The 72,089-nt window shown below is 33.1% G+C and overlaps 2 protein-coding genes and 3 long non-coding RNA genes across 7 annotated transcripts in view; 1 reads left to right on the forward strand and 4 right to left on the reverse strand.

The window, feature by feature from the left end:
- Window positions 1-31,528: 31,528 nt before the first annotated feature.
- LOC112800609 (LOB domain-containing protein 10) lies at window positions 31,529-34,821 on the forward strand. Of its 2 annotated transcripts, none has more exons than XM_025842943.2 (3): window positions 31,529-31,849; window positions 32,146-33,372; window positions 34,541-34,821. In XM_025842943.2, the coding sequence occupies exon 2, from the start codon at window positions 32,388-32,390 to the stop codon at window positions 33,309-33,311; it is 924 nt and encodes a 307-aa protein (XP_025698728.1). In that variant the 5' UTR covers window positions 31,529-31,849; window positions 32,146-32,387; the 3' UTR covers window positions 33,312-33,372; window positions 34,541-34,821. The 2 variants fall into 2 exon arrangements, with proteins under 2 accessions (XP_025698728.1, XP_025698729.1); XM_025842944.2 differs by lacking the exon at window positions 34,541-34,821 and adding an exon at window positions 33,606-34,010 and having other exon boundaries at window positions 31,621-31,849.
- Window positions 34,822-45,062: 10,241 nt separating this feature from the next.
- On the reverse strand, window positions 45,063-47,354 carry LOC112804104 (uncharacterized). The gene is made up of 4 exons (XR_003202733.3): window positions 47,174-47,354; window positions 47,028-47,082; window positions 46,811-46,939; window positions 45,063-45,339 (listed from the first exon to the last, which is right to left on the reverse strand). It is a non-coding gene; the product is annotated as an uncharacterized lncRNA (long non-coding RNA).
- A 5,211-nt stretch (window positions 47,355-52,565) lies between these two features.
- LOC112804106 (uncharacterized) lies at window positions 52,566-54,853 on the reverse strand. Its single transcript, XR_003818840.2, has 4 exons — window positions 54,683-54,853; window positions 54,537-54,591; window positions 54,320-54,448; window positions 52,566-52,848 (listed from the first exon to the last, which is right to left on the reverse strand). It is a non-coding gene; the product is annotated as an uncharacterized lncRNA (long non-coding RNA).
- Window positions 54,854-60,078: 5,225 nt separating this feature from the next.
- Window positions 60,079-62,354, reverse strand: LOC112804107 (uncharacterized). Of its 2 annotated transcripts, none has more exons than XR_003202735.3 (4): window positions 62,184-62,354; window positions 62,038-62,092; window positions 61,821-61,949; window positions 60,079-60,355 (listed from the first exon to the last, which is right to left on the reverse strand). It is a non-coding gene; the product is annotated as an uncharacterized lncRNA (long non-coding RNA). The 2 variants fall into 2 exon arrangements; XR_011881764.1 differs by having other exon boundaries at window positions 62,043-62,092; window positions 62,184-62,345.
- Window positions 62,355-69,159: 6,805 nt separating this feature from the next.
- The window catches only part of LOC112800610 (uncharacterized), a 3,610-nt gene continuing 680 nt past the window's right edge, over window positions 69,160-72,089 (reverse strand). The window contains 6 exon segments of the mRNA XM_072236663.1: window positions 69,160-69,712; window positions 70,219-70,550; window positions 70,553-70,581; window positions 70,820-70,895; window positions 71,261-71,306; window positions 71,648-71,749. Of these exon segments, the coding sequence (XP_072092764.1) occupies window positions 69,467-69,712; window positions 70,219-70,550; window positions 70,553-70,581; window positions 70,820-70,895; window positions 71,261-71,306; window positions 71,648-71,749 (831 nt within the window). The 3' untranslated portion in view covers window positions 69,160-69,466.

A 72,089-nucleotide genomic window follows, 5' to 3' on the forward strand; every position in this document is an offset into this window, starting at 1 on the left:
AAATTAACATTTAAAGTTTCATATATATATAATATTTAAAGGTTTAGTGTAATGATCAGCCACTTGATCAACACTCGAAATGTGCACAATGTGAAGTTGGTTCTGATTCACCTTCTCCCTTACAAAATGATGTCTCAAGTTCAAAGTGCTTGCTTCTATGATGAAAGGATAGGATTTGCTAAGAGTTGAACCGTGTTTTAAGTTATCACAATATATCCCTGTAGTTAATAAATTTTGAATATAATAATTTTATTATTTGTTAAATAATATAAAATAAAATTTTAATTATTTTATATTTTTATGTTATAATTTAAAATTTTATTTTAATATGATTTTTTAATATTATAACAAAATTTGTATAATAATTAATCTTATTGAACAAAGAATATTTATATTTTTTTATTTATATATTTTATATTTAATTATTTAAGAATAAAAGATTTTGTTATCATTTAAAGTATTGTATATTAAAATATTGTCATTTAAAATATTTATTTATGTACTAAAATATTTTATATTTATTAGAGTTCATCAATATTATTCTTTTATATTAGCATTTGATTTTCATCTAATCAAATCTAATAGTCTATATTTATATAGCGCATCCAATAAATATATAATTATGGTATTCATTTTAAACATATCCTAAGTGAATAGTTGAAAGTCTAAACTAAAAATAATTTATTTTTATAAAAAAATATTTTAACGAACCAATCTAACAAATTTTATACATTTTTTTAGGTTTTACAAAAAAATCTAAACCTAACTTATTTAATAAAACGAACCAAGCTGAGCTGACCCTAAAACGAGACAAGTCACGAATACTGATCGGATAACCTAACCCACTTCTTCCCCTAGTTCTATGTTATGCTGGCTCTAATTTTCTTCTATTGTATTATTTAAGCCTTAGACTCCAAGCATAATACTAACACGTCTTGAAATAGAGAGTTCCTTGTTGTCTTGTTTTTTTCCCTAGGTTTTTCCATTTTTCTAAAATATTGTATTTATTAAAGAGTTAACATAAATTAGTAATTCGTTGTGGCTAGATATAGTATAGACTTTTATGTAAAAAAAAAAAAAAATTAGAGTTTCTATCGACTTAAATTAAAAAAAAAAATTATGATACTAACTGCCACTAGAATTTAGATAAAGTGAGGGTTTAATTTTTTCTTAGATCAATGAAATAAAATTGTCACACGCTGACGTCGGGACATCACTTGGGACATCAATCTTGGCGAGGTTAATAAGCTCACTACGGTGAAAATAGCCATAAACCCATCTTGGTTGGCTAAGCCAAAAATGCACCTCTTACTCTCAAAGAGCCTAGAGAAAAATAAGCACACAGCTTATTTCATATTCAAAAATAAACTTCAACTCTATTTCATAAATAAAAGATACATGAGTTATTTATATTAGTAGGAGAAGGAAAACCTTCATGACTCGGACGATGTGTGACTAAAACATAACACAAAGTTCATTATCCTAAACAATATGGGACTTGTATTCCCTTATTACAATTAGCTAATATAATTAACCTACTAACTCTACTTGCTCCTGCGTCATTCTCCTTGGGTTGAAAGAACTCTCGCGTGAAAAGACTTGTGACAGCAGATGATCGATCTCATTGATGAATCCACACTAAAAGATTGATCGACCTCATTGATGAATCCACACCAAAAGATCCTATTGGTGACTCCACACCAAAGACCCACACTCACAAATCTGATAAAATTTTACAAGACCCGTGGCAGCAGACGATCTCATTAACGAATCCACACCAAAAGATCCCATTAGCGAATCCACGCCAAAAACCTGCACCACAAATCAACCGACCTTGCTCTGATACCAAACTGACGCCGGGACGTCACTTAGGCCACCAATCTTGGCGAGGTTAATAACCCCACTATGGTGAAAATAACCATAAACCCACCTTGGTTGGCTAAGCCAAGGATGCACCTCTTACTCTCAAAGAGCCTAGAGGAAAATAAGCACATAGCTTATTTCATATTCAAAAATAAACTTCAACTCTATTTCATAAATAAAAGATACATGAGTTATTTATATTAGTAGGAGAAGGAAAGCCTTCATGACTCGGACGATATGGGACTAAAACATAACACAAAGTTTACTATCCTAAACAATATGAGACTTATATTTCCTTATTACAATTAGCTAATTTAATTAACCTACTAACTTTACTTGCTCCTGTATCACACGCACTTATAACTTGATATAAGGGGGTTAATTAACAATCCCCTAATTCTATAGTCAACCATTTTTATTAATTAGTAGACGAGCCCTACCAAATGATCAAGGTAAAGTGCTTCTTTCTCCTTTTCTACTTTACAAAGTTTTCATTTAGAAGATCTTAAACTCGTTATTTAATAATAATATATACAATTAGAGAATATGTGAAAGAGTAAATATATACCTTATACCTACATTATTGAATTCAAAGTTTCCAACAAGGTTAGATATAATATATTATTAATCATCCATTTCAAATTGACCATTAGTGACTAATAATAATAATAATAATGAGCAAGCCAATGTCATGTGCCATGTGGTAAGGCCAAATTAGATTGTTTATCTCATCTCAATAGAATTTTCAGAGCCGTTACTAATAAAAAAGATCTAATCGTATGGATACCTCTACTAAGATTTCACCACAAGAGGAAGAAAATTTGGTCAAATGAAGTACAAAAAAAGTCAAAATTTGAGATGAGGTGATCGCAATCAACCAGTAGATCTTATGAACATTTTGGTCATGGGAGATCCAAATAAACCAGTAATTTCGAAACTCACTTACAAAGAAACGGTCTTAACCATCACCGGATCTCGCCTTGAAGGGATATCAGAGATAGGGATTGATGATGATACGATGGGGAATGATCTGAACCCCCAAAATCGATGGTATAAAAAAGACAACGATCAGCAAAAGAGTACAAAAGAATTTGACCCTTGTCCGATAATTCCTATTTCTAAAGAAGATTTTGAAGAGTGGTGCAAACTTTGGAAGAATAATACCTTTATTGTAAAGTTGTTGGGCAGGAGAGTTGGTTGGCCTTTATGGAACAACGACTAAAAAGAGATTGGTAAGAAAAGGTACCATTGATACTATTGATATGGACCGTGACTATTTTCTTATTCATTTTTCAGAAGACGATGACTATTCTCATGTGCTTATGGAAGGACCTTAGATGATATCCGGGCATTACCTTATCGTCCAAATAAAGATGGAGGCCTTTCTTCCTTACGTTTGAAAATGTGAATAGAAGGATTGTTGTATGGGTTCGCATCCCAAATCTGCCTATACAACTCTATAATCAGCGTTTTCTTTGGAGTGTGGTTCTACCATTGGACATATGCTCAAAATAGATCAGGCGACTTCTATACACTAAAGGGAGAAGGTCGCGAGGATATGCGTGGAGATTAATCTAGCCAAAAAATTGGTGTCCTGCATCTATGTGTTAAGAAGCAAATTGAACATTTAGTATGAAGGACTTCATCAAAATTTTTTTTTCTTGCGGCAAGTACGACCATCACTTAGACTCCTGCTATGAAAATATTGGAACTAGGTCGTCGAATCATGAAGACAATTCCGATGATGCTGGAACTTCCAATGAAGGGAATACCGTTACGACAAAAGGTGATCAAAATGGAAAGAATAATGAGAAAATTAATCCCCCAAAGTTGTTGCCCTTAAGAATCAAATTAGCTAAAAAAGGCCCAATAAGAAAGAATGGAGCTGCAAAAAATGAGAAGCCCACAATTACTAAAGAAAAGAATTATGGAAAACTAGTAATTAATCCCCATGAAGCTCCAGACGCGTCTCCCCCTCCCCCCAAATCGCGTAGCAAGAACTCGAAAATGGAAGCCTTAGAGATGGTGATGCTTGATAATATGCGTCGATTACAGCAAGAACAAAATGATGCCTTCTTAATGACAAGGGAGTCAAATAAGGTGCTAGAGCATCATGTTGTTCAAACGAATTTCTCCAACCAATGGCTGGGAGCGAGCTCCCCTTCGGGTGGTGCTATGAAGGAGAAGGCAGTTAATAGCCAGCAAAGACGACCTTCTAATGTTCATATGACGGTGTTTCCAGTGAAAAAGAACAGAGAGGGAAGCTCTTTCTGTGATCGAAGCAGTGCAAAGCAAAGGGCGAATGCCCAACAATGATCTCCAGGTTTTTCGTAACCTTTCTCTTTTCTTTGACCTTATGAATATTATTAGTTGGAATTGTAGAGGTGCTAGTGCTAAATTCTTTCCCACTCTTATTAGAGATTTAAAACGTGATTTTGATGCTAATTTATTCCTCCTCTTTAAAACTCACCTTAGTGGGGATTAGGGTAGGGAAGTTATAAATAAATTGAATTTTGAGGGTTGTTTTGTTGAAGATGCTATTGGACACTCTAGTGGTGACTTTTTGGGATCCCAATATCTAGAAGGTTGATATTCTGGGTCATAATCGACAATACGTTCATCTTTTGGTATCTTGCAATAACTCCGCTCCTTGGCTTCTTAGTGCTGTGCATGGAAGTCCCCAGAAGGTTAATAGAAAATTGCTTTGGAATAGATTGCGTATTTTGTTGGAAAGCATTAATCATTCATGGTGTTTGATTGGTGATTTTAATGCCACCCTCCATGATCATGAAAGGCGGGGTGGTGCCACTAGATTTGAATCCAGTGCTTTCTTAGATTTATGTGACTGTGTTTCTGACTGTGGCCTGATCGATCTGGGTTTTGTTGGGTGGCCCTTTACCTGGAAGAGAGATAACTTGGTGGTTAGTCTGGACAGAGCTCTTGGCAATTTGTACTCGCAAATAAACTTTTCGGATGCTTGTATTAAACATCTTCCTATGTTGGAGTTTGACCATGCTCCCCTCTGCCTTCAGCTTTATTCTAATTTTGTGGTCTATAAACAAACAAGGCCTTTTTGCTTTGTTGTGGCTTGGCTAACACACCCAGATTTTAACAACATGGTTTGGGACTGTTAGAATGTTGAGGCTTCTTGGACAACTAGTGTCAATAATTTTCATCGTGCTCTCAAGGATTGGAACAATACGGTTTTTGGTGATATTTTCAAAATAGCACCAACCAATACCTTGAAAATTTGCAATTTCAGTTGTATAAAGATTATGAAGATATTCTTACTCAAGAGGAATTATTATGGTACCAAAAATTTAGGAGCAAATGGACTGAATTTGGAGACCGCAATACAAGATTCTAACCTAGGAATACTATGATTCAAAGGAGAAGAAATAAAGTTCTTGCCCTCCAATAAGAGGATGGTTCATGGATTACAAAAAAGAATGAACTGGAACAACATACCTTTACCTTTTTTGTCAACATATATCAAAACACTCATGATAATCCTCCCTACGTTCTCTGGGAAGAGTTCTTGCCTCTCAATGAGTCTGAACTTAATATGCTGCGCTGTAATGTGACGCACCAGGAAATAAAGGCTATATTTTTTCGTATGGGAAGCCTAAAAGTCCCTGGAAGGGATGGTATTCAAGCTATCTTTTATCAGCAACAATGGAATAAAGTTGGGCCTGACCTTTGTAGCCTGGTTCAGACTGTTTTTCACAATCCGATCAATGTTGAGGACCTTAATGAAACGTTCATCACCCTTATACCCACGATTGATTCTGTCTCTAACCTAAGATAGATGAGGCCTATAAGCTTATACAACGTTTCGTATAATATTATTACCAAAATTGTTGCCAGCTGTATGAGAAGAATTATGGAGAAACTGGTTGGTCCTACTTAATACAGCTTCGTACCAAGAAGACAAGGCTCTAACAATATCATCATTGCTTAGGAAGTCATTCATTCGATGAGGAATAAGAAAGAAAAGCAAGGCTGGATGGCTATCAAGATCGACTTTGAGAAGACCTACGATAAGCTTAAATGGTCCTTTGTCAAGGACACTTTAATTGACATTGGGTTCCCTTCACATACCATTGAGCTTATTATAGCTTGTATTTCTACGGCCAGAATGAGAGTTCTGTTGAATGGAGAGGAGCTGGAGGAGTTTAAACCAACCAGGGATATTCGGCAGGTCGATCCCATTTCTCCTTACATTTTTGTCTTGTGCATTGAACGTCTCTCTCATCAACTTATTAACTGTGCTGTGAATCATGAGTTCTGAAAGTTTATTTATATTAAGAGAGGCGGACCGTTCCTATCTCACATTTGTTTCGCGGACGACTTGATTCTGTTTGCTGAAGCTAGTATGGAGCAAGCTAGTATCATTAATAGATGCATCAATGCCTTTTGTGAGAGCTCCGGGAAAAAGGTCAGCGGGGACAAAATTCCTGTTTTCTTCTCTAAAATTATTGAGGGCCCAATCAGAGAGGAGATCAGTGAAGCTTTGGGTTTCACCAGAATTGACAATTTAGGAAAGTACTTTAGGGTTCCTCTTCACCATTCCAAGGTCTCAAATAACACCTTTGATGAAATTCTCAGCAAACTCGGCACCAGGCTTAACTCCTGGAAGGCGTCCTCCCTTTCCTTAGCAGGAAAAAATTCCCTGGTGAAATCTACCCTTTTTGCTATTCCTTAATATACAATGCAAACTACTTTACTTCCTATTACTACTTGTAATTTCATCGACCGTAAATGTAAGAATTTTTTTTGGGGAGAAACTGAACAAAAAAAAATTCACTTGTTAAGCTGGAAAAAAGTGGGTCAGCAAAAGAAAAATGAGGGTTTGGGTATTCGCCATGCCCATACTCTTAACAAGGCTTTCATGATGAAGGATGGGGGCTTATTGAGAAGAAGGATGCCCTATGAACAAGGGAATTGCGTTTCAAATACGGTGGAGGTGATGACATTATCCCTCCAGTGGAAAGAAAGCAAAGTAACTAGAATCTCTGAAAAGGAGTCTGCGCTAATCGGGAGCATGTCATTAAAAACACCATTTGGCGGGTTGGCAATGGCAAAAGCATAAACTTCTGGAAACATAACTGGGTCCCTAACTTAAGGAGTTTGGATATGCATGTTAATCAGATAAGCAATAGTAGCATTGATTATTCTAATAACCTTACAGATTTTCTCTCTGTTTCAGGGGAGTGGGACACTGATAAAATTAAAGAATGGCTCCCAGATGTTGTAGTCATGCTGATTGTTGTAATTCCCCTGCCGTCCCCTTGGAAAGATAAAGACCAGATTGCATGGGCTCTCACCTCGGATGACGGCTTCAAGCTCAAATCCTCTTACCAAGATATCCAGAATACCATCGACAGCTCCAACAACATTTTCAGCCTTGTTTGGAGTTAGAAAGGTCCAGAATGTGTGCGTCTATTCCTTTGGCTGATTGCTCATGACTCCATTCTTACAAATTCCGAAAGAAAGAGACGTCATCTTACCAATGATGATCGTTGTCCCCGGTGTAAGAACGATGCTGAATCCACTCTTCATGTCATTCGTGACTGTTTTTTGCTAAAAGTATATGGCAAAACCTCATGACTGATGATCAGTTCCGCCAGTTTTTGAGTTCAGATATGATGAACTGGTTGCAGAGCAATCTCTCGAAGAGATCTAAGTGGTCAAATCTGTTTGCCATTGTAGCATTTTACCTTTGGTTTTGCCATAACAAGCTCGTTTTTTAATATATGTTGATTTCTTCCGTTACGGCTCTTATCCATATTAAGGCTAGGCATGAGGAATATTTACATGTCATGAATGTGTATTGGAGACAAAAGCATAATACTCCAACCTCAAATACCCTTATCCACTGGCTCCCTCCTCATGAGAATGAAATTAAACTAAATGTTGATGGCTCTTTTTTCACTAACCAAAATAGTGCAGCGTGCGGTGAAGTTTTTAGAAATCACTTGAGGAGATATATCATTGGTTTTGCTTCCAATTGGGCAGCTGTTCTTATGTAGGCGAAAATGCGGAGAGTTGTGCGCGGTCTCTAGATTGACATGGCAAACAATTTCAAACGAGTTGTTATTGAAATAGACTCATCTTCTATTCTTGAATTTGTGAAGAATAGTTATCCTACAAGTCATCCTTGTGCACTGATTCTTGCTGATATCAATACTCATGTCTAACGACTTAATATCTTCAGATGATCACATACTCTTAGAAAGACAAATTATGTTATGATACGCTTGCTAAAAAAAGACAAACCCTTTCTTTTAGCCTGAACATTTTTTATATGCCTCCTCCTGATATTAGCTTAGCTTTAGATTTAGATTGTTTTGATTTTTTGCGCCCTCAAAACTCTTAACCTAGGTGATTTTTTCTTATTTTTCTCCTTTGCTCGGGTCTTTGACCCCAGCTCATAAAAAAAATTGTTTATCTCAATTCTCAATATAGTTAATTAAGATATATAGCTGAGTTTTCCTTTGCGGGTATAATAGTAATGGCGAATAATTTGTATTAAATATTTTTTGAAAGATGCTCTTAACTAATGAATGTAGCATAAAATAAAAATGGATTATTTATTTTTAAGATATGAATTAAAAATAGTAGATGAGAAGCAGTGGGGTATAACTGTATAAGTATACAAAAAAGGGGTAGGAGTAATAGAGCACATATAGGAGACAAGAGGGGCAGAAGAGAGCAGGGGGACGTTATTGATAGCATCAGAATATTCATGTCACACATTTAATAATAGTAATAAAGTTTCCTCGGTCTTCATTCCATCACGTCAAATCCATGCACGTGATGGAGACTCCCTCCTCAACACTTTCAAAGTCAAACAGCGACAAAAGGCATTAGCAAAAGGAGGAGGAGGAGAATGAAATGAATTCAATTGAATTTGAGGCAGCCATATGAGACAAAACCCGATGCTGTACCTCTCTAGTTAATGTTGCCGCGGTGTCCGTGTCACCCCATCAATTTCATCCAACTACTATATATTTCATCACTACTTATAGAAACATATCATCATATAATTTAATTAAAAGGGATTTATTAACATTTTATGTATTATTCTAGGCTTCGTAAATATGATTCAATGTTTCATAGAATAATTTATTCTATGAACAAAACGTCTTATTATTTTACAAAAGAAAGAAAAATCAACATAAACTAAATTAAAAACAATAAAATTATGTACAATTACGTCTTAAAGCTGAAAAAATTATACAAAAATAAAATATATAATAGAAATATAATTATTTATATGCTTATTTTATATAAGACTTATTGTATACGAATAATAGAAGAAATAAAATAAAAACAACTTAAAAGAAAATCCTTCCGCAAGATTTTACAAAACTTATTCTCTATGGCTCTAATCATTTAACATATTTTGTTATTTGCTTCAAGGCATGCTTTGTCATCATGTTTGCCATTTGAGTTAGTCAATCTTTACATCAAGAATATAATTTATAGATTGTCAATATCTGTTAATACTTGATAATATTTAAATATTTTATGTTATTTAAAATTTAAAAAATTTTATTTTAAAGTATTTTATAATTTTTATTTGTATAATTATTTATTTATTATTTATTAGTAAAATTTTAAAAATAATTATGTTCATATATTTTGTTTTAATATAAATATAATTATATAATTTTTATATCAAAAATCTCCCACTCCCTCCGCAATCCAAAATTATTTTTGAAGTTCCGCCACTGCTTCTACATTCTAATTCCAATGCATAATCTCATGAATTTTGTCACTAAATCACTGTCAGCAGTAGTGCCCGGCAACCTTACTTCTTAAGTTGCAATAAAGGCATATAAAGGGCGACAAGGTAGACGCATATTAGCTAGAGAATCCTTGTGCATCCCTTTATCCAATTTCCATTAGCATCAAGAATTATTAGGAAAAAGAATAGATAGTCCTAACTTTTTAAATTTTTGATAAATATATTTTTGATAAAATTTAAATATAAAAAAGTTTTTGATTTTAATAAATAGAGGGCAATTTAATTTTTTTGTCTATTTATTTTTTATACACTAAATAAAATTGGCTAATATGGTTAAAATGGTGTCTAGGTGTTTATTATAGTAGCACGCTGGAAGGGGAATAAAGTTCAAAGGACAAATAAGTCATTAATGTCATTTTGCAAATAAAGTTTGAAGGATAAATAGGTCCTTGAGAATTTAGTTCATTATGCTTCTATATGTATCATATATTACTATGTAATTGAAATATACCTATATTATATATCATATATTACTATCTAATTTAATAATCAAATGTGTCATATGACACTCTTATTAAAATTGAGAGAAAATATTTTTTTTTTCAAAATTAATAAACTCCCTTCTTAAATTCTCTCATCTACTTCTCTCTATTTTTCTATTTTTCTTTACTATTTTACTCTATATATAATTTATATTTTATATTAGTAATTTGACAAATCAAAATATGTCATCCGATATTTTTTCACAATTAAAATATTTTAAATGTAAAAGTATACACGTTAAATTATTTTAAATTTTAGATAACGAATGTTAAAATTAATTATTAATAAAAAATTAGACTTTTTCATATAAAAATAATAACTAAAAAATTTATTATTTAATTTTTTATCTATAGATATCTTGGTCTTTTTAACCAGGGACTTTCGTCAATTTATGACTTTTTTGTAAAAATAGTTTGATTTTATAAATCTTTTGTGCCACTACAAAAAAAGAGAGCTATTTTAACACTTTATTTTTTAACACCATAATCAAATGTCAAAATTAATATATATTTTTGACAAATATCACAAATGTAAAATTCTCTATATTTTTTTATGAATAATTTTACCGTAGAAAATTACTTCTCAATTTTGACACTCATTTGTTTTCAATTTATTCCACTATTTCTCTTCTTCTCTGGGCTCATTTTTGATATCACACTGCTCTTAGTTTGGGATCATACTACTCATTCTTTATCTTCAAAATCTCAATTTATTCTTCAGTTTCAAGATCTCATCTCATTCTTTGTTAAAAATTTTTGTTGAGAATATTTTATGGTCAATAAGTATCAAAATAAATAGTATTTTTCACGGTTAATAAGTATCACAGAAAATATATTCTCAAATTTTTCTAATAAATTATTTTTGACAGCCAATATTTATCAAAATAAGATTTAAACTTTTTTCACAATTACTTATATGTTAAAAATACTATTTTTAACAAAACTTTTATTAACATATTTTCATAGTTAAAATAGTGTCAAAATTTATTTTTTTGACAAATTTTAATTATTTTTTTACACCTATAATCCTAAAAAATAATCTATATTGTGGTAGTGTGTCATGCATAATTTATACTATCAGAACAAAGTAAACTATAATTTTAAAAAATTTTATTTTCGTAATGTTATTACGGATAAAAATACTAGTTCTAATATAATACACAAATGCACTAATGCTAACTTAATACATGAATGATGCACAAGTGAACTAATGCTAACTTGATGCATAAATGAACTGATACTAATTAATTAATGCCACTGGTATGATGAAAACTGAACTAATGCAATTTAACAAATTCTAATATAATACACAAATACACTAATTCTAACTAATGCTAACTAATGTGAGAAAACTGAACTAATAAAATTTAAGAAAAAAAAGTAGAAACAGAACAAGCCCAATTTCTGCAATTTTAATACAAATAATCTAAATTGCAGAATACAACAAGTTAACTATATTTCAAAATATAAGTATAATTTTATAAACTAAATTCTCATAATAGAAGCATAATAGAAGCATAATGAACTAAATTTTTAAGGATCTATTTGTCCTTTGAACTTTATTTGTAAAATGACATCAAGAACTTATTTGTCTTTTGAACTTTATTTCCCTTCTAGCGTGGCACCATAACGGACACCTAGACACTGTTTCAACCACGTCAGCCAGTTTCATTTAGTGTATGAAAGACAAATAGACGAAAAGATTAAATTATCCTCCTTTTATTAAAGTCAAAAACTTTTTTGTATTTAAATTTTGTCTAGAATATATTTATCAAAAATTTAAAAAATCAGGAAGATATTTATCCTTTTTTCCTAATAATAAATCTAAAATCAGGAAATTTATTCACAACCAACACACTAGCATCGCAATTCACTTTAATTGAGTGAGGAGGCCGGGGCTCTCAATCATTCATGCAAGATAAAGGCATAATAGTTGCATTAATTTAAAAAAATTCTTGAGTTAAATTTGGGTTAAAAATTTATTTAGATAAAGATATTTAAAACGTCTTTATTTTAAAGATATTTTTAATAATTAAAATTTAACACATATAATCGATTAAATTGTATTATTTTTGTCAAAATTAGGCCAGACAAATTAATTTGACTAAAAAAATGGTAAATCAAATTTTGAATTGGTCTAAATTAATATTATTTTTTATAGAAAATAACTAAAATAACCTTGTTATACATATTAATTTTGAGAATTTTAAATTCTAATCCTTTACTTCTGTCATCATAGAATTGAGATTTAGAGTTTTTAAATATATATAATAAGAATATTTTAGTCATTTTCTATAGTAAGGGTATTATAGTTATTTTTTATAAAAAAATAAGCTTAATTTATATCGATTTAAGTTTTGATTCACTATTTTCTCGATTAAATTAATTTGTATGGCCTAATTTTGACAAAATAACAAAATTTAATCGATTATATGTGTTAAATTTTAATTACTAGAAAACATCTTTAAAAAAAGACGTTTTAAATGTCTTTATCTGAGTTACTCCCTTTTGACTAATAGTCATTGTCCTCCTTGGAATCCCTAGCTCGTGAACGAATTTTAGCGATAATTTTTTTCTTCCCTCCAAAATCCTTAAAAAATTAAACTTGTGAACACAACCATAACGGGATAAGACCTGTAATTTTATATTTTTAAGTAATTTTATTAGTATTTTTCTCTTTAAAAAATATCAAAGATTAATGAGTAAGAGAAAAAGAAGAGTGATATCAAAAGAGGAGAATAAAAAAGTGGTTGGGTGTAAAAACATTTTCATTTCACTTAGAAAATAGAAAATTAGTTACATAGTTTGCAACTTTTATATATATAATCTAGTAGGTATTTTGTAACTAACTTGACAGCTTAGCATATTTAAACAAAAATTCTAACTAACTTCTTTTTTTTTTCTCTTCTTCTCTCTTACTTCCTTTTCATTTTCTATCATAGCCCCTCAAGTTCAAGGGTGACAAATTTTTCACCTTGAATTTGTCTCGAAGTTAAATGAAAACAGTTGAAGAGAGAGCCTTTGCAATAGTATTTGCTATGTGAATAGAATTTAGGACATGACTTACTTAAATCACCTTTTTTAACACATAATCTCTTACAAAGTACAGATCAATTTCAAAGTCTTTGACTTTGAATGCAAAATAGGATTGACAGCTAGCAACACTGCATTCTAATTGTCACAGTAAATTATGGGTGTCTCTATTACATTCTACATTCATTCACCTATGAAACCCTTAATCCAAATCGGTTCTGCTGTTAGATCTGTTAAGGCTCTGTATTCTGCCTCTATACTAGACTGTGCTACAGCTCCTTGTTTCTTCGATTGCTAAGACACCAAATTTCTTTCTAAAAAAACACAGAAGCCTCTAATCGACTTTCTATCATTTAGGTCACCTTCCTCATTAAAATCACAGTAGGATGTGATCTTCAGTGAGTGATCTTGATGAAGCTTGAGGCCATATGATGTTGTTCCACTCATATACCTCAGAATCGTCTTAATCAGCTTCCAATAACTATCCAGTGAATTCTGCATGAACTGGGCTACCTTATTGACATTGTATGCTAGATCAGGCCTTGTAATAGTAAGATATTGAAGACTGTCTACTACTGACCAATACAAGTGAGGATTATCAAACAATGTACCTCTTGTGGCCTCAATTTTTACAGTAGAAAAAAGTGGTGTGTGGCATGGCTTGCAACTACTCATACTAGTTTTTGTCAATAAGTCCTAAAAATATTTTTCTTAAGTCAGCATCAGACCTCCATCATCCAATTGTGTCACTTGAATTTTCAGAAAATAGTGCAGATCACCCATGTCTTTTAGTGCAAAGGCTGAATTTAGTTTTTGAGTGATTTCAGAAATAACTTCAGGAGAGCTTCCAGTCACGATGATGTCATCCATATAGATTAAGACATATGTAATTGAAGAGGAAACATGCTTCACAAAAATTGAAACATCTAATTTGATGGTTGAGAATCTTAAGTTTTAAAGTTCTGTAGACAACTTGTGATACCAGGCTTGAGGTGCTTGCTTTAGACCATAAAGAGCCTTTGTGAATTTGCACACGAAATTGGGATCTCCAATTATGGATCCTGGTGGCTGCCTCATGTATACATTCTCAGAGAGCTCTCCATGCAAGAAGGTATTGTTCACATTCAACTGTGTTATGGGCCAGAATTTTGCTAATGCTATAGACAAGATTATTCGGATAGAGGTAGGTTTAATAACAGGCCTATACATTTATGTGAAGTCAAAATCTGATCTTTGAGAGAATCCCTGCACTAATCTTGTTTTGTGTTTTTGTAAACTACCATCAACATTACACTTAAGTTTGAAAATCCATTTGCTATCTATAACCTCTCTTCTAGTTGGTAATAGGACCAGTTTCTAGGTATGATTCTTCAATAGAGCCTCAAATTCGGTACCCATTGCTACCTTTCATCAAGGGTCAGTTAAGGCTTGTTGAACACTTCTCGATTCTACACTAGCTTGAAAAGCTCGTGGTCTCAAAAGACTAGACTTGTTGCAAATAATCATAGGATGAATGTTGGTGATTTCCTGGTGTACTACATCATGAGAGGCCTAGGAGATAATAATTTCAAGGTCTGAGATAGGTACTGGGATTAGAATGTTTGATGGTGTTGTATGTGATGAAGTAAGGTGACTGGGTATGAGAAGAGAGGGTTGTACAGGTAATGTGGGTGAAGGATGTGTGTTGTAAGAGGGAAGTGGGAAAGGGATAGGTGGTGGAGGGAGGTTTCTGTTGAAGGATAGAGAAAGTGAACTAGTTATTTGAATTTGTGATGTGATAATTGGTGAATTAGGTATAATGGGACGTGGAACAGAAGAGGTTAAAGGAATGAGAGAGGCTGAGATGATAGGTGTTTAGTGTGTTGGATTTAGATTGAATGGTAGATGTTGGGAAATTATTGGTAGTGGTAAAAGTGGTGTAAATTGAGTTGTTTGCTGCCTATTCTAATGATTAGCAATACTAAATTCTAAGGCTGTGTCTTTAAATGGAATTTTGCCTTCATCAAATATCACATTTTTAGTGATAATCACTCTCCCTGATGGTGGTAATCATTTATACCCTTTGTGGCTAGTTTTATATCCAATGAACACACTGGATGTATACTTGAACTCAAGCTTATGCTTGTTATATGTTCTAAGATGAAAAAAGCATAGGTAACCAAATACTTTCAAATTCTCATATGAAGATGACTTGTTAAACAGTATTTCAATTGGTGATTTGCCACTTAATACTGGAGTTGGAAGAACATTAATTAATTGAGCTACTGTTATGAAAGCCTTTTCCCAAAACTTGATGGATATAAAGACTGTTGTTAGCATGATTAATCCCATCTCAACAACATGCTTGTGCTTTCTTTCATTGGTACCATTTTGCTTATGAACGTGAAGACATGAAAATCTATAGATGATGCCTTGTGCCTGTAGCATTTTTGAAAGACTAACATACTCTACAGCATTGTTACTTTGAAACATTTTCAGCTTGATATGAAATTGTAATTCAACCATTTGTTGAAACTGTAAAAAAGATGATTTCAATTGAGCTCTACTTATAATCAAATATAACTATGTAAATCTGGAGTAAGCATCAACAAAATTAACAAAGTAGTTATTGCCAAGGTTCTGAAAATCGAACCGATCATCAAACCGCTCTAGCTACTGGTTTACTGGTTCATAGGTTCAACCGGTTCGACTGTGGTTGAACTGAAAAAACTGTTTTATAATAAAATAATAAATAAAATATAAATAAACACATGAAAATATAATTATAGTCTAATGTAAACTTTAAAATATCATTCAAATTAAAAGTACTACATAAACCAGAATGTTATAATCTCATTCAAATACAAATTCAAAAGTCAAAAAACAAAACAACCAATCAAACATAACATAGCAACATCAAAATGATCTAAGTTTGTCATCAATAATCAAAATCCTCCATAACTTGCTGCAGATTTGCGTCATTGATATCATCACCTTCATTTCCACTACTTGGACCAGAAAAAACAAGTGGTGCAGCATAAAATGTACTAAACATTACCAAAACATTACTAGCAAATACAATAAGAATGTCACATTAAAATAAATCTATGCTGCAAAAATAAGGGGCTCAACAGTCTAAAGCTTATTCAATAAAATTCTAAGCTCAATGATGAAATAATCAAATGAAAGTGCACTACCTGAGCATCATATGTCCCAACCCTCTGGGTAGGGATATCCAAATTATAACTTAAATGTGGCCAGCCAGATAAATCCTAAACAAGGTTAGGAAGAAGGATGTAAGTATTAAGAACAAGCAAAATTTTTTTGAGAAAAATAAGCTTACAATAAATGGGAACATAATTTACACTTGAAGTTTCTAATTACAATTCAGTAGCCTTGTATGCATTTATTGCTTGAGAATGCATGAACCTCAATACAAAAACTAACTGAACTTCAATAGTCCCAAAGTATTTTTATGTATATTAATCAGCATGATAATATCGGATCGTTGAATTTGCAAATGTAATACCAAACCTAGTCCAATTATCATATGCCTAAACAAGGAAAAAATCACACATTCTCCCCTAATAATAAGAAACAACTAAGCATTGTCCCACTATATGAGATCGATACATGGATTAACATCAATGTGTTCTATAATGAAATCCTATTCACACCATTTAAATTTAAACTTTGACGAATGCCTAATGATCATTTCTGCAATTGGTATGCGAATTATCAGTGAAACGTGTATTAATGCTTCATTAAGTGGTGCAGATAAGTCACCAAACCGATTAATACCCTTCCTATCACCAAGAGCCTGTAGCAAAGCCTGAAGATGGAGTATGTAATAGACAACACTTAGATTAAACATAATAGTTAAATGCAACTATCATTTTTTTTAAAAAGTGCATAATTATATATCTAACTATTATAAGGTAAGAAACATTACCAGCAATCCAATCCAATAATCTCAACTCTCAAGTTCACAACAAACAACATCCAAAATTATTCAAAATTATTCACAATTATTCAACAAACAACCAAATCCAGTTTAGTAAACAAACCAAAATCAGTTCAGCTTTAGTAATCAGTTAATCACTAATCAGTAAACAACAATTATTAACCAAAGTTCACATTTTTGGTGCTCATCATGTTGAATCACAGTTCAGTTTCAGTAATCACTAATCAGTAATCACAGTTCATTTTAGTAGGATCAGAATCAGTTCACAGTTCCACACTACACAGTTCAAAGAAAAATAAAACAGGGAGACAGTTTATCATGTTGAATCACAGTTCAGTTTCAGTAATCACTAATCAATAATCACAGTACAGTTTAGCTCCCTCCAATCAGTTGAGTCTTGAATCAGTTCACAGTTTCACAATACACAGTTCAAAGAAAAATAAATCAGGGAGAGTGGGAAACAGCGAAGGCACCTTCAAAAGTTCAATAGAACATGCAACAGGGAAAGTGAGAGTGAGGCGGTGGGAGACAGAGAAGGCACCTTCTCAGTTCGCGACGGCTGCTACGGTGGCTCGACGGAGGTGGCTCGACCCGTGTGAGAGTGAGGTGTTCTCACTTCTCAGTTCTCAACGGCTCTGCGGTGGCTCGACGGCGGTGGCTCGACATGTGTGACAATGTGACAGTGACTGAGTGAGCGTTGGAAGCAGCTTCAGTAAAGCCTACTCGATGAATGAAAACTGAGAAGCACTGAAGCAGAGAAGGGAAGGCAATTAGGGATCTCAGGATTTTGGACATTTAGGGATTCATAGTGAAAAAAATGGCAGCATTTTATTGCCATCCAAAAAACTGACCGAGACACGGTTCGGTTCGACCGACCGGTTACCGGCCGATTTGCCGGTTCAATTTCGGTTTTTGAATTTCACGATTTTGATGATTGACCAATTCATTTTTTTGGTCCGATTCACGGTTCGACTGGCTGATTTGAATCGGTTTTCAGAACATTGGTTATTGCCATTAGAATCAGAAATTGGACCAGGACCCCAAATGTCAGAATAGACAAGCTCTAGGAGAGCAAAATGGTAAGGAATGAGACTTTCTAATACAGCATGAATTGTACATAGATTTATTCAATGAAATAAAATATTACAATGCTTTAGAACTTTAAAAACAGCAACAACTGAAGCATGACCAAATCTAGCTTGCCAAAGCATGTAATTATTGGATTTATACTCCACTGAACTGATTAATGCAGATGGTGAATGTGTTGGGTATAAATTGAGCAATTTATACATCTCTTTTGCAACATCTTCCTTTAGGACTATTTCTTTAGTATCCTGGGATTTAACAAAGCAGTCATAAGAGTGAAACTCAAAAAAGACATTATTATCACAGCAAAATTGATAGACACTTAACAAATTCTTAGTAATATCAGGTACTAGTAATAGTTTATGCATGATTAGATCTTTAGATCTCAAATCAGTTTTAAAATAAGATTTTTCTATACAGTTTATGGCTAAATTTGTTTCATTACCAACTACCACTTGAGCTTCTCCTTCATAATTCTTCTTTTCAACTATGGTTTCTGGATATGAGGTTATATGATGTGTTTCTCCTGAGTCAGGATACCATACTTAATCATGAATTGTTATTGGGTTGGCCAATACACTGGTGAAGTTTGCTCGTGGCTGCTGCTCACTTAGTTGAGTCCTCTTTGGGTACTGTTTTGTGTGCTGTGCTTGTAGTGATGAATCTTCATCATACTTACACCAACATGATCTTACTGTATGGCCATACTTGTTGCATAGCCTTGTGCTCCATATCTCTGTGTCTCATAATTATGTGATCTTTCATAGCTCTAAACTCTTGGTCTATCAATATACTGTAACTAGCATCTACCATAGTCTTGTGGTTGCCTTCCTCCTCTCATAAACCCTCATTTACCTCTGAAACCTCCTCTGAACATCTCTCGTTGAGCAAGATTTATTTGAAACCTCTCATGAGATTTTTTTTATCAAATTGATTTGCATAGCTAAATTCAGCAACATTAGCTTGCAGCAATTAATCTAGTTTTGGCTTTCTAAACCTCTCTAGCACGCTCTCATGTGCAAATAACACTGTCTCTTACTCTCCTACTATGATTCCTTTAGATCATGTTAAGAGTGAAGTGAGTAATGGTGTATAATCTTTTGTCAAGTCATGTAGTAGTGCATTCACATGATCACTTTCACTCACTGTCTCTCCTACTGATACTAGTGCATAAATCCCACTTTTAATCGTTAAAACATAGTCGCTCGCAAAAGCACCAATTCGTGCATTGCTCAATTTATTTATCAACTGCATTATTTTAGCTCGAATTTGTGAAGCAAAATGACTCTCTAACCTATTCTAGATCTGATAGGTGAAGATGCAACCAACCATTTGAGTTGTGTATAGTTTCGACATTGAAACTAACAACCAAGATTTCAACAGTGCGTCCTGTTTCTTCTATTTTTGAAATTCTTGATTCACCTCTTCACTTTTGAGAAATTGCTGAGAAATTTTCTGTCCTGTGATGTGGTCTAACAAATTATTACCTTCAATCATCGCTTCTACTTGGTCTTTCTATTGTAAAAATTGTCACTGTCAAATTTCATATAGATTGGATTTGTTGTGAAGTCAGGAGTGCTTGCTATTTGTACTGAGCTTAAATCATTTGAAGTAATATTAGCTGAGTTATTTGTAGCAGTCATTATTGTTATGAAATCCTAGTTCTAATACCATAAAAGATATAAAAAAAATTAGTGAATGAGAGAGAAAGAGAAGCGATATCAGAAGAGAAGAATGAAAAAGTGATTAGATGTGAGAATTTATATTTCACTCAAAAAATGAAATTAATTACATCAGTTTGCGACTGATATATATATATATATATATATATATATATATATATATATATATATATATATATATATATATATATATATATATATATATATAAAGTGAAATGAAAATTATTTAAAAGGTGCTTTGTAACTAATTTGATAGGTGCTTTGTAACTAATTTGATAGCTCAATATACTTAAACAGAAATTTTAACCAATTTTTCTTCTTTCTTACTTCTTTTTTCTGACTTCTTTTTTTTTATACATTTTCTATCACTCTTTATGTTATAAATATAACTAATATTCATTTTGTTAACAAATTTTTACAAACTAATTCATTTAGGAAATTAATATATTTTGATAAGCTATCAAACAATTCACACATTAATTGAATATTGAGTGGATATTCAAAAACTGGTTTTCAAATTTTTTACCTTACCATTATAAGTTTTAGAATATACAATTTTTTATGAGATCAGGTGATATTTCACACGATGATTTTTATTATTAGTTTGTGACATGTAAAATAAATAAATAAATAGTCTCAATTTGTTACATTGATTATGAATGTTATATATTTGAAATTAAATGATGGATGTTAAATTAAAGATATTTTAACAACTTTGATACAAATTTATATTTTTTCATTGAGACTATTATAAAATAAAATATAGAAAATGAAATGCAAAAAAAAATTATGAAACAAATTTTTAGCTATAATTGTTAACTAATTAGGTTAAAATCAATAAATAAGTATATATGAATATAAAATAAAAATATTAAAAAAATAATTTGAAGAACCATAAGTAATTGGCATACATGTGAATAATTTAAAATATATAATAAGATATAATTTAGAATTTGATAATATTAATTCTAAAAATTTATTAATTATTAATTATGATTATTATATGTATAAAATTATAGATATTATATGAGTATAAAATTATGAATGTTATGAATATGAAATTATGAAGATTATGTATATAAAAGTATAGATGCTAAACTAAAAATATTTTCACAAATTCTACCGTGCAAAATGATCAAACAATAAGTGACAAAAATAAAAGTAATTTTTACAAAAAATAAAATATTACATCATGAACAATGATTATTAGTACTTATAAAATTGAGATGAGTGAGTAATTTTTCTTTAAGAAAAGAAGATATATTCTATACTTTTAAGGTTAAAAATAAAGAGATAATATTCAATTTCGTCCTTAAAAATAATTCGTTTTCCAAACTAAATTAAAGAAGAAAAAAACAATGAATGAAAAATAACAAAGACAATGCTTATAAAAAAATTATTACATTGAGAATAAAAATTGAACAATTACGAAAATTAAAATGGACGATAATTTTTTTTCTTTAAAAATAACATCATATGTTTTTTTTTTTTTTCTGAGAGTGTTAAAAGTAAAAATATGACTAAACTTTTGAATTTATAAAAAATCAATTAAATATCAAAGATATCCATATAAATTACACATTAATTCTCCTGATCGAAATCAATTAAATGTAGCTTAAAAGAAGGGGGTGGTGGAACATGATCATAAATGAGAGTATTAGACTGGACCAAATAAATAATATGAAAAGTAGAAAATTTGAAGTGTTTTAGGCTAAAATTGATGGGTTACCGAACATTACTTGTAGCATATATGAGTGGGATGAAATTAAAGAAGCAAGCATAGTTAATTGTAACGGAAAACGAAAGCAAAAACAGAAACAGTGATAAGGAGGAGACAGTAATTGAAAAGATGAAAAGACAATGATCCCAACTGAGTCTGAGAGAGAGAGAGAGAGAAGGTAGGGTGAATTGAAGGAGGGGAATACATTAATGATATGAGTGACTGTGTACGCAATTGCTCACCAACACACTGAGTCACTGCTCTCTTCTCTGCTCTCTCCTCCTGTTCCCCTGTTCTCACTGTAACTCACCACCATCATTCTCCTTCCCTCTCTTTTGCCCCCCCACCCTCTTTTTCTTTTTTTCACCTTCTTCCCTCTTACTACTTCAATTTCTTCCATTCCTCACTGCACCTATACAAACATCTCTTCTCTCACTTTCAATATCATTAGTAATTAATTACCATCTCCTTAATAGCTAGTGGTTATTACATTTAATGATTGCATTGTCGTTGATGGGTTTAATAATTTCACCAGTGCCTACTTTAGTTTAATTGCCTAAAAACATGTTAATATGTTTGACGTTGCCGTACTTTTTCTGCATGAATAAACAACAATATAATAATAAATATAGGACTAGGTATGTATGAATAATTTCGGCTAATTTTTTTTATATAAAAAAATATTGGTATTTTTGTTAAAAATGGAATTATTTAATGTAATTAGAAGTGGGTAGATTTTACGGATAGAAAGTCGATTCATAAAGTGTATATTGCAATACGCAAGGTGTGTATTGTAACACGTAGAATGTGTATTAAACACGTATCAATATCTTGTCAACACACAGAATGCATATTAAACACTTTCTTTTATACATTTACAATACTATAATATAAGAAATAGATCCTCTTAATTTTATTTAATCATTGAGGGAGTAAATGATGATCTCTTATCATTAATTTCATAAGTGAGACTAAAAATAAATATAAAAGAGAGAACAATAAAAAATTAAAGATCACACTTTACACCTTCAAACTTTTTTAACAATTAAAAAAATCTATTTTCTATAATATATTTCAAATATTAATATTCAACAAAAACATTATCTTAATCTCCATATTAAAAACAATTTTCAAAGAATTTAATCTAATTACTACTTTTGATGAGTGAGTTCCTCTCCATTATTATTAATATGTTTGGTTGGAATGAAAGAAATAAAAAGAAAATAAATAAAAAGAAAAGAAAAGAAAGAAAAAAAAATTGAGTGAATTTTTTTTCTTTAGATGTATTTGAATGAAAGAAAATAAATATTATAAAAAGACAACTTTATTCTTATATTATAAAATACATTAAAAAAATAAAAGGATAATATTAAAAGTTATAAAAAAAAATAAATTTTTTCTTTTTTTTTAATTATGGAAAAAAAAATTGGTAGGTCCACCAATTTTTTTTTACTCTTTTTCTTTCGTCTCTAATTTTTTTTCATAATTAAACAATAAAAAAATTTCATTTTCTCTTCAAACAAACAATGTTAGAAAGGATTATATATATAGCCATTTAAAAATAATTTGGGGATGATTTCGTCATTTTCACAGTACGCGTGAATTTCAATGGCTAATCATAAAGGGGCGTTACTATTGGCATTTGCACTACTCATTTAAGTTTTTTCTAAGCAATGAATTTTCATCAGGTAATGTAGGTGCAATGCAAGAGGACAATATCTATATTATAAATTATGTTGCACGTGGCATGATATCACTTTTATATTCATAGCCAAAGGTCCAAACGTATAGCCACAAGTTGAAACTTCAAACCTCGTCTTTATCACCAAGTAACTTGCTAATCATACATATTTTTTAATATTATTAATTAATTATTAATAAAAAACAATAAATTCTACTCAATCAAATATTTAAAAATATAATTACAAATGTTACGTAGTGTTGCTATTATTGCTACGTGCTACCTTTCTTCACATGAATTTTATTCTATTTATTAGCTAATAATTATAAGAGTCAGCAGGACTTTATATATGTTGGTGTATAGTTTTTAATATAAAGAACAACCTACGGAGTTAGTTTAAATGCACATATAATAACTAGGAGAAATAATGTAGTTTTTTTTCAGTATTTTCCCCTACATACAAGTTACAAGTACATAATAACATAAACATGCTGAGCAAGTCAAAACTCAAAAGTAACGAAATAAAGGTGCAAAGTACAGCTACACGCATATAATTTTGCACGATTCTTGAAGTGATCCAATGCATCAATATTAAATTGCCCCTACGATCTTCTTCTATATATAGTATAGTATTTCTTCTTCTATACATAGTAATATTTATTTGTTTTCTTATTCGATTTAAATAATTAAGCTTTTCTTTTTCTTTTTTTTTTTAGAAATTAGTTCATTGAATACGTACAAATTTAAATCATGTATGTAGTAATTGAAAAAAGCAAAGCAAGCGTTACGCAAAGTAATTTTGTTTATTGAAACAATATTAGATTCTGGTGGACTGAGAAAATATGATTAAGCTGACCATTGGCACCGCTTTTTCTATAATTTTATTCAACTCGATCTCAACTTATATAAAGATATATATGCGTATACCCAAACGCAGCAACATTTCTGATTAATTAATTTAAGGCACATGCACGCCAGCAGTCTTGAGCGAAAAAGATTTTCAAAACTTGGGGCAATCGATCGGCTAGTTCACGGTATAAACAAAATTAATACACCATACTCCACCTCATATTTTAAGGTACTAAAATTATAGTTCACTCATATATACATATATCATTAAAGGATTATGTTATGTATACACCAAAACCAATCATCAAAATTAATCGTTAGTATAAAATATATGTTAGAATATAAATACATATTAAAAATAAATTAAACTACACATGTATTTATATATAAATATATTAGTGATTATATTTTAGTGTACAAATAATATTTTTTATTATTAAATATTAATATGCTCTAAATTTTTTTTTGAAAAGTACAACATTTTTTAAAAATTAACTTATTATTATAGATTAAAAAATAAAAAATAAAACTCTCTAAATTATAAATTTAAACTACAAATCTTAAATGTCAAATCTAAACTATTAATATATAATTAAAAATTTAAAATCTATTTATATTAATAAAATATAACACTTTTTATTAAATAAAAAACATTTTAAAATGAGCCGTAGTAATCATAAATATAAAATTAACCAGCATATATAATAACTTTTTTTTCATATTCTAACAGAGTTTTTTTATTCAAGTATTATAGATTTATAGTAACAAAATATATTTTATTCATGAATTATATATATGATAAGCAATATTTCCCTTAAAATATACACCAAATTTTTATATTAATATTATGGGTTTAATTTTAATATACTGACAGTATAAAATGTTTTATATAGTCGTGTAATCATAATCTTTTTTTGGATGACCATTTGCGCGATCAATATAAAAGATAATTATTTTTGTTAATGCTGCGATATGTGATTAAATGAATGTGTAAAACAATTTTTTAGACTAACAGTACTTTAAAATTAAGTTCTTAATATTATATAAAATTTAATTTTGATGCACTAAAGTACTTTACATAGTGATACAATCACATTTTTTTTATGACTTACTATTCACTACGTGAATATAAAATGTAATTATTTTTATTGATATAGTATTATGTAATTGAATACACGTGTAAAATTATTTTTTATTATTAGTAAAAAAAATTAAATTCTATTATATATTGTATAAATACTTGTATTTTAGGGCTAATGAGAAAAAGAAGAAATATGATTGGCAGCGAAGAGACATGAGTATGTAGGCTTAGGTTATAAAATTGAAGTGGTAGTTGGGCGTGTAAATTAAGTGAAGAATAATTGAATTGAATTAATAGTAGTGGTAATTGAAGGGTTGGATTAGGGAAAAGAGAAGATGGAGAGTGACGGCTAGAGAGGGGGGGCCGGGGATTGAGAACAGTTAATTGCGGGGGGGAGGCTTAAGGTTTTGTCACTTCAAGGATGTGATCTCAGTAGTGAAAAGCGCGCGTCAATCAAAACCACTGTGTTCTTATATTAGCTACCTGCTTGCTGCATCGTGCTCAGTGCATCAATCAATGAATTAATTCTAGCAGCAGCAGCAGCACCTAGTGTATGTTAGGTTACAGTCACTCGCTCAACTTCTCTTTGACCGGGAATAGCAGGTCATCACTTCCCTCCTCGTTCCTCGTGCATCACAATGGATGCATGCATGCTAGATTACCAAAATATCCCCCTATGTAGGGTTGACGCGCACGCTACACGGACGCTATTAATAATCATCATTGCCTTCTCTATCAAAACCCTCCTCTCTTCTTTTATTACCATTTTCATGATACAACTTTAAACAAATAATACACAAACAGAAAGAATACGATAAATAGAATAATTTTATTATTTGGTCGATTTTGATTCCTTTGTTTTTATTTCACAAATACACCTAAATTCAACTAAATTCTAATGTCATTTTTACAGTCGTACTATTTTATGGAAAAACATTTTATTTTGCTTTATCAGAAAATTTAATTTTATAAGTAAAATCAAACTCTTGTAATATAATCATTGTTTCTTTCCAACCACTACTAGCTTTGTTATACTTATATGCATACCTTCTACGTCCCATTTGAATTGAGACTTGAAAAAATAAATTTATTGTGAACATACATTCAATTTCAATTAACTATATTTGTGGATTAGATCCGTAAATGTTGATTTCTTCGTATCAATTTAATTGAAACCAAAATAATGAAAATTGGAACCATAGGTAATTACAATACAAACAAATGAAGTATATAAGTAAAAAAAAAAAAAGATTTGAATTCTCTAAAGTTTGAATTTTATTTTAGAAGATAAAGTGTGATTTTTCACTATTGATTTTATAGGTAGGACTAAAAATAAATATAAAAAAAAACTATTTAAGGGTAGAAGATTACACTTTACTCTCTAAAGTGAAATTCAAACTTTAGAAGATCCAAATCTAAAAAAATGTATAATAAGAAGATATTAATTATTTTAAAATTTATTTTGAAAAGAAAAGTGACGAATGAGAGAATAACATCTCATCTTAAAAAGTTTGAACTAAATTTTTACTTTTAGTATGTTAAGCAAAGCAGATGGTTAAAGTTAAATATTTCTTTAGCATGTTATTACTTTTTTGCTTATTAAATGAGGTGTAATTTTTAAAATAAGAAAAAATTGCATTTTACAAGTTGCATTCTATAAACCAATACCGTAACTAGGAAATGGCGGGCAATGAATTAAAGCACGAGGAAATATAAATATACTCGACGCGATAATAAGAGCAACTATCATACGATCATACGAAAAGAATCAATTATATATATATATATATATATATATATATGGTGTAGTTTATGGTGACCACAAGTTTTGGTGCCTATGGTAGCTATGGATTTCACAAAATAATATTTTTAATCAAATAAAATGAAAAATTGAAGCATGTTTTAGTTTTGTTAATAAATAATGACATATTTATGAGTGCAAATAAAAGAAAAAATTAGATCATTTATCATATTTTTTGACAAAAAATGATCTATCGTTTTCTTTCGTCGTCGAAAATGAAATCGCTACCAATGCTCAAAATTTAAAAAATGATAATATCTAAAAATACTTACATTGCATTAATTTTTTTCCTCGCGTTAATAAATAATTATTTATATCTTTTATTTTTAATTAAAATAATCATTTTATTCTGGAATAAAATTTTTGAAGTCTAAAGTTACTGTTATTAATTAAAATTTAATATTAGTAAAGTGAAATTTAAAATTATTAATTACAAAAAAGAAAAGTATAAGTAGATAATGAAAATATTAATGCAATGTAAGTATTTTTAGATACTATCATTTTTTAAATTTTGGGCATTGGTAGCGACTTCATTTCCGACGACGAGAGAAAACGATAAATCATTTTTTTGTCAAAAAATATGATAAATGGTCTAATTTTTTCTTTTATTTACACTCATAAACATGTCATTATTTATTAATAGAACTGAAACGTGCTTCAATTTTTTATTTTATTTGGTTGAATATATCATTTTATAAAATTTATAGTCACCATAGATACCAAAACTTGTGGCCACCATAGACTACACCTATATATATATATATATATATATATATATTATATATATATATATAATTCTTTTTTTTAAATAAGAAACGGGTCTAAAAATAAAAAAATTACACGGAAACCATTTTAGAAAAAGAAGTATCAATGATATCTGTCATAAATAGGAGTGATTAAATTTAAATTGATCTAAATTAAACTGTTCATTCAATCCAATCTAAATTAAAAATCGATTAAAATTATATTAATTCGGATTTGATTAGATTCTATTTTTTGCAAATTGTTGGATTGGATTAGATTTCGAATCAACTTTTCATAACTGATTCAATCCAATTCAAATTGCACAATTTGCTATAATATTATTATTTTATTGTTATATTTACAAATTACAATTATACTTATAACATGTTTAATTTATTATATATTTTTATATTATTCGTGTATTATTATTTAATAAATATTTTATGTTCAAAAAGCTACTTATTTATTTATTTTAACTAACTTATAATCTTATTTCTATTGTTATGTTATTGTTAGCTTTTTAAGACATTGTTGAGACTTGTTATTACCATTGTTAATTATTTAAAATTTGATGTTGAGACTTATTATTATATGTATTTAATTTTTTTTAATTTACAAAACCGCAAATCCAATCCAATCCAAACCGCTTGAAATTGGATTGGATCGGATTTTTAAAAAAAAAATCATCCAATCCAAACTGCACCGCAAGTAAAATTAGTGTTCAGATTGGATAAATTTTTGACTCATTAAAACTGATCCAAACCGCACCGCAAACACCCCTAATCATGAAATAAAAAGAAATAGCATAAGGTAAACTAAAGAAAAAATGGTATCCTAATTGCAAATTATGATCTTATACCGCCAGTCAATAAGCACAAGCATTTGCTTTCTTAAATTTATGCTGAATTTCCTAAGCAGTAAACCTGTGACATCTGGAATGAATCGTAGCAACAAGAGATTTAGTAAAATAAAAATTAACAGTATTTCGCAAATAGAGCTCCACAACAATCTTTAAATCTACATCAATACTTAGGTTATGAATACTAAGGTTAATAGCCAAATATAATCCAAGAAGAATTCTCCATAGTTTAGCTTAAATAACAGAGTGAATACCTAAATTACCACTAAAACATGCCAAAAGCTTACTATTATGATCCTTTATGATATCACCGCAAGTCGCAGTTCCTTCTTTTGTGACTGAGCCATCAGTATTTAATTTAAAGAATGGCGAGGCAGGGGGCATCCATCTGATTTATTTCTCAAAAAAGAAATCAACTCTATTCCTGGTTTGAGAAAGTTCGAATTGTACAAAATAGTAGTTTTTAGCTATATGCAGAGCCATCCAACAAATAGAATCTTCTTGCATAGAGTGGTCAGCTTCAAAGATAAATTTGTTTCGCCGAAACCAGAGGGTATTCATTGTGCAAACAAAGATCTGGGGACAAGGGACACCTTGGTGGTGGGATTGAGCCGATAGATTTTTCATGAGCCATGGATAAAGAAGCTTACTAAAAAAAGTATCCACACTCAATGAATTATCTATACTCTTCCACGTCTCGTGCAAGACTTTATAATCTTAGAGGATATGGAGCACAGATTCAAGATAAAGACTATAAATATAACAAAGATTATTCAGTGCCATTTTTCTTCGAAAACGAAGCTCATTTGTGAAAAGAGCATTATTTGCTACTAGCCAATAAAGTGCACGAAGTCGCCGTAGGACTTGCAATTTCCAGACCTTCGTGAAAAGCGTAGCTACAAAGTTATCCTTAGCCTCCAGATAAATCGAACAAACTGACTTAATGGTAAAGAAACCTTTAAATGCATGTAACTAAGCAACTTGATCCTCTCCCATACCACTCTTCGATGGTTTGATTGCAGTCAACATAGGAATCCAATATTCATCTAGATAATTACCAAGGAGATTAAAATTTTAGCTTGAGTCGAACACATATTCCACTACTTTGTCCTCCATCCGATGTTCTATAAAAAATTTGGGGATAAGATTAGCTAATTTCTGACACCAGGTATTCAATTATCAGTCCACATGTTCACTTGAGTTTTCAACCCCGCACCTAATTTTCAAATGAGATTTTGTTTAAAAGTGGTCTAAAGTTGGCAGATACCTTTCCTACATTAGAATAAGATTGAGGCTTGTTAATGACTGGAATTTGATTACTGTTGCATCTATATTTGCTTCGTAGGACCTGTACCCATAAAATATCTTATCTGAATAGTAAATCATCTTTTAAGCTTATTTCATCATATGAGCATTATGAAGAGCTCTGGCAAGTCTCAAACTCAGTTCTCCCTATGTCTTTGGTAGACAAATATTTTTTTAATTAAGGAGATAAGTTTCTTATCATCAAAAAATTCTCTCCATATAAAATTTTTATAAATGCTATCAATTTTGTTATAAATACTTAGCGGAATTTTCATAGTTTGCATTAAATAAGAAAGGATGTTAGCTAGCGTAAATGGTATTAAAATAACCCTCTATGTAAGAGAAAGATTTTGAACTTTTTAAGAGTTAAATTGGCTGACCATTCTATCTAAAATAAATTGAAAATCTTCTTTTTTTAACTATAAAATAAAAAAATTCGTAAATATTTATTCAAATTTGTGGTAAGTTTTATAAATACTAAATTTCACTTACAAAATCGACTCCTTCTATAAGAAACCAATGCAATTCAAAAAACCCAACTTAAAGTTTGATGTTATCTTTTTTTTTTCACTAATATAAGTTTTAAGAAGTAGATAAAATTATTAATATTAAAAAATTAATTTATTTTATTTAATATAGTATTTATTAATTATAACAATAATTAATAAATACAAAATAAAATAAATTTAGATTATTTTAATTATTTTTTTTTGTTTTTCAAATATTATTAGGTATATATATGTATATATGTTTGTCAAATATACGAAAGTTTTAAATACGATCATCAAAGTCACCGAATTTGGAAATTATTATCTTATCCATAATTTCTGGTAAAATCTAGAATAATTTATTAATGAGTTATACTGAGAAAGAATCGAAACTAAACATTTCAAGAACGAACTAGAGTGATTTTAGCGCTCACATGGATCCACTGTGAATATACGCGTTTTTTTTTCTAATATATATATTTTTAAGTTCTCTTCAGTGCCATGGGACACATCAAGTATTTAAGTATACATAATTTATATATTTTTTATTTTTTATATATACTATAAATAGGAGAGTATAAATAACAAATAACAAATAAATTTGGTAAATGGGAAGTGTATGATGTCAGCGATATACAAGTAAAAGTAATATAAAAAAGGGAAGGCGGTTAAGAGAAATTAATGGTGGATGATTTATAATAAAATGAGAATGATAGTTGACTGAAGGAAATAATATTATCTTGGTGTCTACTGAAGGAAATAGTATGATTTAAGAAACCATATTTTCTTCAATACATGTATCTTATACATTACTCTTAATTTTCTTTTACCAATCATTTTAACTTGGAAAATATACGGTTATTAAAATAACATCTATTTAAAAAAATGTAGTAAACTAAACTAAACATATTTATTAACCAATAATATAATTGAAAATTCAATAATCAGCTAAAATGTGAATCATAATTTTTCTTAAACATATAATTTAATTGAGGGAGAAGAGAGTAGTGGGAGCTTGGAGGAGTGCAGTTCAACCCCCCCTCTCTCTCTCTCTCTCTATATATATATATATATATATAGATATATGAGTACTTGGTTGTTTTGGTTTCCGGGTTTTAGCTCTGTTCTCTTATCCCTAAACCTCAACGCGCACACATTCTATGTACCTATCCCTGCGCTACCATTCACACATCACACACTATGCTAGCCTCTCTCTCTCTCTCTCTGCATAATTTGAATATATTAGCATTAGTATGTTATATGTGAGTTAGGTTTATTTTGGTTTGCTTAAATGAAAATCTCACGAATTTCGATCGAGGCGTGAGCCACTCATAGATCTCTACACTGCACACCCAGTTTCCTTTCTCCATTTCTCTCATCCTTCACCTCCACGCAACCTAACTCAATCCAGATCCACTGGTGCAACTTTTCTTCTTCTTCTTCTTCTTTTAGTTTTAATTTTCACTGTGTTGCGCAGTTTTTGCAATCGTCGTCGTTTTCACCGGTATCTTGTGTCGGTTAATCACTTGTCATTTTTTAAAATCCCTAATTATTTAAATTGTAATTTTAAATCGTTGATCAATAAATCTGTACATGAAGTTTCGTCGAATCCTGATTTCCCGATTTCCATGCTCGTTATTTATTCACAACAATTAATAATTATTAATTAATTAATTATTGTCACCGTTTGACCTCTCTGCTTTGTTTGTTTGTAGAAAATCGAAAACATGGTACCAGAGAGGCCGTGAAAGCTAGATAGTCAGATCGCTCATTTACAGAAAGAGAGAAAGAGAAAGCAGCGACGGTAAATCCTTCTTTGGAGATTAATTTAACACCATTCATCATTTCATGGTTTAATTAACGGAAGAGAGAGAAAGAGAAACAGAAAAGAGGTTTGTTCGTTGAGCGAGGGTTTATAGAGGGGAGAGAGAGAGAGAGAGAGAGATCGGAGAAGAAAATGTCGTCGTCGAATTCACCTTGCGCAGCGTGCAAGTTCTTGCGGAGGAAGTGCACGCAGGAGTGCGTTTTCGCGCCGTATTTCCCGCCGGACAACCCGCAGAGGTTCGCATACGTGCACAAGGTTTTCGGCGCCAGCAACGTCGCCAAGCTGCTGAACGAACTCAACGCCGCGCAGAGAGACGACGCCGTGAAGTCGTTGGCGTACGAAGCGGAGGCGCGTTTAAGAGACCCCGTCTACGGTTGCGTGGGTCTCATATCGGTGCTGCAGCACCGGCTCCGGCAGATCCAGGTGGAGCTCACCAACGCCAAGAAGGAGCTCGCCACCTACATTGGCCCTCAGGCACTGCAGGGTGTCCCAACCACCGCCATTCTCCAGCATCACCATTCCTTTGCCTCGCAGATGTTCCCTTACAACGGCGCCATGGCTGCTCCGCCAGCTATTGCTCATGGCGGACAGTTGATGATTCGCGACGCTCAGACTGCCCCTCCGCCTCCGCAGCAGCAGATCTTGGAGGCTCAGCAGCTGGCTGCTGCGGTGGTGGTGAGGGATCAACAAGATATGTTCAGAGGGTATGATCAGCATCATCAACAGCAAGAGTTTCTGAGGTTTAATGGTGGAGGGTTTGATATGGGTTCGGTTTCTTCCGGTGGTGGTGGGTACAGCCAGGTTAGTGGCGGTGGAAGTGGTGGCGGTTCTGGTGATCAGTTGTCTCCTTCGTTGGCTTTGGGGTCTTTTGACAATCCATACCATATGCAGCAAGGGGAAAGCCATGCTCACCATCTTCCTCTTCAGGCGCAGCTGCTTCTCCCACCGCAGCAAAAGCAGGCTCAACAGCAAGCACAGTCACAGCATATTCCCGGCCACCACCACCAGCAACCTTCGGAAAGCGAGGAGTGTAGGAGTGTCGGTCCATCTTGTTGATTCCCAATTTTGACACATCTTACGCCTTCCTCCTTTTTTGCTTCAACAATTTTCAGATTAGGTATGTTCTTCAACATTTTTTTTGAGTCCATTAATAATAGTTGTTGGTGTACTCATCACATATTCACAATCTATCCTATAATAATGAAGTAATAAAAAAGTAATTAAGCCTTCATAGATTATTATTCCTTGGTTAAAGTTAAACAGCGGATGGTGATGTGCATTTATTTGCGAATGATTTCCATGCTATTATTTTGTGTGTGTATATGATCGTAAGTATTTGTTTGCTATAAGGTTTTAAAGATGTGCGGGGTCAAGTCTAGTTTGGTGGGAGCAGAAAGGAACAAATGTGAGTGTTGATGGTAGTAAGCAAAAGGGTAGGTTCAGGGGAATCGTCTTTTCAAAATGAGAGGAGATAAAGGCTTCTGTTCATCAATTATGAGAACATGAGCAGTTAATTGCCGCTTTGGGGTTGCCAGCAAATTAAAGCATATTTATTTATTTATTTGTTTTCTGTGAAGGAGAAGTCTCATGCTTGCTGGTGTAACAAAACAATGTTCTACATGTCCGTGTGTTTTATTTTTTAATTAAAAAAAAAACAAGACCATATATATTATGCTCTGAAGTCAAGTAACGTAACTGTAGCGGTGTCACTGAAATTCGGCAATCTATCAATTCAATGCCTTGGCTTTTGCAATAGATTTGCCATTCTAGCCTCTCTTTTTTTTTTAAATAAATAAAAAACATTAGCCTCCTTGTGATCGTTCATGTTTACCTAATGAAAGAGACTTTAAGCTTTCTATCGTCTGAAAAGGGAATTTGGAGAAATCGACATGACAGCCAATTTTTTGTGTTTTATTGTTTTTCTTTTTTTTAAGTTGGTGTAAAATAATACAGATTTCCATTTGCGGGGTTCGACAAGTTAAGTCTTCTGCTTTTGTCGCATCCTCAAATAGTGATCACACCACACCCTTTTCATGTTTCTTGAGGCCTTTCATTACCATGATTTTTTTTAAAAGTTTAATGTTGATTTGCCATGGACTTTTAATGTCTAATAAGTAGTTCATGTTGTGTCACGATCAATAAAGATAAGTTAGCCAATAATGAATATGGAATATATTTAGGTGCCATGAATTGGTTATTTCATTATTTGGTGTAAAGACTTTACAAACATGCATCTCTATTTAATATTTCATTGGTTATTTATATTGCTTTCTTTTAACTTGCAGGTCGACTATAACATTTTAAGCATAACACTCTTAAAATCTTTCTTTATCCCCATAAAATCGGATTGAATAGAGTGTGTAGAGCATACGTTTAAGATTCAAATGTCCGGCGTGCTTTGTCCTGGATTTGAAGGAGACTACCAATGTAGACATAATTGAAAAAAAGTAAGATAATCGAGCTTCTTCTTTAATTTAAAGTAGTAGCCTTGATTTTGTCTATTTATTTTTGTTAAGAACAAAATTGTAAATCAGAATTGAGGAAGCTTTTAAAGATTTTATTATTAGCTCCGCCTTATTTGTTAAACACTCTATATCATTTTAGTAATTTAGATGTAAAAAACTGTTGATAATTATATCGGTGAATTATTGAATAGTAGTCAAAGAGCTATAACTCAAATGGTATAGGTTTAGAGATTTTGAGTTCTGAGTTACACTTTTAACTTTGAGGGAAAAAAAAAAAAAAACTGCGTAGAAGTCAGCTTTGTTAGTTCTGGTTGCCTTATTTATACGGAAAACACCATATATTTGTAACTAGCTAGGTTCTATATTTGAATGTTAAAATTATATTTAGAACCGGAATATTAAACTTTTATCCGCCTGAAACATTCCATGTTAATTATTCTTTAGGTTTTAAGGCTAAACAACTTAATTTTCTGCGGTGGAACTAGATTAAAACCACGTACCCAACAAATAAATGACTATCGAACGAAAATATTTTTATGCAAAAAATAATAATTAACCACTATTCAATAATTTAATATATTTAATCAAATTACTTTATATATATATATATATTTTAATTGTCGTCGTCGTGTAAATAGCCATAAAATTTAACAATTCTAAACAGATCAATGTATAATCGATTAGTTTTTATTCGGCATTATGTTGTGCAAAATTTAGAATATTTTGCATGCATTATGCATAATAGGTTAATAGTCAAATATTTTAAGAACCAAACTAACTAAAAATAATTATACCATCCAAGTTGTTGACCCTTAATTATAACATGCACGTGTAACATCATATGACGGGATAATCCATAAGTAAATTATTATGCATATGAACTTACACCATCCATTAAAATTAAATCTTTATAATTTTGACTTATCAATTCTAGTCTAATCTAATGAAGTCATGAATCTCAAGCGCAAAAAGGTCTAGTTTTTCACATAGTGCATGTGCTTTCATGACATTTCTTAATATAGACCAAGACTAATGCATCTATGAACTTTTTAAATACTCCAAATCAAACGAATTTTAATAAATATATAATTTTTACGCCAGTACCCTAAAAAACCACTGCCATAATATGATTGCCGACTTGGACAATAAATATTTGACAACTATATATTTTCGTTAGTCGCTGGGAACCATTTTTCGAGGGGAAAAAAATGGGGGAATAAACACTTCAAAGAAATATGCTTTCAAGCCGTGTATAATATTTTTTTCCCACCTGATTTGTACATTTTTTGTGACCATAATATTTTAGAACGTTGACCATAATAAGCGTCTTCACACAAGGAGGAGTACAAAAATTAATCGGTAGCATATTGTTCTACCTGACTACCTTAATATAAATCTTAACTTTAAATTATATTCTAAATATAACGTTGTACTAAATATAAAATGCGCACAAAATGAGTTATTAAATTGCTTCAATTTAGAATAGTAATCCTTCGCAATGTAATTAAACATTGTATATTGTGATTGATTCTTTGGAATGTGTTAAATCATTTAAATAAATGGATCATAAAGTGATTAACTAGCATGTCTGATTTGTTCCTTTGATGTATTTCTGAGTGTCTAATATACTATGAGACGTTGCATCACATTAGGGTTGCGTCTCCAACATGATAATCTCTATCCATCATCATTTAAGTGTTATTGCATCGACATGATGAGGAAGTGCCAGGTGAATTCTGATGCCAAAAATAATAACTGGAAGGGAATGCATAGATGGAAGGAAACAAAATAATATAAATGGTAGTGTGGTACAGCATCTAAATTATGTTATGTTGTTTGTATTTGTATCCATTATGTATTATTGTCTTATTCAAGAGTCAGAGATAGGAGGGAAGAATGGAATTTGGATCATTGAAGTGAAGGGAAAAAAAAAAAAACACGCATAATGAATTCCTCGTATCATAGAGCCAACATAACCCCACAATAGGAGATTATTAGGGAATCTTTAACTTCGGTGCGCTAGCTAGATGAGTTGGTGTGATGTACTATATCTATATTTATATATTTTCATAGAATTTAATTTTAATGTAGAATATAATATTTGATCGTAACTATTTAATCACAATTTGTTTTTTTATAATCATTCACCCGTTAATATAAATTTAGTTATTTTTAGGTGAAAATTTAGGTGAAGTTGATACTTAAAAATCGTTGGATAAAAATTTAGTCAAATCAGTTAAATCATTTAACGACTCTCAATATCAATTTCACGTGAAGTCAACTTCACCTGAGTTTTCACCTTATTTTTATTAATGAAGTATTACTTAATTAAATGCATATGTAAAATTATTTTATATTAATAATATATTAAAATTATATTTATGAGTGAAGTACAAAACTAACCATATAAAATTTAAAACTAACATGCATGTAACCACCAACGATATTTTTTACTTGACAAATATGATCAATTGTTAACTGGACAATAATACCATTAGTTAATGAACCTACATGTACTATTAGTCATTACTGGCATTGTAAAATAAAAAATAAAATTAAAAAATAAATAAAAATTGACTAGTTTTGTCTTTTTCTCCCAAAACTCAAATCCTTCTTCACAAACCCACCCCTTCTAGCAAGAGCATAACAACAATAGTAATTGATTAACAAAGTGAGATTTTCTAGTCGTAGAAGATGATGAAGAGCTATTATGGATTGGACTTTGTGATAAAACTAGATCCTATTTTGGAATTTCTAGCGTTTTCTTTTGCAATAATTTTTTTATTTTTTTATTCTATTTTTTTATTTATACTGTCATTTAGGTAGTGTTTATTTTCATAGATTGAGTCTGAGGCTGAGGCTGAGAGATTGAAATTTAGTATTGTGTTTAGTGGTTAGAGACTGTAACTAAAGTTTTAGTTTTGAGACACAAAATTTCAAGTTCTTCGGTACCTCTAAAAATTGATGACACATGAGATTAAAATTTTTTGAGATGAAAACTGAAACTTTAATAATATTTTTTTTAAAAAAATATTCATTTAACTTTTCAAATTTTAAATCTACTCCTTAATTTCTATATTTATCTTAAACTAAACATAATTTTGAGACATAATTTAATTTAATATATTTTATACCAAACACAATATAGAGACTTAATTTAATTTTTGTTTTTGTCTTTGAATTTTAGTGTCAGTCTTCTTTCTAAACACAACCTTAATGACTAGCAATATATATAAGATCGTTAACTAATGACATTATTGTCTAGTTAACGATTGGTCATATTTGTCAAGCATAAGATATTTTTTATGGTTACAAGTTAGTTTTAAATCTTATATGATCAGTTCTATGAGTGTCATAATATTGTTTAGTCAATTTTAATACTTTACTCTTTTAATAATATATGAAAATAAATATCAGTTAAATATCTAATATTAGTATATTACTCATAGGTAAAAGAATTTAAATATTAAAATTCAAGAGTGTAAAATGAGAATCAATATTTTTAATAGGTGATTGCTATCCAACCCCCTCTAAAATAACATGTAAATTACCCTTCATTATGTGTCACATTGTAATTGGTCCTTATCTTAACCATAGTTGGGTTATTTTATAATTTATTATTCTTAAAATATCAAAGCTCCACTCCCGTTAATTAAAGCACATTTCACTCCTCCATTCTTTGTTTATCACTTCATCACCTAGATTTGGTCCTTCTAAGCACCGTCGCGTTCGTGACAAGAAGCACTAACGTCATCGCCATGCCCTCCCTCACAACCTCTCTTCCCAGTATAGTATATTCTTTTTGGCTTGAATCAATGCTTACCCACATAATTAATAGTTAATTTGGTTATTACATTTTTTTATTAAAAAAATATATCTTTATTTAATTACGTGATGGAACATATATTTATATGTAAAATATAATATAATAAAATAAATCTATTCAAAGTATTTAAAAGTATAATTAAAATCATGAACATACAAATATAATAATAAAATTTGTACTCCAAAAAAATAAACATATTTTTTTTATCATACATATATTATTTAAAAATAAATATATTATTAAAATTAATAACAGAAATTTAAAATGATAAAATTCAATTTTTTTACCATATTTTTTATAGTATTTTTATTTTTTAATTTTTAATTTATTAGTACTTTATTATTTAATTAATAATTAAACAAATTATTTTTATGAAAAATTATTTTTTATATTATATTAGAGAAGAGACCAATATAACAGTTTAAAAAATAAATTGTATAAATATTTAAGAGATAAATATGAAATACATACTTAAGTAATGTTTAGTTTGGTTATTAAATTTTTTTATTAAAATAAATCTTTATTTAATTACACGATAGAACATATATTCATATGTAAAATATAATATAATAACCCTGTTTAGAATACTTAAAAGTATAATTAAAATCAGAAAAAATATATTTTTTATTGTACATAAATTATTTTAAAAAATAATAAATTGTTAAAATTAATAACACAAGTTTAAAATGATAAAATCTAACTTTCTTACAAGTATTTTTTATAGTATTTTTATTCTTTTAATTTTTAATTTATTCATACTTTATTATTTAATTAATGATTAAATAAATTATCTTCATGATAAATTATTTTTTGTATTATCTTAAAGAAGAGACCAATATAACAGTCTAAAAAATAATGTAAAAATGATTTTTAAATAAAAAATAGATAATATTAAAATTTTTAAATACAAAAGTAAATTATATAGATAGATATTTAAGAGATAAATATGAAATACATGCCTAAAATAAATAAAACAGACAAAAATAATTCTCCATTTCTCAATAGTACTCCCATTTTGTCTGTTTTATTTATTTTAGGTATGTATTTCATATTTATCTCTTAAATATTTATACAATTAATTTTTTAAACTGCTATATTGATCTTTTCTCTAATATAATACAAAAAATAATTTTTCATAAAAATAATTTGTTTAATTTTTAATTAAATAATAAAGTACTAATAAATTAAAAACTACAAAAATAAAAATACTATAAAAAATACCGTAAGAAAGTTAAATTTTATTATTTTAAATTTCTGTTATTAATTTTAATAATATATTTATTTTTTAAATAATATATGTATGATAAAAAATATGTTTATTTGTTTGGAGTATAAATTTTATTATTATATTTGTATGTTTATAATTTTAATTATACTTTTAAATATTTTGAATAGATTTATTTTATTATATTATATTTTACATATAAATATATTTTTTTAAATAAAGATATATTTTTTTAATAAAAAAATTTAATAACTAAAATTAACCATTAATTATATAGATAAGCAGTGATACATGGCAAAAAGAAACGCTGGAGTTTGTGTGGGAAGACAGTAGATGGCGATGACGTGACTAAGGGATGATGCACTAAAGAAACAGAGGTTGTGTGGGAAGGCAGTAGATGGCGATGACGTTGGTGCTTCTTGTCACGAACGCAACGGTGTTTGGAAGGACCGAATCTAGGTGATGAAGTGATGAACAAAAAATAGAGGAGTGGAATGTGCTTCAATTAACAGGAGTAGAGTTTTAATATTTTAAGAATAATAAATTATAAAATAACCCAACTATGGTTAAGATAAGGACCAATTACAATGTGACATATAATGAAAAATAACTTACATGTTATTTTAGAGATGGTTGAATAGCATTCACTTTTTTAATATAGATGTTTACAACTTTACATAATATTTTTTCACATAAAATAATGAGTTACATATACTATACGACAAGGTGGAGGTTGTAAATACTAAATATATGTATAGCAGAAGTTCTGACATCAACAATATATCTTTAGTTTAATTTATATATTCATCCATGAACCATAAATAAATATCGAAGGCGAGGAAACCAACAAATAGAAAATGAACACCACTTCTTTCTCTTCTTTGGCACAAATAAGATAATGTATGCCAAAAATATAACATTAAACTTCTTGGTATATTAAATTAGGGAGTATGATTATTCCAAAATATTATTCCACAATTAATTTATGTGAATAAACTTAGTATATTAAATTAGGAAGTTTAATTTGATTAGTATGATTGGTCACACTTGCAATATTTAACCAAACTTTAGACAGTGTGCATTGTACGTTTACCTTCACAAATGAAGTGAATGGGTTCCCCTTGACTTCATAAATGAGGGCTTACAAAAGGAGTAAAAGTTCTTGGCCCCTCATTGCAAGTGAAAATCACTTTAATTGCTGAATTTGAAAATTATTTGTTGAGTACGTACGTTGTAACTTGTAAGATATGATTCATCTCAACTTTTAAATACATTTGGAAAATATTTGGAAGCTATAATTTGAACATAAGAAGCTATAATTTACTTTTTTTTTAATATATTTTGATTCGTTACTTTGTATCTCGATTTTTATTGTGTATTATGAGTCATAACTCGACTTTATTTGTCTTCATTCTAAGTTTATAAGGTATCATTTGTTCTAAAGTATTGAGATAGAGACCGAGAGACAGAGATTCAGTATCATGTTTGTTGGTTTAGAGACTGGTACTAAAATTTTAGTCTTTGTCTCCAAAATTTCAGTATTTCAGTACCTCCAAAAAGTAGGGACACAGGGGACTAAAATTTTTAAAGACGGAGACTGAAATTTTAATAATATTTTATACCTAAAATACCCCATTTCAATTAATTAATTCCAACTTTACACTTTGTACAAATTAAATTAGAACTTTATTCTTATTTCAATCACAGTTTCTCACTTTACATTAAACACAATACTGAGACTTATTTCAGTCTCTCAGTCTCTGTCTCTTTTTCAAACGCTACCTAATGGATGATCTTAATAATCATTATTCTGACTTAATGACCAACGGTCATAACATCAACTCTATTTATCAACCCTATACCTATAAAGGCACCAATTTCTATATCTCAAGAAGGACCACATGATAAGTTGTATTTCATGTCTAACATTCTATATTTATAGAATTATTATATACCTCTTAAATATATACTAACTTGAGCGTCGAAGTGCCTTTTACAGGTACCCACCATCCGTGTTCTTCTTGCCGAAGTATACATCCTTTGGAGACAAAGAGACAAGTTCAATTTTCTCTAAGACGAGATATACCTCGAAAATTCAACCTCTACAAGAACAATTGGCGCTGTCTGTAGGGACGAGTAAAATAAGTCCTACTCCCCTCAAGTTCATAAAACTTGAATTACATTCAAATTTTTGGACCAATTTCAATAATCTTGTTTAAGATTTTATTTAATACCTTTTATTAAATGTTAATCTATCGTAATTTTTTATAAAGTATATACTTTATACATTCGAATTACTTCACTTTTATATATCATATTCACATATCATAATGATCAATGAATCAATCCAAGAACAAATTTGACTTTCAACTAATCCGAGAATAAACTTACCTTTTAACCAATGCGAAAATTCGGCTTATCAATCCGGAAACAAATTATTTTCAATTAATCTAAGAAAAAAAGAAACTCAGTTTTCAATCAATCCGAGTACAAACTCGCCTATCAATTTTACTAATTTTTTCAATGTTCTCTACTTACACAACTAAAATTATATATTTTATTCACACATACTTTTATATTTATATTTTGTGTAACTAATATTTACTAATTTATTAGTTATATTCAAACCTCAATATATATTCTATACTTTGAATCATTCTTATAATTAATATACCTTTTTTTTTCTCTCTCTCTATTCTTATCTATATTTATGCAAGACAATACTCATCGTTTTCTATTTCTATTACTAAAAATCATTGATTTTTGTGTTTTTATTTTGAAAAAAAAATGAGAAAGACACATCCTATATATTAGGATACAAAGCCATTCATTTACAACAATGACATATAACAATCATGTCAATTGAATTTTTATTTCATCATGTATTATATTTTTATTACTTGATAATTTTATTTATACAGTTAAATGACAATAATATTGAGTTCAAATTTTAAAATTGGATTCCATAAAAAATCAATTGTATATCAATTGTATATAACTATTATATAATTTACTTTATGTTATTAAATTTTATGCTACTGTTTGTTTAATGTAAAAAGTTAAGCAAAAAATAGTTACAAACATGCAAATTTACTATTTTTGCACAAATAATATACCTCGTAGCTAAACAAGATTTATTATATTATTAAATGACTAATTATTTTATCGCTTTATTAACAGATTAATGTAGATTCTACGAAATAAAGTTATAATATTAACAAATAAAAATAAATAATTCACATTTGGTATGTATAACATTCATATGTCGTCTTCTTCTCTATAATTATCAACTTTCAAGTTATATTTTTCTACTTTGAACTCCTGTACTTTTACAATATATATTATTTAATATATGTTGCGATTTTATACATATTTATTTTCTCAATTTATCGTATTCATGTGATATGACCTTCAATATAAATTGTAAATATTCAATAACTAATTGCTTTGAGCGAGAAATTCATCAATAAATTGTTGTAGGTCAGAAAAATTCTCAAGACAATTAATTATTATATCCTCGGATCATACAATCGTCCGTCAATGGATATATATTTCTGAACTTTTCAGTTCACATACAATCAAATGCTATACGTATGTCATGAAAAATTGTTCTCAAGCAGAAAATTATCCCTCACACAACTATGTTTATTGAATGACTCTTACGACTCAATTGTTTTTGGAATAAGTGCCGACATAATAACCGGACTAAGCTTGGGAGCTCACCATATCATTATTCACTTATCTTTTAACCGAGTTATAACTCATTTTATTTTCTAAGCTTAGCTTGGATCATATGATCGGCAGAGAAAGCTTGGAGGCTGTGATCCGTCACATTATAGCTCGATTTTTATTGTGCATTATGAGTCATAACTCAACTTTATTTGCCTTCATTCTAAGTTTGTAATGGACGATTTTAATAACTATTATTTTGACTTAATAACCAACGGTCATAATATCAACTCTATTAATCAACCCTATGCCTATAAAAGCACCAATTTTTATATTTCAAGAAGGACCACATGATAAGTTGTATTTTATGTCTAACATTTTATATTCATAAAATTATTATATACCTCTTAAATATATACTGACTTGAGCGTCGGAGTGCTTTTTTTTGCAGGTACACATCTTTCTTGTTTTTTTTTGCTGAAGTATACATCCTTTTAGAGACGAAGAGATAAATTCAATTTTCTCTAAGACGAGATATACCTTAAAAGTTTAACCTCTACAAGAACATATTTGTTTCTTTATTTTCTATTTCTTAATTATTAGTGAAATTAATAGGTAATTTTATATATAATAAATATATAATTATAGATGTTATGTTAAATAAAATAACTTTGTGTTATTATCCCGCCTGGTATTACTAGTATATTTTTGTCAAGTGTTATCGTATTTTCCTCGTCTATTACACTAAGTGACATGATGACAATTTACATAAATTCGGAGCTTAGTATGAATTATGAAAGAGCAAATTCAAAAGTACTACTACTGCCACTGCTATTACTACACATATATTAAAAGACAACACAAATGAAGTGCAATATAATCGGTGTTAACTATTTTGCAACGGTGTGTCATAGCAAGATCTCAAATAATCCACCATGATTAACTTGATAGAGGGATAGTGGGATACATATGAGTAAAACCCCCAAGACACAACTAAACGGGTAAAATGAAGAAAATTAAGACAGTAAAAACTATGTACGTTGGGAAATTGATCGCCTAAAGGCATAGCGCTATAAACAGCTAGAAAGGCACAGCTCTAATCATTACTATCCAATGCAATGACCATACAAAGTTATAAATGTTTCCTCACTTGGTTTCTCTAAAAGAACAACGTATATGTTCTAATCCGAATCGGAAGTCAACTTAGGGAAGCAACAGAAGAGGAAAACAGATAATGAAATAGGAAGTCAACATCACAATCATGTTCATAATAAGTCTTACCCATTGATGAAGTTGAGCTGAGATGCAGAGAATATACTGAAAATCAATTATGCTTACTTCATCCAGTTTAAGTTGGACAGTATTGTTTTGGAAGAAAGGTGAGAGGTGTAACACCCTACCACGCTAAGCTTTATGCTTAAGCCATAAAGCAGAGGTGGTGTGGTATTACGACCTCTAAAATAAAATAAATACATATAATAGCAGAAGAATTATAATATGCTAGGAGCCGTGAAGAAAAGAGAAAACAAAATCGCAAAATAAAAGCGCAACGCTCAAGGAACGGGTTAACCTGCGTGCTAAGGAAACCATAACTATTAAACATATGATAACAGAAGTAGGAATAGAGTACCAAAGATACAAAATAACAAGCTCCTAACTCAGCCTGCGAAGTCAAGACTGGCCGGAGAATATTTACATATATATATACATACATATCCAGAACCCAAAAGTACATATACACAATCCTGCCTCTCCATAAACCTCTAGGAGGATCAAAAGAACAAGTTATGCGGAGAGAAAACCAAGTATATATATATACATCATAGCATAACAAAATAACCCTGTAACCACTCCGCTTCAAGGGTCCAGACGCCTAACGAGATGCCTCTCGACCTGCATCTGGAAAACAACAACATAGTATGGAATGAGAACCGGAGGTTCTCAGTATGGTAAAGGTGCCACACACATAATATATAAGGTCCTGGGAATGCCAGAGGCAATCCTAGAACGCCGACACTCAAATTATAGAGCTTAAAGTATTAAATAGAAGCCATAAAAGGTGGTTTTCTAAGGATATTTAAACCTAACTTAAATTAACCTTAAATCTAAATCCCATTCTGTCATTCCTCCTTACCTCCAACTCCATCATGCATTTTCACAGACAAGTAAACAAACAAAGGCAAGCACAAGAAGGTTACAAGTACTGCAGATAACAAATATACATTTAACATGGCAAGTACATTTAGGCACACCCGGTTAATACACAAGCAAGTAGTTCAAGTAATATGCGTATGATGCATGCCTGTCCTATGGCTGATGAGGCTCATCTGTCGGTTATCCAGCCAACCCGACAAGTCTGAATTGTACTTAGACTGTCCCCCGACGTGCATCCCCAAGAGTCTATGCATAGTTTTTTCCAAATAATCAATAATACTCAATGGGGGTAACATTCCCGGGAATTTATATAGTGCCCGGTCACACACTTACGTCGTAGGGTCAACAGAGTATCGAGTTTTCAACCTGGTACACGTGGTGGCAAGCCATGGCACTTAATCCAGGGAATCTCGTATCTCAGATTATTCAAATTCATAAGTCATATAAATAATTCAATTGTAATTCATCAACTTCAACATCATTCTCAATCGCATTTCATTCATCATCATATATCAATCATATTCAATCCTTATCCTTCATTATCACACCTCCCATTCCGTCCATCAATAGTTCCAATTCAAAACATAACTCATTCTTTTCTAAATGAATCAAACTTAAAACATACTCATTTTCTTAATAACTCTAAATCAAACCATATAACCTTTGAATCTAAATCTTTTTAAATAATCACATAAACAAAATCTCTAATTTTTTATAAAATTTCGGCAGCATCTCCTCTAAAACTCGGACTTTGCCACCCTTTTCGGGTCCAAACCTGCTTCCTTTTCAATTCAACATATCCTTCCTCATTATCATAACAATCTCCACAAAAAATTTACCTCAGATCAACAATTAAACTCATACAATATTCAAATCCAACAACCAAAATTCAACTGAGAGTCATAGTTCACAAATCCTAGGCTTTTAACACAAAATACCTCAAATCAATAATTCACCGAATCATTAATTGATCAACAAGCACCAAACCAACCGTGTTCATCAATAATAACACTCAACTATAATTCTCTCCAAATTAACATAACAACATTCACCATCCAAAATTAATAACTAATTATCCAATAAACTTCAACCAATTATATTCATCGACAAATTACTAAATATTAAACATACACCTGCATTCCAACTTATCCTATGGTCATCTAGCCTAAGTTTTCACAGAACATTATATATTAAATGCAAGAAACCTAAACCATACCTTAGCCGATTCCCAAGTGTTATTCCAAGAAAATTTTCCTAAAAGAACACAGCCCTCAAAACCTCAACTAATCCGCTTCCTCCAAGTTCCAATATTCACAATTTCAAGCTCCAATTATTTATTCACAACCTAATACACATTCATAACATATATATATCCAATTTAATACTCAAAGCTCAAATTCAAAGAAAATAAAATAGAATTATCGTATCCTCACCTTACCCAAGCTTCACATAAGCAAGAGTGAACGTTTCTCTCAAGCTAATTGTATCCTAAAACATCAGAAATCAAAGAAATTCAATATTCCCACTTAAAATTCGAAAATTGGGGGAAGATGAAGCTGAGAGTGATTAAACAAGTTACCAGTGAAATTGTTCCGGTAGAAATGTAGAGCTCGACGCGGTGGACGCGTGGCCACAAACGGTGCGGCGATTGGAGCTCGAACGGAGAAGTTATGGGATTTGGAAATTTATCGTAGGAGGTTCGGGAGTTTTTTCTTCTCCCTGGAGTTCATCGTGATGCAGCAGGAAAAATGAAGAAAAAAGGGGCTTTCGGCTCTTTTAATGTGTTGGTCCGGTTGAACCGACGGCCTGGTTCGAATCCGGTTCAACCGGTTCGACCTGTTCGGTCCAATCTTGGACCAATTTCTTCGAAATTTGTGTCAAAATTCTCGTTTCGATGAGCTCTACCCTATTTTGATATAATATTCGCATTTCTAATCCTCCTTATTAAAAACTAATTTATTGACTAATTATCTACTAATTTAACCGGGGTTTACATCCTACCCACCTAATAAAGAATTTTGCCCTCAAAATTCAAATCTAGTTACCTGAAAAGAGATTTGGATAGTCCTTTCGCATATCTGATTCGAGCTCCCAAGTATGTTCCTCAATACCAGCTCGACTCCAAGCTACTTTTACCAACGATACTTCCCTTCCGCGTAATCGTTTAATACTGAAGTCATCAATTCTCACCGGAATTACTGGGAGTGTTAGATCTTCTCTTACTTGGATTGGTTCCGGTTCTAGAATATGACTTGCGTCAGGAGTGTACTTCCTAAGCTGAGACACATGAAACACGTCGTGCAAATTCGAAAGATATGGCGGTAAGGCAATTCTATAAGCCCCTGGCCCAATCCTCTTCAGAATCTCAAAGGGTCCAATATAACGGGGATTCAGTTTCTTAGTCTTAATAGCTCTTCCCACTCCAGTGGTTGGTGCAACTTTCAAAAAGACATGTTCTCCTTCTTCGAATTCTAAAGGCTTTCGCCTCTGATCAGCATAGCTCTTCTGGCGACTTTGGGCTATAAGCATTCGACTACGAATTTTCTTTATCTGTTCAGTAGTTTCAGCTATCATCTCAGGCCCTAACAAACTTCTCTCTCCAGTTTCATACCAACACAGTGGAGACTAACATTTTCTGCCATACAGAGCCTCATATGGAGCCATTCCGATGCTCGCATGATAGCTATTATTATAAGCAAATTCAATTAATGGCATATACCGATCCCAGCTCGCAAGCTGATCCAAAACACAAGCCCTTAGCATATCCTCCAACGTCTGAATAGTTCTTTCTGACTGACCATCTGTCTGAGGGTGATACGCAGTACTCAAGCTTAGCTGAGTTCCAAATGCACGCTGAAAAGCTCCCCAGAACCTTGATGTAAAGCGAGGATCCCTGTCAGATATAATGGTAGAAGGCACGCCATGCAATCTGACAATCTCTTTAATATACATTCGAGCTAATTCTTCCATTGTACAACTTATTCGGATAGGAAGAAAGTGAGCCGATTTTGTCAGTCGATCCACAACCACCCAAATAGCGTCACAACCAGACCGAGTTCTAGGCAAACCTATCACAAAATCCATTGCGATACTCTCCCATTTCCATTGTGGAATCTCCAAAGGTTGAAGGGTCCCTGATGGTCTCTGATGCTCAATCTTAACCTTCTGACACGTTAAACATTTAGATACATGTAATGCCACATCATTCTTCATCCCTGGCCACTAGAACATCGCTTTCAGATCCTGATACATTTTAGTGCTCCCTGGGTGAATTGAAAACCCGCTCTTATGAGCTTCCTTCAAGATTCTCTGTCGCAGGTCTCCAATATCTGGCACAATAATCCGGTTCTTGAACCTCCACAAACCATCCTGTCCTTCTGACACTCTCCACTGTTTCTCATGTTCGACTGCTGGTAATACCTTACGTAACGCTTCACTGTCTCGATGAGCCTTCAAAAGTTCTGATTTAAAATCACTAGAAATTTGCAACTGACTCAAACACAGGATTCCAGATTCTTCTCTAACTCCCAAATTCAAACCTTGGAATGCCTTCAGTAACTCTTCCTCCTGTAGCATCATCCAAGCTGCATATAAAGACTTCCGACTCAAAGCGTCCGCCACAACGTTCGCTTTTCCTGGATGATAATTCAATTCAAAATCATAATCTTTCAGAAGCTCCATCCACCTCCTCTGACGCATATTCAACTCTTTCTGCTCAAAAAGATACTTCAAACTCTTATGGTCTGAGAAAACAAGAAACTTAACACCATAGAGGTAGTGCCTCCAAATCTTTAAAGCAAACACAACAGCAGCAAGTTCCAAATCGTGTGTCGGATAATTCATTTCATGCGGCCTTAACTGCCGTGAGGCGTATGCCACAACATTCTGGTGCTGCATCAGAACGCACCCTAAACCTTTCAGAGATGCATCACAATACACTTCAAACGGTTCACTTGGTTCAGGTAATACCAATACAGGTGCAGTAGTCAACCTGTGCTTCAATTCTTGAAAACTCTCCTCACATTCTGGAGTCCAGATAAAAGGCGTATCTTTCCTAGTCAATTTAGTTAAAGGTAAGGCGAGATGTGAAAATCCCTTAATGAATCTGCGATAATACCCCGCCAGACCTAAGAAACTCCTTATCTCTGTCACTGAAGTTGGTCGCTCCCATTTCATCACTGCTTCAACCTTAGCAGGATCCACAGCTATTCCCTGCTTACTCACCACGTGGCCGAGAAACTTCACCTCACTCTTCCAGAACTCGCATTTAGATAACTTAGCGTACAACTTCCTGTCTCTCAGAATTTGCAGCACAGTTCGCAAGTGATCAGCATGCTCCTCTTCAGTCTTAGAATAAACAAGAATGTCATCAATGAAGACAATAACAAACTTGTCCAGATACGGTCGAAAAATCCTGTTCATATAATCCATAAATACTGCCGGGGCATTAGTTAACCCGAAAGACATCACTGTATACTCATAATGACCATAACGGGTTCTGAAAGCAGTTTTTGGAATATCCTCGTCTCTAACCCTTATCTGATGATATCCGGATCGCAGGTCAATCTTAGAAAACACACCGGCACCCTGTAACTGATCCATTAGATCATCAATTCTAGGCAACGGATATTTATTCTTCACAGTGATCTTATTCAATTGCCGATAATCGACACACAGCCGCATACTCCCATCCTTCTTCTTTACTAGTAACACTGGTGCTCCCCACGGAGAAACACTTGGTCGGATGAAATGCTTACCCAACAAATCTTCCAGCTGAGCTTTCAATTCAGCCATTTCTAAAGGTGACATCCTATAAGGAGTAATCGAAATTGGACCGGATCCAGGTACCAACTCGATTGCAAATTCAACCTCTCGGTTAGGTGGGAATTCATTAATATCATCCGGAAACACATCTGGAAATTCACATACAACCGGAATCTGCTCTAAACTCTGATCATCACCTGATACTCCCGCAGTTAATAACATAATACCCTGACATTCAGTTCCAGAACAGGTTACTATCATAGAATTTAAATAGTAACTATTCACCACAACCGGTGCTTCTGACCCTTCCGGCATAAACTGTACTGACTTCTCAGAACAATCAAGCAAAACATGATTCTTGGATAACCAATCCAATCCCAAAATGAGATCAAGACCAGTCATAGGCAAACAAATCAAATCATGCACAAATTCACGTTGTTGTACTCGAAAGGGAACTTGTGGACATCCTATCCTAGTCACCATAGCTTCATGAGTAGCATTATATATTTTCAAATCATAACCTAAAACCACCATTCTCAATCCCAACTCATGGGCCTTTTCAAATGCAATAAATGAATGACTTGCTCCTGAATCAAATAAAGCATTTAAGATTTTACCAGCCATTTCACAATTACCTCTAATCAGTGTCTCAGATCCCTCAGCACCTATGGTAGAAGTGGTGTATACTCTCCCTGGCTGCTGCACCCTACCAGTCTCATACTTCTTCTTCTCCGAGCAATTGGTGGCCATATGCCCGGGCTGTCCACAAGAATAGCATACTCCAAGTCCGAATCTGCACGGAACTCCAGGGTGATACCTTCCGCACTTCTGACAGTTCAGATCTTGCTGTGGCTGCTTCCCAAACCTTTTTCCTTGACTAGCATTGGTATTCGGCCTTCTATAATTACCTTGATCCTGAGTCTGCTGCGGAACAAAACCTCCACGCTTGAAATTTCTACCTCTCGGAGCAAAGTTCCTCCCAGAAGGCCTCTGAAAAGGCACCCTCAAACTTCCTTTCTCTGCTGCCGCCTTCCTCACACAATCCTCAGCCACCCTACTCTTATTCACCAATTCAGAAAACACCCTGATCTCCATTGGGGCAACGAAGCTCAGAATATCACTCCGAAGACCTCCTTCATATTTAATACACTTCCATTCAGCAAAATCTTCAGGCGCACCTTGACAGATACGAGAAAAGCGACACAACTCCTCAAACTTACTAGTATATTCAGCAACAGTCATCTGTCCCTGCTTTAACTGCATTAATTCAAGTTCCTTGGCATTTCTGGCTGAATTAGGAAAATATTTCTTATAGAACTCTGTCCGGAAAACCTCCCAAGGAATCGCAGCACCATCAGGATGCAGGATACGTCGTGTTCCCTGCCACCAATACTGAGCTTCACCTTGCAACTGATAAGTTCCAAATTCAACCCATTGCTCTTCAGGAACCTGTTGTGCCTGTAACGCCCTTTCCATAGCCTGAATCCAATTATCTGCATCAGTGGGATTTGAGGTTCCCCTAAAAGTCGGAGGGTGAACTTTCAGAAATGTAGCAAGTGTCATTGGACCGCCCTCATCATTATTGTTCCCATGATTTCCCTGATTTATCTGATTACCCAGTGCCTCGGCTGTCGCCTGTATAGCTGCAGCCATATTTCCCAGGGCAGCCATAAAGTCTACTGGATCAGTCCCTATGGGGGCAGGAGTAACGGTGCCTGTCCTACCTCTACCTCGCCCGCGACCGCGTCCGCGAGTTGACATCTGGTCCCTATATACACCAAACAAGTGATATTAAGTTGATCAGTCTCAATATCGCAAGTCTAATGCTTTAAGTTCCAAATGCATGCTCACAAACGTTTATGCCATATATATCAGTCAGATATCCTAATAGCACATAAACACATATACAGAGAATGCACAGAAGTACAATCAGTCCGTCTTTCAGGCTCTATAGGAACGAACTGCTCTGATACCATAATGTAACACCCTACCACGCTAAGCTTTATGCTTAAGCCATAAAGCAGAGGTGGTGTGGTATTACGACCTCTAAAATAAAATAAGTACATATAATAGCAGAAGAATTATAATATGCTAGGAGCCGTGAAGAAAAGAGGAAACAAAATCGCAAAATAAAAGCGCAACGCTCAAGGAACGGGTTAACCTGCGTGCTAAGGAAACCATAACTATTAAACATATGATAACAGAAGTAGGAATAGAGTACCAAAGATACAAAATAACAAGCTCCTAACTCAGCCTGCGAAGTCAAGACTGGCCGGAGAATATTTACATATATATATACATACATATCCAGAACCCAAAAGTACATATACACAATCCTGCCTCTCCATAAACCTCTAGGAGGATCAAAAGAACAAGTTATGCGGAGAGAAAACCAAGTATATATATATACATCATAGCATAACAAAATAACCCTGTAACCACTCCGCTTCAAGGGTCCAGACGCCTAACGAGATGCCTCTCGACCTGCATCTGGAAAACAACAACATAGTATGGAATGAGAACCGGAGGTTCTCAGTATGGTAAAGGTGCCACACACATAATATATAAGGTCCTGGGAATGCCAGAGGCAATCCTAGAACGCCGACACTCAAATTATAGAGCTTAAAGTATTAAATAGAAGCCATAAAAGGTGGTTTTCTAAGGATATTTAAACCTAACTTAAATTAACCTTAAATCTAAATCCCATTCTGTCATTCCTCCTTACCTCCAACTCCATCATGCATTTTCACAGACAAGTAAACAAACAAAGGCAAGCACAAGAAGGTTACAAGTACTGCAGATAACAAATATACATTTAACATGGCAAGTACATTTAGGCACACCCGGTTAATACACAAGCAAGTAGTTCAAGTAATATGCGTATGATGCATGCCTGTCCTATGGCTGATGAGGCTCATCTGTCGGTTATCCAGCCAACCCGACAAGTCTGAATTGTACTTAGACTGTCCCCCGACGTGCATCCCCAAGAGTCTATGCATAGTTTTTTCCAAATAATCAATAATACTCAATGGGGGTAACATTCCCGGGAATTTATATAGTGCCCGGTCACACACTTACGTCGTAGGGTCAACAGAGTATCGAGTTTTCAACCTGGTACACGTGGTGGCAAGCCATGGCACTTAATCCAGGGAATCTCGTATCTCAGATTATTCAAATTCATAAGTCATATAAATAATTCAATTGTAATTCATCAACTTCAACATCATTCTCAATCGCATTTCATTCATCATCATATATCAATCATATTCAATCCTTATCCTTCATTATCACACCTCCCATTCCGTCCATCAATAGTTCCAATTCAAAACATAACTCATTCTTTTCTAAATGAATCAAACTTAAAACATACTCATTTTCTTAATAACTCTAAATCAAACCATATAACCTTTGAATCTAAATCTTTTTAAATAATCACATAAACAAAATCTCTAATTTTTTATAAAATTTCGGCAGCATCTCCTCTAAAACTCGGACTTTGCCACCCTTTTCGGGTCCAAACCTGCTTCCTTTTCAATTCAACATATCCTTCCTCATTATCATAACAATCTCCACAAAAAATCTACCTCAGATCAACAATTAAACTCATACAATATTCAAATCCAACAACCAAAATTCAACTGAGAGTCATAGTTCACAAATCCTAGGCTTTTAACACAAAATACCTCAAATCAATAATTCACCGAATCATTAATTGATCAACAAGCACCAAACCAACCGTGTTCATCAATAATAACACTCAACTATAATTCTCTCCAAATTAACATAACAACATTCACCATCCAAAATTAATAACTAATTATCCAATAAACTTCAACCAATTATATTCATCGACAAATTACTAAATATTAAACATACACCTGCATTCCAACTTATCCTATGGTCATCTAGCCTAAGTTTTCACAGAACATTATATATTAAATGCAAGAAACCTAAACCATACCTTAGCCGATTCCCAAGTGTTATTCCAAGAAAATTTTCCTAAAAGAACATAGCCCTCAAAACCTCAACTAATCCGCTTCCTCCAAGTTCCAATATTCACAATTTCAAGCTCCAATTATTTATTCACAACCTAATACACATTCATAACATATATATATCCAATTTAATACTCAAAGCTCAAATTCAAAGAAAATAAAATAGAATTATCGTATCCTCACCTTACCCAAGCTTCACATAAGCAAGAGTGAACGTTTCTCTCAAGCTAATTGTATCCTAAAACATCAGAAATCAAAGAAATTCAATATTCCCACTTAAAATTCGAAAATTGGGGGAAGATGAAGCTGAGAGTGATTAAACAAGTTACCAGTGAAATTGTTCCGGTAGAAATGTAGAGCTCGACGCGGTGGACGCGTGGCCACAAACGGTGCGGCGATTGGAGCTCGAACGGAGAAGTTATGGGATTTGGAAATTTATCGTAGGAGGTTCGGGAGTTTTTTCTTCTCCCTGGAGTTCATCGTGATGCAGCAGGAAAAATGAAGAAGAAAGGGGCTTTCGGCTCTTTTAATGTGTTGGTCCGGTTGAACCGACGGCCTGGTTCGAATCCGGTTCAACCGGTTCGACCTGTTCGGTCCAATCTTGGACCAATTTCTTCGAAATTTGTGTCAAAATTCTCGTTTCGATGAGCTCTACCCTATTTGATATAATATTCGCATTTCTAATCCTCCTTATTAAAAACTAATTTATTGACTAATTATCTACTAATTTAACCGGGGTTTACATCCTACCCACCTAATAAAGAATTTTGCCCTCAAAATTCAAATCTAGTTACCTGAAAAGAGATTTGGATAGTCCTTTCGCATATCTGATTCGAGCTCCCAAGTATGTTCCTCAATACCAGCTCGACTCCAAGCTACGTTTACCAACGATACTTCCCTTCCGCGTAATCGTTTAATACTGAAGTCATCAATTCTCACCGGAATTACTGGGAGTGTTAGATCTTCTCTTACTTGGATTGGTTCCGGTTCTAGAATATGACTTGCGTCAGGAGTGTACTTCCTAAGCTGAGACACATGAAACACGTCGTGCAAATTCGAAAGATATGGCGGTAAGGCAATTCTATAAGCCCCTGGCCCAATCCTCTTCAGAATCTCAAAGGGTCCAATATAACGGGGATTCAGTTTCTTAGTCTTAATAGCTCTTCCCACTCCAGTGGTTGGTGCAACTTTCAAAAAGACATGTTCTCCTTCTTCGAATTCTAAAGGCTTTCGCCTCTGATCAGCATAGCTCTTCTGGCGACTTTGGGCTATAAGCATTCGACTACGAATTTTCTTTATCTGTTCAGTAGTTTCAGCTATCATCTCAGGCCCTAACAAACTTCTCTCTCCAGTTTCATACCAACACAGTGGAGACTGACATTTTCTGCCATACAGAGCCTCATATGGAGCCATTCCGATGCTCGCATGATAGCTATTATTATAAGAAAATTCAATTAATGGCATATACCGATCCCAGCTCGCAAGCTGATCCAAAACACAAGCCCTTAGCATATCCTCCAACGTCTGAATAGTTCTTTCTGACTGACCATCTGTCTGAGGGTGATACGCAGTACTCAAGCTTAGCTGAGTTCCAAATGCACGCTGAAAAGCTCCCCAGAACCTTGATGTAAAGCGAGGATCCCTGTCAGATATAATGGTAGAAGGCACGCCATGCAATCTGACAATCTCTTTAATATACATTCGAGCTAATTCTTCCATTGTACAACTTATTCGGATAGGAAGAAAGTGAGCCGATTTTGTCAGTCGATCCACAACCACCCAAATAGCGTCACAACCAGACCGAGTTCTAGGCAAACCTATCACAAAATCCATTGCGATACTCTCCCATTTCCATTGTGGAATCTCCAAAGGTTGAAGGGTCCCTGATGGTCTCTGATGCTCAATCTTAACCTTCTGACACGTTAAACATTTAGATACATGTAATGCCACATCATTCTTCATCCCTGGCCACTAGAACATCGCTTTCAGATCCTGATACATTTTAGTGCTCCCTGGGTGAATTGAAAACCCGCTCTTATGAGCTTCCTTCAAGATTCTCTGTCGCAGGTCTCCAATATCTGGCACAATAATCCGGTTCTTGAACCTCCACAAACCATCCTGTCCTTCTGACACTCTCCACTGTTTCTCATGTTCGACTGCTGGTAATACCTTACGTAACGCTTCACTGTCTCGATGAGCCTTCAAAAGTTCTGATTTAAAATCACTAGAAATTTGCAACTGACTCAAACACAGGATTCCAGATTCTTCTCTAACTCCCAAATTCAAACCTTGGAATGCCTTCAGTAACTCTTCCTCCTGTAGCATCATCCAAGCTGCATATAAAGACTTCCGACTCAAAGCGTCCGCCACAACGTTCGCTTTTCCTGGATGATAATTCAATTCAAAATCATAATCTTTCAGAAGCTCCATCCACCTCCTCTGACGCATATTCAACTCTTTCTGCTCAAAAAGATACTTCAAACTCTTATGGTCTGAGAAAACAAGAAACTTAACACCATAGAGGTAGTGCCTCCAAATCTTTAAAGCAAACACAACAGCAGCAAGTTCCAAATCGTGTGTCGGATAATTCATTTCATGCGGCCTTAACTGCCGTGAGGCGTATGCCACAACATTCTGGTGCTGCATCAGAACGCACCCTAAACCTTTCAGAGATGCATCACAATACACTTCAAACGGTTCACTTGGTTCAGGTAATACCAATACAGGTGCAGTAGTCAACCTGTGCTTCAATTCTTGAAAACTCTCCTCACATTCTGGAGTCCAGATAAAAGGCGTATCTTTCCTAGTCAATTTAGTTAAAGGTAAGGCGAGATGTGAAAATCCCTTAATGAATCTGCGATAATACCCCGCCAGACCTAAGAAACTCCTTATCTCTGTCACTGAAGTTGGTCGCTCCCATTTCATCACTGCTTCAACCTTAGCAGGATCCACAGCTATTCCCTGCTTACTCACCACGTGGCCGAGAAACTTCACCTCACTCTTCCAGAACTCGCATTTAGATAACTTAGCGTACAACTTCCTGTCTCTCAGAATTTGCAGCACAGTTCGCAAGTGATCAGCATGCTCCTCTTCAGTCTTAGAATAAACAAGAATGTCATCAATGAAGACAATAACAAACTTGTCCAGATACGGTCGAAAAATCCTGTTCATATAATCCATAAATACTGCCGGGGCATTAGTTAACCCGAAAGACATCACTGTATACTCATAATGACCATAACGGGTTCTGAAAGCAGTTTTGGAATATCCTCGTCTCTAACCCTTATCTGATGATATCCGGATCGCAGGTCAATCTTAGAAAACACACCGGCACCCTGTAACTGATCCATTAGATCATCAATTCTAGGCAACGGATATTTATTCTTCACAGTGATCTTATTCAATTGCCGATAATCGACACACAGCCGCATACTCCCATCCTTCTTCTTTACTAGTAACACTGGTGCTCCCCACGGAGAAACACTTGGTCGGATGAAATGCTTACCCAACAAATCTTCCAGCTGAGCTTTCAATTCAGCCATTTCTAAAGGTGACATCCTATAAGGAGTAATCGAAATTGGACCGGATCCAGGTACCAACTCGATTGCAAATTCAACCTCTCGGTTAGGTGGGAATTCATTAATATCATCCGGAAACACATCTGGAAATTCACATACAACCGGAATCTGCTCTAAACTCTGATCATCACCTGATACTCCCGCAGTTAATAACATAATACCCTGACATTCAGTTCCAGAACAGGTTACTATCATAGAATTTAAATAGTAACTATTCACCACAACCGGTGCTTCTGACCCTTCCGGCATAAACTGTACTGACTTCTCAGAACAATCAAGCAAAACATGATTCTTGGATAACCAATCCAATCCCAAAATGAGATCAAGACCAGTCATAGGCAAACAAATCAAATCATGCACAAATTCACGTTGTTGTACTCGAAAGGGAACTTGTGGACATCCTATCCTAGTCACCATAGCTTCATGAGTAGCATTATATATTTTCAAATCATAACCTAAAACCACCATTCTCAATCCCAACTCATGGGCCTTTTCAAATGCAATAAATGAATGACTTGCTCCTGAATCAAATAAAGCATTTAAGATTTTACCAGCCATTTCACAATTACCTCTAATCAGTGTCTCAGATCCCTCAGCACCTATGGTAGAAGTGGTGTATACTCTCCCTGGCTGCTGCACCCTACCAGTCTCATACTTCTTCTTCTCCGAGCAATTGGTGGCCATATGCCCGGGCTGTCCACAAGAATAGCATACTCCAAGTCCGAATCTGCACGGAACTCCAGGGTGATACCTTCCGCACTTCTGACAGTTCAGATCTTGCTGTGGCTGCTTCCCAAACCTTTTTCCTTGACTAGCATTGGTATTCGGCCTTCTATAATTACCTTGATCCTGAGTCTGCTGCGGAACAAAACCTCCACGCTTGAAATTTCTACCTCTCGGAGCAAAGTTCCTCCCAGAAGGCCTCTGAAAAGGCACCCTCAAACTTCCTTTCTCTGCTGCCGCCTTCCTCACACAATCCTCAGCCACCCTACTCTTATTCACCAATTCAGAAAACACCCTGATCTCCATTGGGGCAACGAAGCTCAGAATATCACTCCGAAGACCTCCTTCATATTTAATACACTTCCATTCAGCAAAATCTTCAGGCGCACCTTGACAGATACGAGAAAAGCGACACAACTCCTCAAACTTACTAGTATACTCAGCAACAGTCATCTGTCCCTGCTTTAACTGCATTAATTCAAGTTCCTTGGCATTTCTGGCTGAATTAGGAAAATATTTCTTATAGAACTCTGTCCGGAAAACCTCCCAAGGAATCGCAGCACCATCAGGATGCAGGATACGTCGTGTTCCCTGCCACCAATACTGAGCTTCACCTTGCAACTGATAAGTTCCAAATTCAACCCATTGCTCTTCAGGAACCTGTTGTGCCTGTAACGCCCTTTCCATAGCCTGAATCCAATTATCTGCATCAGTGGGATTTGAGGTTCCCCTAAAAGTCGGAGGGTGAACTTTCAGAAATGTAGCAAGTGTCATTGGACCGCCCTCATCATTATTGTTCCCATGATTTCCCTGATTTATCTGATTACCCAGTGCCTCGGCTGTCGCCTGTATAGCTGCAGCCATATTTCCCAGGGCAGCCATAAAGTCTACTGGATCAGTCCCTATGGGGGCAGGAGTAACGGTGCCTGTCCTACCTCTACCTCGCCCGCGACCGCGTCCGCGAGTTGACATCTGGTCCCTATATACACCAAACAAGTGATATTAAGTTGATCAGTCTCAATATCGCAAGTCTAATGCTTTAAGTTCCAAATGCATGCTCACAAACGTTTATGCCATATATATCAGTCAGATATCCTAATAGCACATAAACACATATACAGAGAATGCACAGAAGTACAATCAGTCCGTCTTTCAGGCTCTATAGGAACGAACTGCTCTGATACCATAATGTAACACCCTACCACGCTAAGCTTTATGCTTAAGCCATAAAGCAGAGGTGGTGTGGTATTACGACCTCTAAAATAAAATAAGTACATATAATAGCAGAAGAATTATAATATGCTAGGAGCCGTGAAGAAAAGAGGAAACAAAATCGCAAAATAAAAGCGCAACGCTCAAGGAACGGGTTAACCTGCGTGCTAAGGAAACCATAACTATTAAACATATGATAACAGAAGTAGGAATAGAGTACCAAAGATACAAAATAACAAGCTCCTAACTCAGCCTGCGAAGTCAAGACTGGCCGGAGAATATTTACATATATATATACATACATATCCAGAACCCAAAAGTACATATACACAATCCTGCCTCTCCATAAACCTCTAGGAGGATCAAAAGAACAAGTTATGCGGAGAGAAAACCAAGTATATATATATACATCATAGCATAACAAAATAACCCTGTAACCACTCCGCTTCAAGGGTCCAGACGCCTAACGAGATGCCTCTCGACCTGCATCTGGAAAACAACAACATAGTATGGAATGAGAACCGGAGGTTCTCAGTATGGTAAAGGTGCCACACACATAATATATAAGGTCCTGGGAATGCCAGAGGCAATCCTAGAACGCCGACACTCAAATTATAGAGCTTAAAGTATTAAATAGAAGCCATAAAAGGTGGTTTTCTAAGGATATTTAAACCTAACTTAAATTAACCTTAAATCTAAATCCCATTCTGTCATTCCTCCTTACCTCCAACTCCATCATGCATTTTCACAGACAAGTAAACAAACAAAGGCAAGCACAAGAAGGTTACAAGTACTGCAGATAACAAATATACATTTAACATGGCAAGTACATTTAGGCACACCCGGTTAATACACAAGCAAGTAGTTCAAGTAATATGCGTATGATGCATGCCTGTCCTATGGCTGATGAGGCTCATCTGTCGGTTATCCAGCCAACCCGACAAGTCTGAATTGTACTTAGACTGTCCCCCGACGTGCATCCCCAAGAGTCTATGCATAGTTTTTTCCAAATAATCAATAATACTCAATGGGGGTAACATTCCCGGGAATTTATATAGTGCCCGGTCACACACTTACGTCGTAGGGTCAACAGAGTATCGAGTTTTCAACCTGGTACACGTGGTGGCAAGCCATGGCACTTAATCCAGGGAATCTCGTATCTCAGATTATTCAAATTCATAAGTCATATAAATAATTCAATTGTAATTCATCAACTTCAACATCATTCTCAATCGCATTTCATTCATCATCATATATCAATCATATTCAATCCTTATCCTTCATTATCACACCTCCCATTCCGTCCATCAATAGTTCCAATTCAAAACATAACTCATTCTTTTCTAAATGAATCAAACTTAAAACATACTCATTTTCTTAATAACTCTAAATCAAACCATATAACCTTTGAATCTAAATCTTTTTAAATAATATAACAAAATCTCTAATTTTTATAAAATTCGGCAGCATCTCCTCTAAAACTCGGACTTTGCCACCCTTTTCGGGTCCAAACCTGCTTCCTTTTCAATTCAACATATCCTTCCTCATTATCATAACAATCTCCACAAAAAATCTACCTCAGATCAACAATTAAACTCATACAATATTCAAATCCAACAACCAAAATTCAACTGAGAGTCATAGTTCACAAATCCTAGGCTTTTAACACAAAATACCTCAAATCAATAATTCACCGAATCATTAATTGATCAACAAGCACCAAACCAACCGTGTTCATCAATAATAACACTCAACTATAATTCTCTCCAAATTAACATAACAACATTCACCATCCAAAATTAATAACTAATTATCCAATAAACTTCAACCAATTATATTCATCGACAAATTACTAAATATTAAACATACACCTGCATTCCAACTTATCCTATGGTCATCTAGCCTAAGTTTTCACAGAACATTATATATTAAATGCAAGAAACCTAAACCATACCTTAGCCGATTCCCAAGTGTTATTCCAAGAAAATTTTCCTAAAAGAACACAGCCCTCAAAACCTCAACTAATCCGCTTCCTCCAAGTTCCAATATTCACAATTTCAAGCTCCAATTATTTATTCACAACCTAATACACATTCATAACATATATATATCCAATTTAATACTCAAAGCTCAAATTTAAAGAAAATAAAATAGAATTATCGTATCCTCACCTTACCCAAGCTTCACATAAGCAAGAGTGAACATTTCTCTCAAGCTAATTGTATCCTAAAACATCAGAAATCAAAGAAATTCAATATTCCCACTTAAAATTCGAAAATTGGGGGAAGATGAAGCTGAGAGTGATTAAACAAGTTACCAGTGAAATTGTTCCGGTAGAAATGTAGAGCTCGACGCGGTGGACGCGTGGCCACAAACGGTGCGGCGATTGGAGCTCGAACGGAGAAGTTATGGGATTTGGAAATTTATCGTAGGAGGTTCGGGAGTTTTTTCTTCTCCCTGGAGTTCATCGTGATGCAGCAGGAAAAATGAAGAAGAAAGGGGCTTTCGGCTCTTTTAATGTGTTGGTCCGGTTGAACTGACGGCCTGGTTCGAATCCGGTTCAACCGGTTCGACCTGTTCGGTCCAATCTTGGACCAATTTCTTCGAAATTTGTGTCAAAATTCTCGTTTCGATGAGCTCTACCCTATTTTGATATAATATTCGCATTTCTAATCCTCCTTATTAAAAACTAATTTATTGACTAATTATCTACTAATTTAACCGGGGTTTACAAGAGGAGGAAGAGAATGAAGTAACCTTCATAGAAAAATACCTGATGCATTCAACTGCCTGCGTGTCTTCAACATCCTCTGCTATTTGAGGGGTCAATGGATGCAAATTTTCCAACAAAGATAGTTCATTCTGCTCCCCTGAATTACAAGAATAAGACCAATGAAATAAAGCTCTATCAAGATTGAATAAAAAGTAGTTCACATCACATGTATCAGATAAAGTAGGCGCTGGTATGGCAACGTCCAGAACTGACACCAGATTCTGCCTTTCTTGTCTCGATAACATTTGTATGACTTCATGAAGATCAACAGCCCCAGAGACAGAAGATGCAGGTGTAGTAGGTGATACCGGATTTTACAATCTCGTATAACTACCAGCAAGTAATAAACTCACGATGAGTGAATATCGATCCCACGAGAATTAAGAAATTAACACTGCACTGTTACATTGCATGCATGACATGTTAATATATATATGAATGTCATTCTAACACTGTATTGTTACATTGCATGCATGTTCCAATACCAAATTTGTTTCTTGCCTGAACCTAAAAGGCAAAATTCGTTCACCAAACCATTTTTCATGAAATGCATTGCTCATGCACTCAACCATCAACTTATTTTTTTTATTGCATGGTTGAAGATCACCTCAACTTAGCCCCTCCTTTGGTTAAAAACCTTGGTTCTTAAATACTTATTTTTTTATGCATGCATCCTTTAACAGTAAAAACAGAAGATTGATAAAAACTAAAAACAAAATCAAAAGATATTATGGTTGAGTTGTCTTTCAATAAACGCTTTTTTAATATCACTAACTTGATGGTTGATTCTTGTTATGGTGGATGATGATCACAGTGCCTCAATTTCTCTCTTCTCACTGGGAATTTCCTTCAAGTGTCTTTTTTAATGATCTCAACACTCAAGAGAAAGAATCTTGTTGATTGTGTAATGTCCAAAAAAATGTGAAGAAAAATCCCTTGGTTGGTAAACTAGCGTCACCTGATTTTTTGGTGAAAAGTTTTCAGTAGAAATCTTTTTGTTTTTTCACCCTTTAGATACTTTGTTTAGAGTCTTTTCTTTCCCTTTTGGTGGTGGTGATTCACACTCAATGCCAATCTTAGGCTCAATGTTAGGAGGAATCTTGTTGGTTGTCACAAATGGAGACTTTGGTTGTAAATTCTCTTTGCCTCCAATGATCCCTTCGGCTTGTTGTTCCACTTCTACTTATTTGCTCTCTTTCAATCATGGGAGTGGTAGTTTTTGAAGTGATTCATTGGTACCTCCTTCAAGTTAGGATTCCTGAAGTCAATCTTCGTACAATTCTCCTCATGATTAGACTCATGCATGATTTTGAAAACATGGAACACCAAGTGTTCATCATGTATTTTTAGCATCAATTCTCCCTTTTCAACATCAATAAAAGCCCTTGTCAATAGCTAAAAAGGGCTTTCCAAAATAATGGTGAGTGTTGTAATCTTCCTCCATATCAAGGATGATAAAATCAGTTGGGAGGAAGAGTTTTTCCACTTTCACCAAAGCATTTTCTACAATCCCATGTACTTGTTTTATGGATTTGTCAGCCAATTAAAGAGTATTTTTTGTTGGTTTTAATTTATAGATTTGGAGCTTCTTCAACACAGAGAGAGGTATTAAGTTGATTCTTGTACCAAGATCACATAATACTCTTTCAAATGTTATATTTCTAATGGTATAGAGGATTTGGAAGTTCCTTGAATCCTTCTTCTTCTTTGGCAAGTCCTTTTTTATTATGGCACTATACTCCTTAGTCATGACCATAATTTGTCCTTCCTTCAAGGATCTCTTCTTTAATAACAATTCCTTCATAAACTTGGTAAACATTGGCATTTGTTCAAGTGTTTCTATGAAAGGAATGTTGATATGGAGTGTCTTGAATACCTCTAGAAATTTAGAGTATTGCTTCTCTTTAATCTCTCTCTTGAATCTTTCTCTTGAATCCTTGAGGATATGAAATTTTTTATTTGTATGCTTTCACTGCTTCTTTTTTTATTGGGGTGTTACTTTGTGTGGAGGTTTCTTGTTCTTGTTTTTGCTCCTCAATTTCTTTTTTGAAATTTTTTTATTGTGCACTTCATGATTAGTGGCTTCTTTCTCCACAACTCTCCCACTTCTCAATATGATTGCCTTGCGTTCCTCTCTTAGATTGACCTCAGTATCATTTGAAAAAGTGTTAGTGAATTTTTCTAATTGTTGAGCAATTTGGCCAATTTATATTTCTAATTTTTTGAGTAAAGTATCTTAATTTTGAAAATTAGACCTTGTTTCTTCCATAAATTTCTCTAGGATAAGTTCAAGATTAGAGAGTCCTTAAGAATCTTGAAAGGTTGTGTGGATTGTGATTATGGTTGGTGAGAATTATCTGAAGAATTGAAAAAAGTGTTTTGTGAATTTTGAAAGTGATTTTGAGTGTTTGGTTAGAAGTTAGAATTATTTGCATGGTTGAAATTGTGGCTTTTTTGGTCTTGGTTTTGTTGGTTTTCTCACTCAAAATTACGAATGGTTCCTCCATCCAAAATTATATGTTTTGGAGTATGGATTATTTTGTTGTGTCTTGGAGGAGTTTTTCATAAAATTGACTTACGCTATTTGTAATTGATTAGTGTTGAATGAGTCAAACTTTTTATCAAATTGATTCTCTCCATTCATGTCATACAATGAGTTTTGTGTGTTGATAGCAGAGACTTGCATTCTTCTCATTTGCTTAGTGAGTGTGAAGAGTTGTTGAGACATGATTTTATTTTGGGTCACAAGAGCATCAAGAGTTTCTAGTTCCATCACTCCTCTTTTTGTGTTCATATTCCTCTCTAAAGAATAGAGGTATTGATTATTAGCAAAAATGTCAATGAGTTCCATAACTTCACTAGGAGTCTTCATGTGTAATGATCTCGTTGATGAATTATCCAATGAATTTTTTGAAATTTGAGTGATTCCATCTTAGAAGATTTGTAGTTGGACCTAATTCACAAACATATTTGGTGGACATCTCCTCAACATCTCTTTGTATCTTTTCCAAGCCTCGTATAAAGATTCTCTTTTAAGTTGTCTAAAAGTTTGCACCTCTGTTATCAATTTTATTAATCTTTGAGGTGGAAAGAACTTAGTTAAAAAAACTTGCTAACTAAGTCTTCCCATGTGACAATGCTTTCTTTTGGGTGTGACTCCAACTATTGTGCTGCTCTATCTCTAAGAGAGAATAGGAACAAGAGGAGTCTATATGCTTCAGCTGACACTCCATTTGCTTTCACCGTATCACAAATTTGGATGAAACTTGAAATGTGTTGGTTTGGGTCCTCTTGGGAGCCTCTTCTAAATTGACAATTTTGTTAAACAAGAGTGATCAATTAAGGCTTAAGTTCAAAATTATTGGCATTGACATTTGGAGTCAAAATACTACTCCCACAATTTTTCGGATCAGGAATAGTATATGATCCTAATGTCTTCCTAGCATGTGGAGCACCATTAAGTTCATTGTTATTGTGAGATTCTGCCATAATTGTGTCTGAGGCTCCCTCACCATCTTCTAGCACTTTTTTGTTTCTTGCCTCTTTTCTTACCCTCCAGAGTTCTTTTAATTTTAGAATCAAAGAGGAGAGGTTCATTTTCTTGATTTTCTCACATGTACATAAAAAAAATAATAAAAGCAAAGAGAATTTGAAAGAAATTTCAAGTTAGGCAAAGGACTAAAGAAACAAAAAAGTAAAAGCAAATAAATGACTAAAACAAGAAAGAAAAGGTTCCTAATCTAGTAATCAATCAGCCAGTAATTTATTAATTACTGTTAATCTCTAACAACAGCGCCAAAAACTTGATACGAGATTTTACAATTTTGCATAACTACCAGAAAGTGCACCGAGTTACACCAAGTAATAAACCAATAGTGAGTAAATGTCGATCCCATGAGAGTTAAGAAATTAATCAAAAGATGATTGATTGAGTATTCTAGTCAAGCAATTCACAGTATGATGATGAACAATTGATCATAGAAACGTGAAATGTAAATGACTTAATCAATAAGTAAATGAAAGTAAAAAATGACTTGAAAATAAAGAGTATAAATGTAAATTGTTGAAAATTTAAATTGATAGAATGTAAATACTGAAAAAGTAAATTACAAAAATGTAAAAAAAGCAATGTAAATGAGCATTAATTGAAAGCAATTAATAAAAAAAGGGAATAAAAGAATAAGGGAATATCATTGGGGTGCAAATATATTGAATTCTGGATCAAATAGCTTTTCATTTCCATTTCAATCATGCAATCATTGATCTCTTGGTAAATCATAAGTGATTAAATTCTAATGTGTTGATAATTCAATCTTTCTTAACTTGATCAATTGCCAATGTCTTGATCTAATTGCTCATGAAAAGAGATGAAGATTGATCTCTGATTTAGAGCCACACAATTTCATGAATCAAGTTATGGGTTGTTTACATGTCACATATCAACTCCAAACCAAAATTCACAAAAGTTGGGAAAAAGATCTTCAAGCTCAATTCTATGATCCCTCTTTCAAGTTTTCAGAGAATTTAAGTGAGATTCAAACTATCTATCAATAGATTTGAATCCTTAGAATGAAGAACGAAGATTCATTCTAAAAAAGCAAATGAACGATAAATTGAAAATGAATAATAAATCACAATTGATCCATTAAATTCAATAGACCTCTTTCTCCAATGAAAAAGAAAATTAGCCACTCATGATTTACAAAATGTGAAAGGTAAGAATAGGAGAAGAATGGGAAAGAGATCTGAGAGTGAGATTCCCAAAGTGTGCCCTTCTTCCTCAATTTATAACCCATCTAAATTACAAATTTAAGATTAAATTGAATTTAGCATTTTGGGCTTGATCCATTTGAAAGCTTGGAGAGTGGAGTAATGAATGAGGAAATTGAAGTTGAGGTTTAGTGACATTCGCTTTTCAAAGACTACCCAAATTGGCCTCTGTTTACTTGCCGTGGCACACCAAGTAAGGGATCTGAAACGCCTACAACATTGCTCCAATTTCATGGCCCAAATAATGCTTCTATTTTGCTTCAGCGTGGGACGTCACAAAACTGGCGTGAGACATGATACGAGAGTTATGTGTACGCATGACATTGCTGAAATCACCACTTGTACGTATGCATGGGGGCATGTATACGCATGTTTTCACTTATTTGAACATTGTGCATACGCACAAATGCCGTTGGACGCCAGGATCGGTACGCTGGATGGAAAAACTTTTAGGTTTAACTTTTGAATTTGAAAAGTTGTATCCTAAACTTTTAAAGCGTGTCCTTTCTTCCAAAGTGTGTCCTTGGCTTTCTCCTTTATTTTTTCGATTTTTGTTTCATTTCCTACACTTATCAAAGTACAAAACAACTTCAAAAAGCATTGATCAAAACACTAAAAATCTTAATTAAAGCAAGGATAGTCTCTATCTTGAATTTAAGAAAAGAAATGTTAATAACATAGATTAAAAGCATAAAATTTCTAATAAAAGCACTAAATTACTACCACTATTTAAAGAAATAATAACTAAAAATTACTAAAGACGCACATGCATCAATAAGGCCAACTGGCTCCATTCTAAAAGAAAGATTAATGGAGTGTAGTGCAGCAGCATAAATTGCACTAGAGTGGTAATGTTTCTCATCTTCAATGTGGAGGAATTTATAAACTTTACCTGTGAAATTATATGAAAAAAAAGGTTTAGAAGAAGTGAATAACAGTACTAGCCATGTTTCTGCAAGCCAACACCGACACTATCAGTGAGGCAAATTATATCAACACTAAGGTAGCGTTTGTTTTGAGATACTGGGACGGAGACTGAGAAACTAGAACTCAATATCATGTTTGTTGGTTTAGAAACTGGTACTAAAATTTCAGTCTCTATCTCCAAAATTTCAGTATTTCAGTACTCCCAAAAAATAAGGACACAGAGAACTGAAGTTTTTAGAGACAGAGACTAAAATTTTAATAACATTTTATACTTAAAATACCCTCATTTCAATTAATTAATTCTAACTTTATCCTTTGTACAAATTAAATTAGAGTTTCATCCTTATTTTAGTCTCTATCTCCCATTTTACACCAAACACAATACTAAAACTTATTTCATTCTCTGTCTTTCAGCCTCTGTCTCTCAATCTCAGTCTTTCAGTCTCAGTCTCTCTTACATAAAATTTAGGACTGTGGAAACATCTAACCAGCCAAATTAATAAACAATCAGAATGTTAAACATCACCAAAGAAGTGTGTTGACTAATGAGTTGTCAAACGTGATAAATTCATTAAAGAGAATATTACCTAGAGGCACAATAAGTTTAGAGTAGGATAACACTCTTGAAAATGATACAGCATGTGAAGATCCTCCAAGTCGGGGCGGCAAGGGGAGAAGCCCGCCCCGCCTAAAGCCTAATAGCGAGTTGGTGGGCCAAGTCCGCCAAATCTCTTTTTTTTACTATTAAATATTAAATAATATATATAATTTCACAACCATTTTAATAAATTTATAATTTCTAAAGATATTAAAAAAATTAAAATTTATAAATTCACAAACATTAAAGTCTTTATAATTATAAATATGTAATAAACGTAATCATAAACCAAATTTTTTGAAACAAAATAATAAAATCAACATTGTCCAAAATAAAATAAATATTGTCCAAAACATATAATTAACCATCTACAAGTTTAGAATATAATCTATCAAGCGTAAAACATAATCCAAAATACTAAATTAGAACATCTTCAAAAAAACTCTAAGCCCGGTGGAGAAGCCCGTCGCGTCCCGCCAAAGCTCACGGTTTAAAGGGTACGAGTTAGGCGGACTTTTGATGTGTAGCGGTCTCAATTTTTCATCCCGTCCTGCCTTTTTTGACGGGCTATGCGGGCCGCCCCAGCGGGTTTAGGATCGTTTGCCACCCCTACCTCCAAGACTGTAGGCTTCTTGCTCTGAAGACTTGTGCATGCACGATGGCCTTGGACAGCATACAACAAAACAGGAGTATTTGTATATTTATCTACAATATTCTCTAAAAACTCTTCAGCCACAGCAGAGAATCCTCTAGAGTCGTCAACTACAAATTGAAAGCCCTGCCAAAAAATTTGAACTTGTTTAAGACAAATCAAGCCAAAATGATTGTTCCCCCAAAACCTAATAGATGAAGATTATGGTTAGATCAAAATTCAAACACTATGCTTCGAATCATCATACCAATAATAACCATTGATTGAAAAATCCCAAACCAAAATTTACATAGAGGAACACGAAAAGTGGGATAACCAAAAACTATTGCACTAATATACATAGCCATTACTATTTCTGGTAACAATTTCTGTTCAAGTTCCTGCAATATTGGGTAGAAGAATAGGCCTTGAAATTAGTAGCTTTGCTCATTAAATATAATCTTTACCTAAATACAAGCCATAAGAGGAAATGGGTCCATATATATGGAAAAGAAATCAAAGAAAATGAAAAATAAATTGAATGGTAACATAGTATATACCAAAAGATATTGCTTCACCAAAAGGGTTAAAGATATAAGAGGAACATCCCCTAAAACCAACAACTACAAGACACAAAAGCAGTGGTAGTATACTTGTATATGATCACACTCTTCAACAAATAATCGTAGCCTATCACTAATTTCTTCCCCTTGCAAAGCCCAAGAAAAGGAATCCTTTCCAATTCTGTAATTGTTGAAGTCCTCAGTATCTATTCAAACTCCATTTAATTCATAGACACTCTGGAGGTGATAATGTACTTTTGAGTAATCTGTCCAAAACTCTGCACCATTTTCTAGACTTTCAACTACATCCTTATCCTGATACTCATTTTGAGAACCATTGCTTGAACTACTAATGTCATTAGCCAGAATCAAATTTTCCTCTTCCTCATACAGTCTTTGTAGAAACAAATTTTTCTTTGAGATTCAGAGGCCTGGGTGGAAACCTTACCTGTCCTGCGCATTGGTCTATAGACACTCAGCACATAAACAAAATTTAAACTAAAGATTTATGATAAATAATTAAATATAACTGATGAAGTAGGTTTCATGTCCAATAAAACAGGCAAGCAGCAAGTGAACAGAGCACCAAAAGGCTCAAGCTAGATATTTGTAGAAAATTGCCATTTTTTATTTTTATTCATCCTTATAAAATCTGAGTTTTCTCATACAGACATAGACGGAAAGGTCTCACCAGGTAACAACATCTGATGGAGATGAGGTAATCTCCTTATATAATGTACCATGTGAGCTCAAAGATCCGAGTGAACCTGAAAAAGTCAACACAAAGTGTAAAAACATATGCAGTGGGAAATGGGGATGGAATGACGTTTCAATTTTGCACCAGGAAGAACAATAAAAGCAACAACAAACAACAACAACAACAAAGCCTTGTCCCACTAAGTGGGGTCGGCTACATGAATCAAACGACGCCATTGTGCTCTATCATGTATCATGTCTACAGAGAGACCGTTTACATGTAGATCTCGTTTGACCACCTCATGGATGGTCTTCTTAGGTCTTCCTCTGCCTTTCGCCCTTTGTCCATCTTCCATCTCAACAATAAAAGCATAAAGAATTAATATTATGCTAAATATTTTTCACTAATAGATATCATCATGACAACATCAAGTACACCTCATGTTTATTGAAAGTAGGCGAGGAGTGAACGTAAAAATGCCCTGCAGATATTGGAGTAGCATGGTGTAAGTATTAGTTGAAACTCGAATGACTTTTATCCACATATTCATATCATTCCATTGCCATTTTCCTTTCCCACAGCTAAAATATGCCAACTAGGCACTAATCTATTAGTTAATCATAACGCAACTGAATTAACTGATACTCATTTGTATTCGTGTCATGAGAATAGGTACATGTAGTGAGGTAATCAGATAGTAGCAGACAAATTAGATGACTGCAAATGCAAGATCTCATTAAATCTTCTACCAACACAATTTTGATCATACAAAATTTTCTTAAAAGAATGCTACAATGCTAGTTCAATCTCAAGAAATTGCACCTGTTGCGTCTCACCAGTACGATAAAGCACATCCATGTTAAGATCATGATTCTTGAAGACTGAATCAGCATTAAGGTCTTCAGCCAGCCCAAGGAGCTCATCCTTACAATTGAACACAAATATGCATGATTAGACAATTAAACCTCAACATAAATTCTTTCCAAGATAACCAGAAAAACAAAAACCTCAACTGTGAGAAAAATGAAAGGTTTAGAGTAGTTAGTTGCTAGCAAGATGTTTGAGCCAAACAGCTCTAACAAGAAAATAAAAGGAGTAGACACAGATAAACGAATGGCATCTTTTTTTTTCTTGGAAAAGTATAAGTAGACAATGAAAATACTAAACAATGTGAACAATGGATATATCGGATGTTCATTTTACTAGCTGTGCAGATGGTTATTCTAATATTAAAATTTAGGTGAGTAATTTGGAGGTGTAGTGT

Source organism: Arachis hypogaea, chromosome 5 (genome assembly GCF_003086295.3).
Source record: "Arachis hypogaea cultivar Tifrunner chromosome 5, arahy.Tifrunner.gnm2.J5K5, whole genome shotgun sequence".
Classification (NCBI taxonomy): domain Eukaryota; kingdom Viridiplantae; phylum Streptophyta; class Magnoliopsida; order Fabales; family Fabaceae; genus Arachis; species Arachis hypogaea.

Excerpts from the sequence above, each read along its gene's own strand:
- LOC112800609 (XM_025842943.2), top strand. The coding sequence starts at position 32,388 with ATGTCGTCGTCGAATTCACCTTGCGCAGCGTGCAAGTTCTTGCGGAGG.